Here is a 72,089-nt window from a genome sequence, read left to right as displayed (position 1 = left end):
TTATAACAAACATTCACTCAGAATGAAATATAAATCAGCATATCTTTTGAGACAAAATCTCTCAAAATAGTATAGAGAAAACATTTTTTAAAAAAGTTTTAAATAGAGCAATAACTTCCAGGAGCCACAATGCCAGTCATCAGGACGTAGAGAGAAAACAAAGAGGGTATACTTCACCATGTTCCACACTTTGAACAGCAGATATAGCCAAGCAAATGGCAAATCGATTGAGGACACCATTCCATAATTGGATGAGTGAGTCAAGCAAGGTTTTAACTGCTCATTATTCAAATTTAATTTAGTAGTCCTATTACTTACTATGAGCTCATGATTAATGCCATTTTCTCTTCATAAAGGTCAAATTTTCCTTGGCTTATTCTGTCTTAATGAGTTCCATCTTCCTCTCATTCTTCAGTCCTGTCTTCAAGATGGGGAAAAAAACCAGTTTCACCACCTATAAGATCTCTGACCCTTGGTGATAAGGAGGTACAGAAGTATTTATTATATATTATTTGCAAGGCACTGAGAAAACTTCTAGGATGAAAATATTGAGCTGAAATTATTTTTGTTCTATGTTATGTCTGTTTTTGTCCCTGGGTTATATCATTCAAGTGTGGGGCATGTGCAATGAAGGGGAAACTTTGGGGACTTTGGGGAAATTTTAAAAAAATACACTATCCAATTAAATATATTGGCACATTCTAAAAAATGCTGCCTTCCCCCAAAAAACTGTTTGTGAATGCCAATCAATCCATACCTTCACAATATGCACACTTCTACACATCACAATACATATGCTTATAGAAACACACATGTATTCACATATACACACAACTCATGAGATCAAAGTTCTATTGCCCAAATAGCCTTGTAAATCTGAACTTGCTGGACTATGCTGAAATTCACTTTTCACCCACCAAAATATGTCCACATACAAGCACATATAGCTGTCAGTAAAAAGCTCACTGTTTGCAAACACTTGTCATTTATCACTTCTGCTGTATAGTCTTATCTCCTGTCCTAATCACATGGTAAGGCTTTCAAATCTAACAAACACATGCATATATATGTGTGTGTGTGTGTATATGTATGTATATATGTATGTATTTATGTATGTATAAGTATATATATATGTATACACACACACACATAACACATATACTCCTGATACTTCCTTTCTCCTAGAGTCTGATATCTGAAAAGTGCCACAGAACTAGGGATTCAAGGATAGGATGATAAATCACTTATTAATGGAGTATAAGTCTCATCACTTAACTTTAATCTGCATTGAAAATGTAGGGATATTTGCTCCAGTGTATTTCAGGCATGTGGAATCACTGAATAGAAATTTCCTATTTTCTGGACTACATAGATCTAATAATTATTTTGCTTTATTGACAAAAGAGTACCACCAGAAAGAGTTACTGAAGAATTTCTCATAATAAAATTCCATTTTGAATTTATTTAATAGTTTCTACCACTGGCACCTTCCTATCTTTCCAACGTCCAAGACTCAGCTCATATTGTACCTACTGTAAGATGACTTTTCTAATCCTTTCTCTGCCTAATCATTTCCCTCTTCTCACTGCTAATGCCTTTCCTCTCAGTTTATTTTCCATCTTTTCTCTATCTCTGTCTCTTTCTCCATACGTATAAAGATATTTTTATCTACCTATCTATCCATATATCTATCTACCTTTTATTTACATGGATATTTTTCTGTTATCTCTACCTTTAGAATGTGAGCTCCTTGGGGAGGGGGAACGTGTTTTTGTCTTTCTTTTTATTCCCATTGTTTTAGCACACTAACTGGCACATGGTAAGAGTCTAGCAAATGATTATTGTCCAGACTAACTGACGCTTCCAAACCTGCTTAAAATGAATCCCCCCTAGAAGCTGAGTCCTCCCCATTTGATTTTAACCTTCAAATAGGTTCATAGAGGCAGAGCTATAAGGCACATTAGAGATTACTTGTTCAAAGTCTTCAACTACAGAAGAGGGTACAAAAAGGTTATGTGACTTGCTCAGTGGAACACACATGGTAGATGGTTGAATAGGGATTGGAGTCTATGATTTCTGACTTTGAATCCATCATATCTCCCACTGGATTTGCTAAGCATTCCAACTAATACATACTCTTGTAAATTTCCAAACACTTCTTTCAGAATAAATATAATGGAGAATTTTTCGGTAGTTTAGAACATTTTTTAAAATCCTTGAAGCTCAATGAAAATATGAGGTATTGGGAGAAGTTGCGTTAATCGTCATAAAATGAAGGAACTTAACATACAATTCATGAGCCGCTGATGGACCATAAGAATTCTCCATGTCCAAAATACTTAGAACGGTAAATGAAGTTTTTTGTATATATTGCTATGTCCTCTAGCTTTATAGCCTAATTACCTCAAACACCAGTCCATCACCCCTGCACCCACACATTACTTATTTAATTCAGATATTCTCAATCTGGAGTCTATGAATTTTAAAAGCATTTTAACTGTATCTTAATATAGCTGATGTCTTTTAAATTCTATATACTTTATTTTATCCATTTAAAAATACAATTCTGAAAAAAAATAAAAATACAATTCTGAGAAATGATCCACAGCCTTTGCCACCAGCCTTTGCCACTGAGCCAAGAGGCTCAGTCACACAGATAAGGATAAAAAATGCTCATTTCATCAGTAATTCTTTTGTGATTTTTTTTATCAAAATAGTTTGGGTCAATAAAGAGACATTTAGTTGCACTGTCACCATTATCCTCTTCTTGTATTATTTAAATCATTACTTTTGTTGTTGTTGTTACTTTTTATTCATTAGATTAGTTTTCAAATTTTTTATAATGCTTACGGTCAGAGCAAAATTCACCGGGACCAAATTTCTAGCTTCACCAAATATTGCAGGGCAGTATAAAATATACGAAATTAATCATCATTTTTGTATTTGCACATGATCATTCATCCCTTAAAAAATAACTTGCTATTTATTAGTGCTATGAATTGCATATACAAATAAAATTTGCAATTTTATGACTTGTTATAGCTTCTATCACTGTAGCCCATTATTAGTAATAATGACTAATAATGATATCTATCAAATAGGTGTATGTGTGTGAGTATATGTATACTGCTCACCATATGCCAGGCACTATCCTAAGCACTTACAATTACTTTCTCATTTGATGATGATGATGATGGTAATAACAATAATTGGATTCATTTAGTACTTTAAGTTGTTTCATTTAATTCTCACAACAATCCTGGGAGATAGGTGATAGCACTATTCCTATTTTACTGATGAGGAAACTGAGACTAAATGAGGTTCAGTGACATCTCCAGGACTGCATAGCTAGTAAGTGTATGAAGTATAATTTGAACTCAGGTTTTTCTCACTCCAAGTCCAACGCGCTATATACTATGCCACCTAACTAACTTCTTCACAAAGCATTTTCAAATATGGAATTCCTTTCATTGCATTCCCCCAAAAAAGTCTTTGGGGATTGGCAGAGCAGATTTTTATCATCCTCAAAGATGGAAGAGAACATGAAGGCACAGAGAGTTAAAATGATAAAACTGGACCAGAAACCCAAGTCTCTCTTACTGCTTTCAATTTCTTTTTGTAAGATTCTACTGTAAAGGTTATGTTACAGACCCATGATTCCAGTTTTCCTCCTCATCAGCTGTATTTGACTTATATTTTTTATTTGACTGGATTTAGAAGTTGATATTTGTCTAAAGACAGATTCTATAAATAGAATCCCAAGTAGAAACCTTGTTTCATTATATTTTTAAGCTTTGCATTTTACTTTTATTTTCTCATTTGAACCTCAGAAATAACCTAAAAAGTCTCAGAAGTGATTTGCCATTAAATATTAGAGGAGGGATTTTTACACAATTCTTCTCAAATCAAGTCCCTCCATTCTCATTGTCTTTCTATACTCTCTAGAGGCTAGAAGCGATTCACTTATACAGAGATCAGCTCTCTGATCTTGACTTCACGTTGACTGAAAGAAGTGACCTAGAGAAAGGAGGGAAAATTACCTGAGTGTTGAATGGTGTGATTTTTCCGTTTTGAAATGTAAGTTATTTTATAAATTCTTAAGACCATTGCTTTCCTCTGCCCTGATTCACTTCACCTTGGGAAGTTCAGAGGAGAGAAAGTTGAAGTCAACGAGGCAACCTACTGTATTGACTAGATATTTAGTAACTCTTGGGTTATAGTACTTGGTAAAATATACTGCCCAGTGACCTTTGGGGAGCTTATCCCTGAAGACCCACAGATACCAAAGTGATTATCATATCATTTATTGCAATAGATTCCCTGACATTTCCCCAAAGAATGATTACGAGGAGGATATTGTCATCATAAATAACAAGGGAAAGTTGTTTTCTCTTTAGACTCATTAAAACAGGGGCTTCCAATGTCCACTGAGGCTTTGGTAGTCCACCAAGGGTTTCCAAGTGATCTTCAGCACTGGCCAAATGAATGTCAGTTAGTCCTAGTTTTTTAATGTCAGTTTTTCTTTTTTTAATGTGGACTTTTCATAAGAGAATTAGATCTATATTTTAAAAATACCAAGGTAATTTTAAAGAGTAAAATAATTATAGCTACTTTATCCATTAAAGAAAAAGAAAATATACAACCCCCACGCCCACACAAGTGTTCCATTTCCATGTTCATGAATACTGAAATTCTCCTATGTGATCATGATTTATTGTCATTCTACTTTTCCCACTGCCTTCCAATACAGAATTCTGTTCTTCAGTCTCACCACGACAATCTTTCCAACATTCTCTTCTTTTCTCCAGTGCCATGCATTGACTATGTTCCTCTTCCTTCTCTCCCATGACCCCTTAGCACACTTTTTCTACTATATACTATTCTCTTCTATAGATCCCTTATGTCTATGCTATTGAAGTTCTTTCCCTGCCAAATCACAGCTTTGGGTGACTCCCAACATGAACTCCTTTTACCCCTAACTCATATACTACTGAAGAGAGCTAGGGAAAAAAACAATGCTAAATAAATCAACTACAAGTTTAGGTTACATGAGCTTAACTGGGCCTTTGCTACAGCAGGGCAAACTTTTTAAATCTCCCTAAGTGATTCTCTATCCCACTCAAAAAAGCACCTTCTCCAAACCTTTGATTCTTTCCCAAACTTCTCATTTTCTCACAATGAAGTCCCTAAACTGAGAATCCTTGCCCCATATTTCATTGAAAAAAAAACTGAGGTCAGTTCTCTAATCTGTTCCTCTTTCTCCTTGTTACTTTTGAAGGTACTAAATTCTCTCAGTGATCCCAGTTCATAACTTGGACATTATCCTTAACTCCTCATTTTCACCTCCTATATTCAGTCAGTCATCATATCCTCTGGGTTCTACATTCACAAGGTCTCTATTATATGTCCCCTTCTCTCCTCTTATATTACCACAATCTTGTCTCAGGCCTACTTCATGCCTGAATTATTGTAATAGCCCAAAAGTTGGTCTCCCAGTTACATGTCTCTCCCCATTCCAGTCTATCCACCATTCAGCTTCCAAAATGATCTTCCTAAAACATAGGTCTGATCATGCCATTTCCCACTCTGAATGGCCATTCAGTAAATTGTAGCAACTTCATTTCATCTATTTGATCAAATATCCTCTGTCATAGAATACCCTTCCTACTTTTCCAGTTTTCTTATACCTTATCTCTCATCTCACTCTCCAATGGACTCTGTGATTCAGGGGCTCTGAACTACTTGATATTCTTCTAACAATTTGTTCCGTCTTCATATTTTGGACATATTTCCCGGCTGTTTCCCATGCCTGGAATATTTGCTCTCCTCATTCTCATCTCTCACTCCTGACTTCCTTGGTTTTCTTCAGCTCCCTGCTAAAACCTCATACTCTAAGAGAAGCCTTTTCAAACCTCTCTTGATGCTAATGACTGCCCCCTATTGGTTACCTATAATCTTTCTATCTATATCTTGCATGCACAAAGTTTTTTGGATATTAGCTCTTCCATTTGACTTTCAGTTCTTGAGAACAGAGACTTCCTTTTCCCTTTCTTTCTATCCCCAGAAGTTAGAATACTACACGGTACATAGTAAACATTTAGTAACTATTCACTGACTGGCTAACTAATATTTTTGAATTTTTTTAAAAATTTAAATAAAGTAATAGCAAGCTCCCAGAATGATGGTACATTGCAAGTTAGTTTTGATTTATACAAGTAGTGAATGACTGGTCTATTGCTAGGAAAACTATAATCATAAGTGACAAAAATGTTTATATCAACAGATGCAGAAAAAGGTTTAGATAAAATTTAGTACCTATTTATGTTTTAAAAAAACAACTTTAGAAGACATAGCAAGAGACAGATATGATAAATGGCATCTACCTAAAACCAAGAACCATTATTATATGTAAAAGTAATAAACTAGAAGTCTTTCCAATAAGACTAGGACTAAGTCAAGGATACCTGTTAGCACTATAACTGTTCAATTTAAGAAAAGAATAGTCAGATAGAGTGATATGAGAAGAAAAAGAAAGGGAATAAGCAAAGGCAAAGAGAAAACAACATTATCACTTTTTGTAGATGATATGATGATTTGGTTAAAGAATCCTAGGTATTTGAGTAAAAAAAATGAAACAATTTACAACTTAAATTGACAGGTATAAAATAATTGCAGATCATCATTTTTTTTATATTATCACAAGTTTAGATGGGGGACATAGAAAAGAAAGAGGTATTTAAGGTAAGTACAGAAAATAGAAATATTTTGAAATCTACTGTCATGATACATATAATAACTGTACAAACACAATTACAAAAGTCAAAGATACCTAAAAAATTTGAGTAATATCAATTACTCTTCAGTGAGTTAAAACAGTATAATAAAAATTACAATACTACCCAAAATGTTTTATTTGTTCAATCATATATCAATCACATTATCAAAAGATTATTTTATAAAGATAGAAAAAGTAAGAGAAATAGATCAGGGGACTGTCAGTCAACAAAACTTTATTAAATGCCTACTATGTGCTTGATTCTGGGCTAAGCACCAGGGATACAAAAAATAGGAAAAACAGTCTCTTCTCTCAAGGAGCTCCCAATATTCAACCAAGAGAAGGGACTAGAATTAAGAGGGATCAGGAAAGGTTACCTGTAGAAGGTGAAATTTTAGCTGAAGCATGAAGGAAAGCAGGGAAACTAAGAGGTAGATGTGAAGAAGGAGAGCATTCCAGGCATGAGGGACAAACTTTGAAAATGTCCAGAGCTACAAGATAGAGTGCATTGTTCAAAAAAGTGAAAGACACCAATATCACCAGACCATAGAGTGTGTGACCGAGAGTAAGGTGGAAGGAGACTGGAAAGGCAGGAAGAGATCAGGTTATTAAAGACTTTCAATGACACAATATTTCATATTTGATGTTGGAACTTATAGGACGCCATTGGACTTTATAGAGCAGGAAGCCACATGATGGGACATGCTTTAGGAAGATCACTCTGAGAGCTGGAAATGGAAGTGGATTGGAAGATGGACTGGAATGAGAAGAGAGACTTATATCACAGAGACCAACCAGTAGGAAACTGTAATTGTCCAGATGGGAAGCAATCGGAACCTCAACCAGTGTGATGACAGTGTCAGAAGAGAGAGTAGGAATATATGAGAAATGATACGAAACATAATCAATAGCCCTAGGCAACACATCAAATATTAATTAGAAAGGGTTGAGAATGACACAGAGGAACTGGGAGCAAAGTTGCGTCTTCATCAGTAGTAGAAATTTTTGAAAAGGGATAATTTGAGAGAATAGATAACAAATTCAACTTTGAACATGTTTTTATGACATGCAGTTTGAGATCTAAAAAACACAACTAGAGATGGGCAACTGGAAGTCAACAGAGAAATTAAGACTGGGGAAGTAACTTCAGAATCATTAGTACAAAAATGCTAATTGAATCCATAGGAGATGTTAACATCACCAAGTTAATAATATAAAGGGAAAAGAAAAGGGAGCCAAGAATAGAAACTTCTATGAGACGTACATGGTTAGTGGGTATGACCTAGATGAGAAGATCCAGCAAAATAGGATTAAGATTGGTCAGACAGGTAGGAAAGCAAAAAGAGCTTAGTGTCATGAAAATCTAGAGAGAAGTGAGCATCAAAGATAAGTGAGTGAACAACAATGACCAAGGTTGCAAAGAGTTCAGTAAGAATGAGGATTGAGAACCAAACAAAAGTAAGTCTTCAATGAAATCAGACTCACATTTATTTTATTTTATTTTATTTTTAATTAAATTATTTTATTAGTTTTCAGTGTTCGATAATCACTTCCATATATCTTGGATTTTTCCCCTCCCTGACCCTCATTCATTCCTCCCTCCTCCTTTAGTCCCCCTTCCTCCCCACTCCTCCTGAGACAGCATACAATTTTATATAGGTTCTATACGTACTTTCCTATTAAATGCATGTTGCATAGAAGAATTAAAATGAATGGGAGAAACCATAAAATAAAACAAAACAAAACATAACACTAAAGAAAATGATCTCTTTCTATCTGTGATCCAATTTCATAGTTCTTTGTCTGAATGTGGAAGGTGTTTTGCCTCAAGAGTCCATTGGAAATGTTTTAAGACCATGCATTTCAATGAAGAACTAAGTCTACGAGAAAAATTCTTCACACACTGTTGTTGTTGCTGTGTACAAAGTTCTCCTGCTTCTGCTTCTTTCACTCAGCATCAGTTCATATAATCTTTCCAGCCTTCTCTGAAGTCTTCCTGTTCATCCTTTCTCATAGCACAACAGTATTCCATTACATTCATATACCACAACTTGCTCATGCATTCCCCAATTGATGGGCATCCCCTTGATTTCCAGTTTTCAGGCCACCACAAAGAGAGTGCTATGAATATTTTTGCACATGTGAGACGCTTTTCCATTTCTGTGATCTCTTTGGGATAGAGTCCCAGAAGTGATATTGCTGGGACAAAGGGTATGCACATTTTTGTAGCGCTTTGGGTATCATTTTTATCATAATATTCAGCCAATGTTAATATAAGAAAATAAGATATGTCTCTGAAAAGTTAAAAATTCATATCACACAGATGGAAATGGGTAGTTCCATAGTCTGCAGCGTATAACCAATAGGAAATTTCAAAGAGCGAGAATAAAAGACATGTTCCAGGAATTGTTGAACTAAAATAAATAGAAAAAATACACATATATGTATACACATATGTGTGCACGTATATATGTGTAAATATGCATGCATACACAAGACAACATATATACACACATAAACAGTTGTGTATATATACATAGAAATGTCATTCTATGAATTGGAAAAGAAGAAGTAATAAAAGAAGAGGTGTGTGTATGTATGAATGTAAGTATATGTGTACATATAGAGGTGGGGAGGTGCATATAAGTGACTGTGTGTTGATGTTGTTGATGTTCCAATCATGTTTGACTACTTTTGAGCCCATTTGGGGTTTTCTTGGCAAAGATATAGAGTGATTCACCATTTCCTTCCCCAGCTCATTTTACAAATGAGAAAACTGAAGTAAACATGGTTGAGTGATCCCTGAATCACAGAGCACATTGGAGAGTGGGGTGGGGGACAAGGTATAAGAAGGCAGAAAAAGTAAGAAGAGTATTTTATGAAAGAGGATATTTGATCCTAGAAGTAATATGAAGCTACTGGAATTTATTGAATGGGATGTCAGAAGGGGGAGTGACAAGATCAAAAGTTTTAGGAAGATCATTTTGGCAGCTGAGAGGAGGATGGATTGGAGTGGGGAGAGACATGTAACAGGGAGACCAACTAGTGTGCTATTACAATAATTTAGTTACGATGTGGGCTTACATCAGAGTGATGGTAGTGTAAGAGCAGAGAAGGGGCTATGTAACAGTGATCTTGTGAATGTAGCAACCAGATGATATGATGACTGATTGAACATAGGAGTTGAGAGTGAGGAGATAAGTATAGTACCTAAGCTGTGAGCCTGGGTAACTGTGAGAATTTTGTGACATCAAAAGTAGGGACAAAGAGGATTCTCTTGGAGAATTGACCGTAGTTTTTTCTCCAATGAAATATGTGGCAAGGATTCTCTGCAGAGGGGCTTCAGGGTAAGAGAGAACCTATGAGAAATTTGGGAAGGAATGAAAAGGTTTGGAAAAGCCACTTTGTTGAGTGGGATAGCACATCACTTAGGGAAATATAGGATTGCCTTGCTGCAGTGAGGGCCCAGTAACCTAAACTTGTAGTTGATTCATTTAGCACTATTTCCCCCCAGCTTTATTTCGTGGTGTATGAGTTAGGGATAAAATCGGTGGATGTTGGGAGTCATCCAAAACTGGGGTTTGGCAGGGAAATACCTTCAATAGGATAGAGGTAAGAGACTCTAGAGAAGAGAATAGTGGAGTGTTGAAGTACACCAAGGGGTCAAGAGGGAGAAGGAAAGGAACATAATCAGTGCATGTTACTGGCGAAAAGAACTGAAGAGTAGAAGGATTGTCTATCATAGTGAGATTGAAGAACAGAGTTCTGTGTTGGAATGTAGAAGGTGAAGTAGAATGACAATAGATCATAGGGTCATATAACAGAATTCTATGAACATGGAAGCAGAACATTGGTGTAGGGGTGGGGGTTGTACATTTTTTTCTTTGATGGTTAATAAGCTATAATGATTCTGCTTGTAAAATTACTTTTTGTATTTTTAAAATATAGATCTAATTCCCTTATGAAAATCCCACATAAAAAAAGAAAAAGTTACATTAAAAAACCAGGAATAACTGACATTCATTTGGCCAGTGCTGAGGATCACTTGGAAACCCTTGGTGGACAACCAAAGCCTCAGTGGACTATGTATTGGCAGCCATTGTTTTAATGAATCTAAAGAGAAAACAACTTTCTCTTATTATTTATGATGACAGTATCTTCCTCATAATCATTCTTTGAGAAAATATCAGAGAATCTATTGCAATCCATGATGTGAAAATCACTTTGGTATCTGTGGGTCTTCAGGGAACAGTCCCCCAAAGGTCACTGGGCAGTATATTTTACCAGGTACCATAACCCAAGAGTCACCAAATATCTAGTGAGTAGAGTCAGTTGCCTCATTGACTTCAACCCTCTCTCCTCTGAATCTCCCAGGGTGAAGTAAATCAGGGCAGAGGAAAGCAATGGTCTCAAGATTATGTAACACAACTCACATGTCAAAAAGGAAAAATGACACCATTCAACACTCAGGTAATTTTCCCTCCTTTCTCTAGGTCACTTCCTTAAGTTAACATGTGAAGTCAAGGTCAGAGGGCTGATCTCTATATAAGTGAATAGTTTCTAGCCTGTAGAGAGTATAGAAAGACAATGAGAATAGAGCAGTAGACCCAATTTGGGAAGGCTTGCATAAAAATCCCTCCTCCAATATTTAATGGCAAATTACTTCCGAGACTGAATTTCTTCATCTGTTACATAGGGAACATAATCGTTGTGGCACTTTTAGGGGTTGTATTGAGGTTCAAATGCTAAAATAAAAGTAAAATGCAAAACTTCAAAACAAACTGAAACATGCTTCTTACTTGGGGTTCTATAAAGACACATCCCAAATTCTAAATCCAATCAAATAAAAATGTCAGCAAACATCAACTGATTACCAGGGAAACTGGAAGCATGGGTCTGTGACATAACCTTTACAGCAGAATCTCAGGAAGAGAAATTGAAAGCAGTCAGAGAGACCTGGGTTTCTGGTCCATTTCTATCATTTTAACTCTCTGTACCTTCATCTTCTCTCCCATCTAGGGGGATGATAAAAACCTGCTCTATCAATCCTCACAGAGTTATTATTATTATTTTTAGGGATACAATTAAAGGAATTCCATATTTGAAAATGCTTTGGGAAGAAATTAGCTAGGTGGTATAATGTATAGCATGCTGAACCTGGAGTGAGAAAGGCCTGAGTTCAAATCCTACCCTATATGTTAGCTGGTTATGCAGTCCTGGAGAAGTCATTGAACCTCTGTCTGTTTCAGTTTCCCCATCAGTAAAATAGGAATAGTGCCATCACCTAACTTCCATTTATGAAGTGCTTTGCAAATCTTAACTCACTAAATGAATTCAATTATCATCATCATCATCATCAAATGAGAAAATAATTGTAAGTATTTAGGACAGTGCCTGGCATATTGTGAACATCACACACACACACATACACACACACACGTACATGTTAGATATCATTATTAGTTTTTATCATTAACAATGGGCTATTGCAATACAAACAATAACAATAGTCATAACATAACAGATTATGTTTCTATATGCAATTCATATCATCAATAAACAGCAAGTTACTTTTAAGGGTCAAATGATCATGTACCAATATTATGAAAAGATTATTGAGTTGTTATATTATATAATGACCTGCAATGAATGATCAAGCTAGGAATTTTGAGTTTTGCTCTGATTGTAAGTATTCTGAAAAAATGTGAAAACCAATTCAATGAAAAAAGTAACAATAACAACAAAGGGAAGATTTCAGTAATACAGGACTAGGATACTGTTGACAATAAAACTAAATGTCTCTTTGGTGATACAAACGATTTGGATTAAAATATTACAATAGAATGACTCTTGAAATTAGGATTTTTTAACCTTTATTGCATGACTGAACCTTTTGGAAGTCTGGTTGGTAAATACTGGTAGGTTATTTCCCAGAATTATATTTTTAATGCATGAAATAAAAGAAATAAAATGTAAAAGAAACCAGTTACGTTGAAATGCAGTTAAAACATTTTTAAAATTCAGAAACTCAAGGTAAAGAATGTCAGAATTAAATAAATAAGGTGAGGGTGCAGGGGTGATGGACAGAAGTTTGAGATAATTAGGCTATAAAGCTGAAGTACACAGAAGTATGTACAATAAAATCTCATCTACCATTCTAGCTATTTTGGACAAGGTGGACCCTCACATGAAGATCTTATGGACCATCAGGGACTTATAGTTTATATGTTGATTCCCTTAATTTTAACAAGACTTAGGAAACTTTTCCCAATAACTGACATTTTCACATCAATATTGGACTTTAAAGATTTCAAAAAAAAGTTGATTTAAACTACAAAATGTTTTCTCCATTATATTTATTCTAAAAAGAAGTGTTAGTGAACTCATAACAGTGTGGATTAGCTGGAATTCTTAGTAAATTCAATGGGAAATATGATGAATTCCGAGTCAAAAACTATGGGTTCCAATCCCTATGCAGACTCTTAACATGTGTGTTCCACTGAGCAAGTCATATCACCTCTTTGTGTCTCTTCTGTAACTGAAGACTTTGAACAAATAATCTCTAATGTATCCTATAGCTCTCCATCTATGACTCTATTTGAAATTTAAAATCAAATGGTGAGGTCTCAGCTTCCTTTGGGGGCTCAGCTTCTCTTAAGAAGGTTTGAAAGCTTCAGTTAGTCGCATCAATAATCATTTGTTACACCAGTGCCATGTGCCAGTCAGTGTGCTAAGCAATGGGAATAAAAAGAAAGATAAAACATTTTCTCCCTCTCCAAGGAGCTCATATTCGAAGGACAGATAAAACACATAAAAGGCCATGTAAATAAAAGATAGATACATGCAAATATCTTTATCTGTACATATGGAGAGAGAAAGAGATAGAGAGACGAGATGGAAAGCAAACTGAGCGGGAAAGTACTAGCAGTGGGAAGAGGGAGAAGATTGGAGAGAGAAAACCCTAGAAAAGTCCTCTTAAAGTAGTTAGAATTTGAGCTGAGTCTTGGAGGCTAGGATCATAGTAAAGTTCCAGGTGGTAGAAACCATTAAATTCCAAATGGGATTTTACTTTTGGAAAATTCTTCAGCAACTCTTTCTAGTGGTACTCCATTTTCAATGGAGCGAAATTGTCATGAGATCTATGTAGCCTAGAAAATGGGAAATGTCTATTCTGTGATTCTACATGCTTGAAATACACCGGAACAAATATCCCTACATTTTCAATGCGAATTCAAGTCAAGTGACCTTGCTGATGAAACTGATACTCCTTTAATAAGTGATTTATCATCCTATCCCCGAATCTCTTGGTCTGTGACATTTTTCAGATATTAGACTGTAGGAGAAAGGAAGTAGCAGGAGTATGTGAGGTGTATGTGTGTGTGTGTGTGTGTGTGTGTGTATGGGTATGTATGAATGTGTGGTACATATGTGTATATATATGGTTGTATATGTTTGTTAGATTTGAAAATACTGCTGTGTGATTAGTGCAGGAGATGAAACTATGCAAGGGAAGTCACATATGGGAAGTATGTACAGTGAGCTTTTAACTGAAGGCTATATGTGCTGGCATGTGGACACATCTTTGTAGGTGAAAAGTGAATTCTAGCTTAGTCCAACAAGTTCAGGTCTATAAGGAAATATGGAATATGAGACTATGCTCTCATGAGTTGCGTGTAGATGTGAATACATGTGTATTACTACAAGTACATGTATTGTGATGTGTAGCAGTGCGTGTATTGTGAAGGTATGGGTTGGTCGTCATTCACAAACAATGTATGAAAGCAAGGTATCATTTTTTAAAAAAATGTGACAATATATTTATTTGGATAGCCTATTTTTTGTTTTTTCCCCAGAGTGTTTGCCCTCAGTGCCCATGCCTGATAATTGAATGCTATAACCCAGAGACAAAAAGCAGACCTAATATCGAGCAAAAATAATTTGGTCTCACTGTTTTCATCTTAGAATTTTTCCTCAGTGCCTTGTAAACTATGTATTAGCAATACTTATGTACCTTATCAGCAAGGGTCAGGTATCTTATGAACAGTGAAGCTGTGTTTTTTATGTATCTATTTTTTTGAATTTACTTATTTTTAGTTTCCAACATTCACTTCCACAAGATTTTGAGTTCTAAATTTTCTCCCCATCTTTCCCCTCTACCCACTCCAAAATATTGTGCATTTTGATTACCCCTTCCTCGAATCTACTCTGCCTTCTATCACACCTCTCCCTTCTCTCATCCCCTCTCCCTCTATTTTCTTTTAGGGCAAGATAGATTTCTATATCCACTTGACTGTATGCCTTATTTCCCAGTTACATGTGAAAAGAAGTTTTAACATTAGTTTTTAAAACTTTGAGTTCTAGCTTTTCTCCCTTCATCTCTCCCCACCCATCCCCACTGAGAAGGCAAGCAATTTGTTATAGGTTATACACGAGTAGTCAGGCAAAACAGTTCTATTACAGTTATGATATGAAAGAATAACTAGATTTCCCTCCATCTTATCCTGCCCCCATTTAGTCTATTCTGTCTTTTGATCCTGACCCTCCTCAAAAGTATTTACTCCAAATTACACTCTCCTCTCATTTGACCTCCTCCTACCATCGCCCAACTCCATCCCCACTTATCCCATTCCCCCCTACTTTCCTGTAGCATAAGACATATTTTCATACCAAATTGAGTGTGCATGTTTTTCCCTCATTAAATCAAATGCGATGTAAGTAAGGTTCACTCTTTTCCTCTAATCTCCCTCCTTCCTCTCCTTTGAAAAAGTTTTTTTTTTTGCTTCTTTTATGAGAGATAATTTAGGCCATTCTATTTTTCCCTTTCTCCTCCCAATATATTCCTCTTTCACTCCTTAATTTTAAATTTTTAGATATCATCCCTTTATATTCAACTTACTCTGTGCTCTGTCTATATGTATATACCTATATATATGTGTGTGTGTGTGTGTGTGTGTGTGTATATATATATGTATGTATGTATGTATGTATGTATGTATGTATGTATGTATGTATAATCTCTCCAACTACCCTAAAACTGAAAAAAAGTCTCAAGAGTTACAAATATTGTCTTTCCATGTAGGAATGTAAATAGTTCAACTTTAGTAAGTCCCTTATGATTTATCTTTCCTGTTTACCATTTCATGTTTCTCTTCATTCTTGTGTTTGAAAATCAGATTTTCTATTCAGCTCTCGTCTTTTCATCAAGAATCCTTGAAAGTCCTCTATTTCATTGAGTGACCATTTTTCCCCCGAAGTATTATGCTCAGTTTTGCTGGCTTTAATCCTATCTCTTTTGACCTCTGTAATATTATATTCCAAGCCCTTCTATCTCTTAATGTAGAAGCTGCTAGATCTTGTGTTATCCTGATTCTGTTTCTACAGTATTCAAATTGTTTCTTTCTGGCTGCTCGCAATATTTTCTCCTTGACCTGGGAGCTCTGGAATTTGGCTACAACATTGTTAGGAGTTTTCCTTTTGGGATAACTTTCAGGAGGTGATTGGTAGACTCTTTCTATTTCTATTTTACCCTGTGTTTCTAGAATATCAGAGCAGTTTTCCTTGATAATTTCTTGAAAGATGATGTCTAGACTCTTTTTTCAGTCATGGCTTTCAGATAGTCCCATAATTTTTAAATTGTCTCTCCTGGATCTACTACTTTTCAGGTCAGCTGTTTTTCCAGCGAGATATTTCACATTGTCTGTTATTTTTTCATTCCTTTGCTTGTGTTTCATAATTTCTTGATTTTCCATAAAGTCATTAGCTTCCATCTGCTCCATTCTAATCTTTAAGGAATTATTTTCTTCAGTGAACTTTTGGACTTCCTTTTCCATTTCACCAATTTTGCTTTTTAAGCCATTCTTCTCCTCATTGGCTTTTTAGATCTCTTTTACCATTTAAGTTAGTTTATTTTTAACATTTTATTTTCTTTAGCATTTTTAGAGTCCCTATTTAGCAAGCAGTTGACTTGTTTTTCATGTTATTCTTGCATTGCTCTTGTTTCTCTTCCCAGTTTTTGCTGCGCTTCCCTTACTTGGTATTCAAAATTCTTTTTGAGCTATTGTATGACCTGAGAACAATTCATTTTTCTTGGAGGCTTTGGATGTAGGAGCTTTGACTTTGTTGTCTTCTTCTGTTTATATATTTTGGTCATTGTTGTCACCAAAGTAAAATTCTATAGTCTGATTCATTTTCCAGTTTTTGCTCATCTCCCCAGCCATTTGCCTAATTTTTGAGCTCTTCGTCAAAGTTGCTCTCTGCTTCCAGTGGGGTTGGGGGGTATACTGTCATTCGCTTTATCCCCCCACAATCTTTGGCCTAGAACTCTAGAAACAGCCACTGCCTGTGCAGCTCCTGTGGCTGCTGTGGTCTCCTTCAAAACTTCCACTATATTGGTGCTGAGACTGGAGAACTCTAATCTCTTACACAGGTCTGACAGGTTTTTTCCAGTGACCTTTCAATTTGGCCTTGGTGTTTTGGGGTTGTGAAGTCTGGAAACCAACACCGGTGTCAGAGATTCAATCCCCTGAGGTCTGATCAACCCCTATATGTGCTGGCATTACACACAATGGATGGCACTCTGCTCCCACTGTAATGATAAATGCTTCCCATCGACCTTCCAGGTTGTCTTGGGATGTAGATTTCCTTCACTCCATCATTCAGTGTGTTCTGTGTGTTCTGAGGTTCCAGAATTTGTTCAGAGTTATTTTTTTACAGGTATTTGACTGGGCTTGTGGGGAGAGCTCTAGATTCTACCCCGCCCTTCTGAAGCTGTTTTTTTTCCCCCTGGCTGGAAGAAGGGACTGAAGAATGAGGGAAAGATGAAGCTATTTAAGACAGAATAATCCAAGGAAAATTTGACCTTTGAGGAGAGAAGATGACCCTGCCTGGATATACACTAGTTATGAGCTCATAACAAGTAAAAGCGCTGCTAAATCAAATTTGAATCTTGAGCAGTTCAAGCCTTGATTGGCTTACTCACCCAGTTATTGAATGGTGTCCTCAATGTAATTTGCCATTTGCCTGGCTATATCTACTGTTCACACTATGGGACATGGTGAAGTACACCTTCTTTGCTTTCTCTCTAACTCCTGAGGACTGGCATTGTGGCTCTTGGGAGTTATTGTTCTACTTAAATCTTTTTTTAAAAAGTGTTCTATCTATTTATAAGAGATTATGTCTCCAAATATATGCTGATTTTTATTATTGAGTCGGTGATGTCTGACTCTTCGTGACCATATTTTGAGTTTGCTTGGCAAAGATACTGGAGTGTTTTGCCATTTTCTTCCCTATCTCATTTTACAGATAGGGAAACTGAGGCAAAGAAGCTTAAGTGTCCCAGGGTGACATGAATAATAAGTGTGTAAGGCCAGATTTGAATTCAGGAGGAGAAGTATTCCTAAATCCAAGTCCAGCTCTGTATCTACTGTACCACCTAGCTGCCCATGTAGTTTCATACCAAAATGAGTGAGCATTTTGTTCCTTCCTTTAGTGGAATGTGATGAGAGTAAACTTCATGTTTTTCTCTCACCTCCCTTTTTTTCCCTCCACTAAAAAGTCTTTTGCTTGCCTCTTTTATGAGAGATAATTTGCCCCATTCCATTTCTCCCTTTCTCCTCCCCTTCATTATTTTAATATATGATCCCATCCTATTCAATTCACTCTGTTCTCTCTCTCTCTCTCTCTCTCTCTCTCTCTCTCTCTCTCTCTCTCTCTCTCTCTCTCTCTCTCTCTCTGTTTCTGTGTGTGTGTGTGTGTGTGTGTGTGTGTGTGTGTAATCCCACCAACCACCCAGATAGTGAAAAGTTTCAAGAGCTACAAACATTGTCCTTCGATGTAGGAATGTAAACAGTTCAACTTTAGTAAGTCCCTTATGACTTCTCTTTGCTGTTTACCTTTTCATGCTTGTCTTGATTCTTGTGTTTGAAAGTCAAATTTTCTTTTCAGCTCTGGTCTTTTCATCAAGAATGCTTGAAAGTCCCCAATTTCGTTGAAAGACCATTTTTCCCCTGAAGTATTATACTCAGTTTTGCTGGGTAAGGGATTCTTGGTTTTAGTCCTAGTTCCTTTAACTTCTGGAATATCATATTCCATGCCCTTTGATCCCTTAATGTAGAAGCTGCTAGATCTTGTGTTATCCTGATTGTATTTCCACAATACTTGAATTGTTTCTTCCTAGCTGCTTGCAATATGTTATCCTTGACCAGGGAACTCTGGAATTTGGCCACAATGTTCCTAGGAGTTTCTCTTTTTGGATTTCTTTCAGGAGGTGATTGGCGGATTCCTTCAATATTTATTTTGCCCTGTGGTTCTAGAATCTCAGGACAGTTTTCCTTGATAATTTCATGAAAGATGATGTCTAGACTCTTTTTTTGATCATGGCTTTCAGGTAGTCCCATAATTTTTAAATTGTCTCTCCTGCATCTATTTTCCAGGTCAGTTGTTTTTCCAATGAGATATTTCACATTTTCTTTCATTTTTTCATTCTTTTGGTTTTGTTCTGTGATTTCTTGGTTTCTCATAAAGTCATTAGCCTCCATCTGTTCCATTCTCATTTTGAAAGAACTATTTTCTTCAGTGAGCTTTTGAACCTCCTTTTCCATTTGGCTAATTCTGCTTTTGAAAGCATTCTTCTCCTGATTGGCTTTTTGAACCTCTTTTGCCAGTTGAGTTAGCTTATTTTTCAAGGTGTTATTTTCTTCAGCATTTTTTTGGGTCTCCTTTAGCAAGGTGTTGACCTGCTCTTGATGCTTTTCTTGCATCTCTCTCATTTCTCTTCCCAGTTTTTCCTCCACCTCTCTAACTTGATTTTCAAAATCCTTTTTGAGCTCTTCCATGCCCTGAGTCCATTGAATATTTATTCTGGATGTTTGGGATACAGAAGCCTTGACTTTTGTGTCTTTCTCTGATGATAAGCTTTGTTCTTCCTCATCGGAAAGGAAGGGAAGAGATATCTGTTCACCAAGAAAGTAACCTTCTATGGTCTTATTTGTTTTCCCTTTTCTGGGCATTTTCCCAGCCAGTGACTTGACTTCTGAGTGTCCTCTCCACACCCACCATGCCTCCAGATCCGCCCAGCCAGCACTTGGGGTGTGAGATTCAAATGCTGCTTCCCAGCCTCAGGGCTTTTGGAGGGGGCAGGGCTGCTATTCAGTGTGAGGTTAAGGTCAGGTGCTCAGGTGGGGGCAGGGCCACCACACAGGGCTTAGTTCCCTCAGGGGTTTTATGTGAAGACCTTCAACAATGGATCCGAGCTCCTGCCTGCTTTGGGAGCCCCTGTCCTCTGCTGCCTCCACTGCTGCCTCTCGAGGGGGCCCGAGCCATCGAGACACCCTGCTTCCCTTCTGGCAAGCCAAAGAGCCTCTCTCCCTCACCCCTGGCGCCTGTGGGTGGAGGGAACTGCACAGCCACTGGAAATTCCATCCCTGAAGCCTACTTGGATCTGCTCCTCTGGTTGAGGCTTGGCCAAGACAGGGCTGGGCTCCACTCTGGTTCCGGTGTGCAATGGACCTTTAGTGTCTGTTTTCATGGTTCTCTGGAACAGAAATCTCCTCCACTCCATTGTTCTGTGGCTTCCACTGCTCCAGAATTTGTTGGGAGTTCTTCTTTACAGATATTTTATGGGCTGTGCGTTCAGAGCTAGCATATGTGTATCTTTCTACTCTGCCATCTTGGCTCCCCCCCCCATCCTAGTCTTAAACTGAACAGTAGTAGTGCTAATAGCTATCCTTGACTTAGTCCTAGTCTTATAGGAAAGAACTTTAAGTTTTTACTTTTACATATAATAATGGTTCTTATTTTTAGATAGATGCTATTTTTCATATTAAGGAAAGATCTATTTCTTGCTATGTCTTCTAGTTTGTTTTGGTTTTTTTAACATAAATAGGTACTAAATTTTATGTAAAGCCTTTTCTGAATCTCTTGATATAAACATTTTTGCAATAGACCAGTCATCTACTATTTGTATAAATCCAAACTAACTGCATTGTGGGAACTTGCTAAGACTTTATTTAAATTTAAAAAAATTTTGAAAATATTAATTAGTCAGTCAGTGAGCAGTTATTAAGTGTTTACTATGTACCATGTACTATTCTAAGAGCTGGAGATAGAAAGAAAGGGTAAAGGAAGTCTCTGCTCTCAAGAACTGAAAGTTAAATGGGAGAGATAATATCCAAAGAACTTTGTGCATACAAGATAGACAGAAAGATTATAGATAACCGGTAGGGGGCAGTCACTACCATTAAGAGAGGTCTGGAAAGGCTTCTCTTAGAGTATGAGGTTTTAGCAGGGAGCTGAAGAAAATCAAGGAAGTTAGGGAGCAGGGATGAGAATGAGGGAAATTATTCCAGGTATAGAGAACAGCCAAGGAATATGGAGGTGGAGCAAACTGTTAGAAGAATATCAAGTAGTTCAGGGTTCCTGAATCACCAAGTGCATTGGAGAGTAGGGTGGGGGATAAGGTATTAGAAAATTGGAAAGGTAGGAAGGGTATTCTATGACAGAGGATATTTGTTCCTAGAGATGAAATGAAGTTGCTAGAATTTACTGAATGGTGAGTCAGAGTGGGGAATGGCATGATCAGACCTATGTTTTAGGAAGATCATTTTGGTAACTGAATGGAGGATGGATTGGAATGGGGAGATATATGTAACTGAGAGGCCAATTAGTGGGCTATTAAAATAATTCAGGCATGATTTGGGCCTGCGACAAGGTGATGGTAGACGAGGGAACAAGGCATATAATAGAGATCTTGTGAATGTAGAAACAAGAGGATATGATGACTGAACATAGGAGGTGAGAGTGAAGCGTTAAGGATAATGTCCAAGTTGTGAACTGGGGAGACTGAGAGAATTTGGAACCTTTAAAAGTAATAGGGAGAAAGACGAATTGCTTGGACAATTGGTCTCAGTTTTTTTTTTCAATGAAATATGGGGCAAGAATTCTCAGTTGAGGGGCTTCAGGGCGAAAAATGGGAAGTCTGGGAAGGAATTGAAAGGTTTGGAGAAGCTGCTTTGTCGAGTTGGATGGTGAATCACTTAGGGAGATGTAGAAGAATTGCCCTGCTGCAGCGAAGGCCCAGTTAAGATCAAGAACCTAAATTTGTAGTTGATTTATTTAGCACTATTTTTCCTCCAGCTCTCTTCAGTAGTGTATGAATTAGGGGTGAAAGAAGTTCATGTTGGGAGTCATCCAAAGCTGTGATTTGGCAGGGAAAGAGCTTCAGTAGTATAGAAGTAAGGGAATCTAGAGAAGAGGAGAGAATAGAGTTGAAAAAGTCTTCAAGGGGCAAGAGGGAGAAGGTAGAGGAACATAGTGTAGGGCACTGGAGAAATGAACTCAAGTTTGGAAAGATTGTCATAGTGAGATTGAAGAACAGAATTATGTGTTGGAAGGCATAGGAAAAACTGGAATGACAATAAATCATGATCATATAAGAGAATTTCAGTGTTCATGAACATGCAAATGGAACGCTTGTATAGGGTGGGGGTTGTGTATTTTCTTTTTCTTTAATGGATAAATTAACTATAATGATTTTACTCTTAAAAGTTACTTTAGGTATTTTTAGAATATAGACCTAATTCCTTTATGAAAAGCTTACATTTAAAAAAGAAAAACTGACAGTAAAAAACCAGGACTAACTGACATTCATTTGGACAGTGCTGAAGATCACTTGAAAACCTTTGGTGGACTACCAAAGCCTCAGTGAACTATACATTGGCAGTTCTTGTTTTAATGAGTCTAAAGAGAAAACAACTTTCCTTTGTGATTTATGATGACAATATCCTCCTCATAATCATTCTTTGGGGAAACGTCAGAGAATCTATTGCAATCAGTGATGTGATAATCACGTTGGTATCTGTGAGTCTTCAGGGACCAGTTCCCCAAAGGTCACTGGGCACTATATTTTGCCCAGTACTATAACCCAAGTCACCAAATATCTAGTGAATACAGTAAGTTGCTTCATTTACTTCAACTCTCTCTCCTTTGAATCTCCCAAGGTGAAGTGAATCAGGGCAGAGGAAAGCAAAGGTCTTAAGACTTTGTAAAACAACTCACATTTCAAAAAGGAAAAACGACACCATTCAACACTCAGGTAATTTTCCCTCTTTTCTGTAGGTCTGTTCCTTCAGTTAACAGGAAGTCAAGGTCAGAGAGTTGATCTCTGTATAAGTGAATAACTTCTAGCCTCTAGAGTGTATAAAAAGAGAATGATAATGGAAGGACTTGATTTGGGAAGGCTTGCTTAAAAATTTCTTCTCTAATATTTAATGGCAAATCACTTCTGAGACTTTTCAGGGTTATTTTGAGGTTCAAATGAGAAAATACAAGTAAAATGCAAAGCTTGAAAACAAAATGAAACAAGGTTCCTACTTGGGGTTCTATAAAGACAAATCCCAGCTTCTAAATTCAGTCAAATAAAAAATGTTAGTAAACTACAGTTGGTGACCAGGGAAACTGGAAGCATGGTTCTATAACATAACCTTTACCATCGAATCTTACAGAGACAAATTGAAAACAGTCAAAGAGACCTGGGTTTCTGGTCAAGTTCTGTCATTTTAACTCTCTATACCTTTATGTTCTCTCCCACCTATGGGAATGATAAAAATCTCCTCTGCCAATCCCCAAAGACTTCTTTTTAGGAGTGTAGTGAAAGGAACTCCATTTCTGAAAATCTTTTAAGAAGAAGTAAGCTAGGTGGAATAGTGTATAGCATTCTGGACCTGGAGTGAGAAAGACCTGAGTTCAAATCCTTCCCTATGCGCTTGCTAGCTATGCAGTCCTGGAGATGTCACTGTACCTCTTTTGGTCTCAGTTTCCTAATCAGTAAAATAGGAAGAGTGTTAACACCTACCTCCGAGGACTAAATGCGATAACATTTATAAACTCTTTTGCAAACCTTAAAGCACTAAGTGAATTCAATTATTGTCATTATCATCATCATCATCATCATCATCAAATGAGAAAGTAATTGTAAGTGCTTAGGACAGTGCCAGGCATATGGTGAACGGTATACACATACCCACACATATATAACTATCTGATAGTTATAATTACTAGTGATTATTATTGCGATATAAGCTATAAGAAGTCATAGAATTACAAATTGTATTTATATATGCAATTCATAGCATAAGAAATAGCAAGGTACTGTGAAGTGTCAAATAATCATGTGCAAATATGAAAATGATTATAAATTTCTTATGTTTTATAATGCCCTGCAGTATTTGGTAAAGCTAGGAATTTGGTCCTGATGAGTTTTGTTCTGACCGGAAGCATTATAAAAATTTTGAAAATTAATCCAATGAAGAAAAAGTAACTATAACAACAAAAGTAATGATTTAAATAATACAGGATGAGGATAATGGTGACAATGCAACTAAATGTCTCTTTGGTGATCCAAACGATTTTGATTAAAAAAGATCATAAGAGAATTACTGATGAAATGAGGGTTTTTTTATCCTTACTTGTGTGATTGAGCCTCTTGGAAGTCTGGTTGGCAAAGGCTGTGGGTCACTTCTCGAATTGTATTTTTAAATGCACAAATAAAATAAAATATGTGGAATTTAAAAGAAATCAGTTATATTGAGATAGTTAAAATATTTTTAAAATTCATGAACTCCAGGTTAACAATATCTGAATTAAATAAGTAATGTGTGAATGTAGGGGTGATAGACAGATGTTTGAAATTATTAGGCTATAAAGGTACAGGATATAGCAACATGTACAAGAAAACTTCATTTACCATTCTAGGTATTTTAGACATGGAGAATTCTTACAGACCAGCAGAGGCTCATGAATTGTATGTTAAGTTCCTTTATTTTCAGAAGATTAAGGCAACTTTTCCCAGTACCCCATATTTTCATTGAACTGTAAGGATTTTTAAAAATGTTCTAAACTACAGAAAAATTCTCCATTATATTTATTCTGAAAAGAAGTGTTTGGAAATTTAGAAGAGTATGTATTAATTGGGATGCTTAGCAAATTCAGTGGGAGATATGATGGATTCAAAGTCAGAAATCATTGACTCCAATCCTATTCAACCATCTATCATGTGTGTTCCACTGAGCAAGTCATATAACCTATTTGTACTTCTCCTGTAATTGAAGACTTTGAACAAGTAATGTCTAATGTGCCTTATAGTCCTGCCTCTATGACCCTATTTGAAAGTTAAAATCAAACGGGGAGGACTCAGCTTCTTTGGAGGATTCAGCTATATCTTAAGCAGCTTTGGAAGCACCAGTTAGTCTGGAAAATAATCATTTGTTAGACTCTTACCATGTGCCAATCAGTGTGCTAAAGCAATGGGAATAAAAAAAAAAGACAAAAACAAGGAGCTCACATTCTAAAGGCAGAGATAACACAAAAATATCCATATGAATAAAAGATAAATAGATATATGGATAAATAGGTAGATTAAAAATATCTTTATACATATGGATAAAGAGGCAGACGTAGAGAAGAGATGGAAAGTAAACTGAGAGAGAAGGCACGAGCAGTGAGAAGAGGGAAAAGATTGGGCAGCGAAAGGATTAGAAAAGTCCTCTTAATGTAGGTAGAATTTGAGCTGAGTCTTGGACATTGGAATGATAGGAAGTGCCAGTGGTAGAAACCATTAAATAAATTCCAAATGGGATTTTATTTTGAGAAATTCTTCAGTTACTCTTTCTGGTGGTTTTCCTTTGTCAAAGGGGGAAAATAATTATTAAATCTACATAGTCCAGAAAGTAGGAAATTTCTATTCAGTGTTTCTACATGCCTGAAATACACTGGAGCAAATATTCCCACATTTTCAATGCAAATTCAAGTTAGATGATGAGACTTATACTCCATTAATAAGTGTTTTATCATCTTATCCCTGAATCTCTATGTCTTTGACACTTTTCAGATATTAGATTGTAGGAGAAAGGAAGTATCAGGAGTATGTGAGTTATCCGTGTATATATATATATATATATATGTATGCATATATATATACATATATATGTACATATATATGTATATATATATGTATGTATATATATACACACACACACACATACATATATACACCCAAACACATACATACATACATTTATACACACATATAGATATGTATATACATATACATTATATACATATATTGTATATTATATATAATATATATTATATATATATAAGCATGTGTTTGTTAGATTTGAAAGTCCTGCTGTGTGATTAGGACAGGAGATGATACTATATAGGAGAAGTAATAAATGGCAAGTGCGTGCAAACTGAGTTTTTTACTGACAGCTATATGCGCTTGTACATGGACATATTTTGATGGGTGAAAAGTGAATTCCAGCATAGTTCAGCAAGTTCAGATTTATAAGGACATTTGGGCAATAGGACTTTGATCTCATGAGTTGTGTGTATATGTGAATACATGTGTGTTTCTATAAGCATATGTATTGTAATGTGTAGGAGTGTGCATATTGTGAAGGTATGGATTGGTTGGCATTCACAGTGTTTGGGGGAAAGGTGGAATTTTTTACAATGTACAATATATATATTTGGATAGTTTATTTTTTAAAAAACTTCCACAAAGTGTTTGTCTCCATGGCACATGCTCCATACTTTAATGATATAACCCAGAGACAAAAACAGACATAGCATAGAACAAAAATAATTTGACCTCAGTGTTTCATCCTAGAATTTTTCTCAGTGCCTTGCCAATGACATATAATAAATACTTCTGTATCCACTTATCACCGAGGGTTAGGGATCTTATGGGTGGTGAAACTGTTTTTTTCCAGTCTTGAAGACAGGACTGAAGAATAAGGGAAAGATGGAGCTAATTAAGACAAAAGAATTCAAGGAAAATTTGACCTTTGAGGAGAGAAGGTGGCACTAATCATGAGCTCATAGCAAGTAAGAAAATTGTTAAATCAAATTTGAATAATGAGCAGTTAAAACCTTGCTTGACTCACTCATCCAGTTATGGAATGGTGTCCTCAATGGAATTTGCCATTTGCCTGGCTGTATCTGCTGTTCAACGTGTGGAACATGGTGGAGTATACTGTCTTTGCTTTCTCTCTACCCCCTGATGACTGGCATTGTGCCTCTTGGAAGTTATTGCTGTATTTAAATTTTTTAAATATTCTCTCTATACTATTATGAAGTATTATCTCTCAAAAGATGTACTGATTTTATTTCATCCTGAGTGAATGTTTGTAATAAAAGAGTATGGAGGGAAGACCAAAAGGGAACCTAAGACTTTCCCTCATGCTGCTATCAAGTCAGTCATGTCTGACTCTTTGTGACCACATTTGGGGTTTGCTTGGCAAAGTTACTGAAGTGCTTCGCCTTTTTCTTTCCCAGCCCCTTTTTCAGATAGAGAAACAAAGAAAAACCCGCTTAAGTGTCCCAGGGTGGCATGACTATTAAGTGTGTAAGGCCAGATTTGATTGCAAGAAGGGTAGTCTTCCTGACTCCAAGCCGCTAGCCTCTATCCACTGTGCTACCTAGCTTGCCATTTATTTGCCCTTTATATAATCTCAAGCCTAAATTGAGTTCCTTTGCTAATTGCACCAAGATGGAGTTTTACTTCCACTAGTAGTGAATTAGTATCCAAAGAACAATGTTTCAAAATGCAAAATATAACAAAACATTGGTTTACAAAGGAAGTTAGTGAAAAGAAAATGTTTTTCACGTTCAAGTTCATGAATTAACGTCAGGACTTCAGGTTCTGAGTCTAACGTGTCTAGATCTATCTTCCTTTATCCATATGAAGTATCTTTTGCAGGGTACATAGAACCACCATGAGTATTTTGAATTTTTTTTCTTTTTTGTAGCCATAATGTTTAATAAAGCGAATTCTTGTATGAAAAGCAGCTCTTTGTATTAAGAGAAAGTGTTCTCCAGTGGAAAGTCCTATTTCTCAGTGCCACTCACTAGCTTCAAGGCATTTCATCTCTCTAAGTCTTGCTTTACTCATTTATAAAATAACACTCCAGACTCATGTAAATGGCTTTTTGATTTCTATGAAACAAACTCCTCACAACCACCCAGTGAATTAGGTTGGACAAGCGATACTATATCAGTTTTAAAGATTAAAGAAACAAAGATTCTGGGAGCTGTGTGGGATTGCTACTAACTACCATCTTAAATATATGAGGATGAAGTGAAACAAGTATTTTGACTTTGCAAGTCCAGGAACTGATCTGCTAGGTTACACTCCTCTCTGATGAGGTTCATGAACTAGATAATCTCTAAGTTTCCTTCTAATTTGCAAATAAATCAACCAATCCTCAAAAATGAATTCTATGCCTATATCAAGTATAGTGCCTGGTGCTTGGGTGACAAACACCAAGAATGAAACAGTTCTGACCTTCAAAGAGATTACGTTCTAATAGGTGGGTTGAAATGAAGAAATGAGAGATATATAGATGGAGAGAGAGAGAGAGAGAGAGAGAGAGAGAGAGAGAGAGAGAGAGAGAGAGAGAGGAGAGAGAGAGAGAGAGAGAGAGAGAGAGAGAGAGAGAGAGAGAGAGAGAGAGACACGGAGGGAGGGAGGGAGGGAGGGAGATGAAAAGAGAGAAATGGAGACAGATTAAGAAAGTGATAGAAAAAAACAGGAAGAAACACACAGAGGAGAAAAGAGGAGAATATTTATAAAATACTATTATTGAGAACACTACCAAGTTTAGGGGTACAAGCAAAATGAAACAAAATAATTCTTACCTTCTTACCTTCACGCAGCTTATATTCTGAGTTACATATGTAACTTATGTTGAACACACACATATATAGCCTGTTTACAAATTTTTCTGTGATATGTATACAAAAATAGTAATGCGTAATATTTATATGGTGGTTTAAGTTCTAAATATATAAGGAGATGAGATAGGAGGAGGGGGCGAGATGGGAGTCCCTTCCCTACATGGATCCAGTTGATTCCAATAGATGGATATAGGAGATTAATTTGGCATATCATGTTTCTCTGAGGAGTCTTTTGACAGGGTCTAACAGTTTTTAGGAGTAAGAATTCATATGCTCAACCTCAGGTTAAGCCAACTCTCAGCCTTTCAGCATAGTAGCTGTAGTCTTTAGCCACAGTTTACCTTGATGTTTAAATAAGATGGAATGGAATTATTGTCCTGGCTCTCCCATGAAAATAGGCATTTCAATTCTTTTTCTTGTCCCTCTATTTCCTCTACTCACATTTTTTCTTTGATTTTAGATAAATTATCTCATATCAGCAGACATGGGAAACTTCACCATCATCACTGAATTTTTTCTTGTGGAATTTTCCAGCATCTGGGAGCTACAGGTTATACATGCTCTTCTGTTCCTACTGATTTACCTGGAAGCACTGATGGGGAATGCTCTCACCATCACTGCAATTGTCACTGACCCCCAATTTCACTCTCCAATGTACTTCTTTCTGATCAAATTATTACTATTGGATATCTGCACAATTTCATTCACACTTCCCAAATTCATTTTGGATTCCATGATTGGCAATCGCTCCATCTCCTTTCTTGCCTGTATTGTTCAAGTCTTTATTTTCTTATCGACTGAGTTTACCGTCCTCATTGTCATGTCCTATGACCGCTTTGTGGCTATCTGCCACCCACTGCACTATGGGGTTACCATGACATCAAAACAGGGTCTTTGGGCAGCGGCTGCCTCATGGCTCAGTGGGCTTCTTTATTCAGCTCTGTATACAGGTAATATTTTCCAATTGCCTTTCTCAGGATCTCCTTTCTCAGGATCCAATGTGATCCACCAATTTTTCTGAGATATCTCACAGATCTTGGGGGCCCTCTGATGTGTCCTTGCGCCTCACTCTCAGAACAATGCCTATTATTGAAGGTGTCAGAGGGGTCATTGTCCAATAGAAAGGCACCTCCCCCAGAAAATAATCTATATCCTCCCTTCTTGTTCTTTTCCCCTCCTATTTTTTCTATTTGTTTGGAAAATCTGTTCCCTGTGTCTATGGTCTTTCACTCCGACCTAGTGCCAATTGTCCCTCACACCCTCTACTAGAACAAGTAGACATTTCTAGCAACAAATCCCCTAAACCTTGTTCAGTGAAAGGTCTTTATTTCTCTTTACTCATGAGAATATTCATTACTGCAACATCTTATTACTTCTAAAGTATGAGAAATATTCTTATGGGGATCACAGGACTACCAAGGCAAGGTCAGGAATTTAGCCGGGGCTAGCTGCCACTGCACACTGCTTCCATGGTAGCATGCCCTCTGGAAGACGTAGGTGCGTAGACACATTCTCACTGAAAGAGCTAAGAAAGAAAGTGGGCTAGAGAGAAGGCATTTATTACACTTCTCTTAAGGAAGTGGGTGCAGTGCTCAGAGAACACTCACACTGATACAGAAGCAGGAGTGAGTCTAAACAGGTCTATCCTTCTGGTTAGAGTTAGGATTGGTCCAAACTCTTCAGGGTTACACTCTTACATTAAGTAAAGTTCCCTTCCTTTCCTCTCCTTTCCATTCTTTTGCCTCCTTCTTTTCATCTACTGCCTTGTAGGCTATTATGTTTCTGAGACCACAGACATCTTCTTTCCCTTGATGTTAGCCCTTGATTTGACCATGTGACATCGTTTATTCCTATCTATCATTGCCCTCCTGCTCTTTATGTACTTTCCCGTTTTGTATATAGGTCCAACAAAGAAGAATTCTCTTATAGGTAAGGTATCACTAGGTTTTTTCTTTTTTCCATACTACTCTCTGCCTCTTTATTGTAACCTCAATTGATTTTTCCATATTCGCACCTGACTCCTTCTGTATATTAGAAATAATTCTCTCACTTTTCCTTTTTGTCACTTAGTTGTTGTTGTTGTTGTTGGTAGCCTTTAATCACACATCCCGTATTTCTCTTTTTAATAATATTTTATTTTCCCCATTTACATGTAAAACAACCCCTAAATATTCATTTTTTAATTTTTTGAGTTTAAATTCTCTTGTTCCTTCACTTTTCTTCCCCATCTCTGAGACAGTAAGAGATTTGATATAATTATACAGGTGCAATCATGCAAAATATATTTCCATATTAGTCATGTGAAAGAAAACACAGGCAAAAAAATAAAAACTAAGAAAAATAAAGAAATTTTTAAAAAATGCTTCTATCTGCATTCAGAATCCATTGGTTCTTTTGCTCTGGGTGGATAGCATTTTTCATCATGCGTTCTTTGGCTCTGTCTTGGATCATGGTGTTGCTGAGATTCATAGTTGATCATTGTACACTATTGCTGTTACTGTGTACAATGTTCTTCTGGGTCTGCTTACATCACTTTGCGTCAGTTCATTTAAGTTTTTTAATCATCATACATTTCTGTTGTTTGGGGTGTTCATCTCTAATTATGGTTTTCTTTCTAAAATGTTTCAAACTTATTTTTATTGAATTTCCATCTTTTATCCTACAATTTGGAACTGGAATCTTTAAGACACTGGAAAGAGGGAGGGGAACTGGGGTATAGGAAGGAGTTTCAGTGTAAACATGTGTTGTGTCCTGTGTCTAATAGTGTAGCTTTAGTGCTAGTATTGTGGTGGGGGGGAAGGATGCTTAGTGAACTCCAGGTCAGTGAGCCTCAGTTCTTGGGTTTGGAGTTATTGTTTCTTAAGTTTAGTTTGGATTTTGGGTGTCGCAGACAATGGAAAAGGAAGAGTATAATACAGACTATCTTTACCACAAAATTTCTGTTTTGAAGATGTTTGGGAGGTCCTTAATATGACAGAAAATATCTATCCCATCATCTTGTTACTCATATGATCTGAAAGTCTTTTAGCAAACATTTGAAGACTGTTGGATTGAAAAAAAAAATATCTTCACTTCTTGTGACCATTTGCATATGACTTCATGAAGTCTTTTGTTTTCATTTCTCCCATGTAATAATTCTGTGATATTGTAGATAAAAGTTATTTATGTGTCTTATCTTGTTATTAGAATGTGAGCTTGATGACTGAGAACAATTTTGTTTAAGTCAAATATGATATTTCACCCATGAGGGAATTGACTCAAATTCCCTGTTGTGCTATTTCCTTTCTAACAGGAAATTTCGCTACCTGGCTAATCCTGAGCCTGGCTTTGGTGCCCAGTTATTCCACGATTGAATTTTAGATATTCCTGTTCCTGAGATCAAACAGAGCTAAGGGAGCTTTCCCCCCGCTATTATATGTGCCAAGACAGTTCATCCCATTGAGGGAGGGGTGTTGACATTTTATAACTATGCCTCATTTTTCTCTTTCATAACAAATATCTGTTAACAGGGTAGATGAATAACAGAAGTTTTGTAAGTACGAATTACTTAATAGTCACTAAGTAACTATTATAGTATTAATGTTAATTAATAGATTGATGCTGGAACATCTCTGAGTTACTGTAAAAGGATGCAGGCATACCTGACGAATCTTAGAATTCTAATCTGTATTTGTGGTAAACAATAATATAAGGATGCTATCTTCTTAAAGACAGAGTTAGACAAAGTAACAAGACAAAGATGGAATATAAAAATTTTCTAATTAAATGGAGTAATAAATTTTGAAAATGTTTTAGGATTAGACCGTTTTCTTTAAGAACTATAAATCACGGCGGAGCCAAGATGGCGAAGTAGAAACACGCACATACACATAGCTCCGACCTCACAAACCACAGAACGGCAGAGGGGACTAACCCAGGGCGAATTCTGCACCCAGAGACCACGGAATATTGGAGCGAGGGAGATTTCTGTTCCGGAGAGACCTGCAAGCCTCTCGCGGGGGGTCCTTCGCGCCGGGGACTGGGCGCCGGGGCGGGAAGAGGAAAGCAGCCCTACCTCGGCAGCGACACCGTGGGAAAGAGATCCAGCGGCCACGTGGGTCCCCCCACCCACAGAGAGACCTGCAAACCTCTCGCAAAAGGTCCGTTGCGCTGCAGACACGGTGCCCAGCCCAGACCTGCGGCAGCGACAGCAGCCGCGGCTCCGAGAGACAAAGTTCTGAGAGGGATCTGGAGGCGGGATCTTCAGCAGCTGCACAGGCCCCCCACCAACAGGTGACTGACGGGGGTAGGTGAGAAAGTCTCTTTGGCGGGTTGAGAGGGGAGCGTGGTGCCCCCATAGCTCGGGCCCCCCCGGGAGGTGGGGGCTGAGAGGCGGCTGCGGACAGGGGCTCCCCAAACGAGCGGGAGCCTGGATCCATTGTGGAAGGTCTGTGTATAAACCCCCTGAGGGAATTGAGCCAGAGAGGCGGCCCTGCCCCTGACCTCAGCACCTGAGCCTAATTTAACTCTGAATAACAGTCCTGCCCCCGCCAAAAATCCTAAGGCAGGAAGCAGCATTTGAATCTCAGTCCCCAAACGCTGGCTGGGAGGACCAGGAGGCGAGGTGGATGTGAGGAGAACATTCAGAGGTCAGGCCACTAGGGGGAGACAATGCCAAGAAAAGGGAAAAGAAATAAAACTATTGAAGGGTACTTTATGGGAGAAAAATCACTTCCTCCCTTCCTTTCTGATGGGGAGGAACAAGGCTTGCCATCAGGCAAAGACACAGAAATCGAGGACTCTGTGCCCCAGCCCACCCAATGGGCTCGGGCCATGGAAGAGCTCAAGAGGAATTTTGAAAATCAAGTTAGAGAGGTGGAGGAAAGACTGGGAAGGGAAATGAGAGGGATAAGGGAGAAGCATGATAAACAGATCAGCTCCCTGCTAAAGGAGAACCAAAAAAATCTTGAAGAAATTGGCACCTTGAGAACTAGCCTAACTCAGCTGGCAAGGCAGGTGCAAGGGGCCAATGAGGAGAAGAAGGCTTTCAAAAGCAGAATTAACCAAATGGAAAAGGAGATTCAAAAGCTTACTGAAGAAAATAGATCTCTCAAATCTGGAATGATACAGGTGGAAGCTTTGGACTTTTCGAGAAAGACAGATATCTCAGAACATACCGCGCAGATTCACAAAATGGAAGATAATGTGAAATATCTTATTGGAAAAGCAACTGACCTGGAAAATAGAATCAGGAGAGACAATGTAAAAATTCTGGGTCTACCTGAAAACCATGATCAAAAGAAGAGCCTAGACATCATCCTCCACGAAATTATCAAGGAAAACTGCCCTGAGATTCTAGAACCAGAAGGCAAAATAAATATTCAAGGAATCCGCAGAACACCGCATGAAAGAGATCCAAAAAGAGAAACTCCTAGGAGCATTGTGGCCAAATTCCAGAGTTCCCAGATGAAGGAGAAGATATTGCAAGCAGCTAGAAAGAAACAATTCAAGTATTGTGGAAATACAATCAGGATAGTACAGGATCTGGCACCTTCTACATTGAGGGATAGAAGGGAATGGAATAGGATATTCCGGAGGTCAAAGGAACTAGGACTGAAGCCAAGAATCACCTACCCAGCAAAACTGAGTATAATACTTCAGGAGAAAAAATGGTCTTTCAATGAAATAGAAGACTTTCAAATTTTCCTGATGAAAAGACCAGAGCTGGAAAGAAAATTTGACTTTCTAACACAAGAATGAAGAGAACCATAGGAAGGCGAACAGCGGAGAGAAATCATAAGGGACTTACTAAAGTTGAACTGTTTACATTCCTACATGGAAAGACAATATTTATAACTCTTGAAACATTTCAGTATCTGAGCACTGGGTGGGAGTACACACACACACACACATGCACACACGTACACATACATAGAGACAGAGTGCACAGAGTGAATTGAAGAGGATGGGATCATATACTAAAAAAAAAAAATGAAATCAAGCAGTGAGAGAGAAATATTGGGAGGAGAAAGGGAGAAGTTATATGGGACAAATTATCTCTCATAAAAGAGGCAAGCAAAAGACTTATTAGTGGTGGGATAAAGAGGGGAGGCAAGAGAAAAACATGAGATCTACTCTCATCACATTCCACTAAAGGAAAGAATATAATGCACACTCATTCTGATAGGAAAACCTATCTCATAATACAGGAGAGTGGGGGACAGGGGCACAAGCAGGAAGGGGGGGAGGATAGAGGGGAGGGCATGGGGAGGAGAATGCAATACGAGGTCGACACTCACGGGGAGGGAAAGGACCATAAGAAAATAGAAGTAATGGGGGACAGGATAGGATGGAGGGAAATATAGTTAGGCCTATACAACACAACTAGTATGGAAATCATTTGCAAAACTAAAGAGATATGGCCTATATTGAACTGCCTGTCTTCCAAGGGGAAGGGGTAGAGAGGGAGGGAGCTAAAGAAGTTGGAACTCAAAGTGTTAGGACCAAATGTAATGTTCTTACCACTGGGTAACAAGAAACACAGGTTAAGGGGTCAAGAAAGCTATCCGGCCCTAAAGGACAAAAGAGAAGACGGAGACAAGGTCAGGGAGGGAGGATAGAGGAGAGAGCAGATAGGTCACAGGGGCAATTAGAAAACTTGGGTCTTGGGGGGGAGGGGGAAAAAAGGGGAGAAAATTTGTAACCCAAAATTAAAAGTTTAATAAAAAAAAAAAAAGAACTATAAATCACCCTGAATCCATCTTTTGACTTATTTCTGGAGTTAGAGAAGTTCCCTTTCTATTCAATTTTCTGTCTTGTAAGAAAACTTTAATTGTGGAAATTATGAGAAAACTTTATTGCATTGTTTGAACCTTACTCTGAGTGTTTGGGACGCTGAGCCTCTTTCTTAGAGACCTTTAAATAAAGAAGTTGGTTAAGCTGACCAGAAATCCTGTCAGATTCAAAGATGAAAGGAGTTTTCTTACAATTATACATCTCAGGCAATCCATGTTACTTACCTTAAAACAGACTTGTTGTTTAATCAGTTGTCTTCATGTTCCTTTGATTGAAAATAGTCATTTCTGGGGAGATGAACACTTTTTTCACATTTCAGAGAATTCACTCACTCCCTCCTAACTTGGAAAAGTCTCTAATCTTCCCTACAATTAGAAATCAGATTATCTAACACTGAATCCAGGTAAACGTTTTCTTTTCATTAATTTTTCATATTTGATGAATTGTTTTAATGAATAAAAATCTGACTCCTCTTGGTTTTGGGGTTTAACCCTAAGCTAAGGACATCTGGTCCGATTTAGTTAGGCAATTTGTATGCATTGCTTAATAAACCGAAATGCTCAATCCTATGTTCCTTAGTCATTTCGTCTTTCACCCATTACAACCAGGACGTAAGATTTGGTGCTGAACACATTTAATAGATATTTCAATGTTTTGTGAATGGATTTTGAGAATTTTTTTCATTTTTGAAGGGTTTAACTTTGACTAATTCTTTCGCATCCATTGATCAATCTACCAATCAGTATACACTTATTAGATACCCAGTAAGTGCCAAGCTCTATGATAAGATATTTGTCATATGCAACTTTGTGAATGGCGCAGATGGCATCTGTTCAGTCTAGATTTGTACTTTATGAACTCAGTATCAAGTTGGTACCAGCCTCAAATCCCTCAAACTTGGAAGAAGATAATCAAAACAAGTCCTCGGGAAAGGTCACTAGTCATAAATCCAGCCTCAAGAATGTCTGGGACTTGGTAATGGTCAACTCCCTGCAGCAGAAAAAGAAGTTCATTGTTGGAGAATTATGTTAATGTCACCAAAAGAGCTTTCAGTCACGATTTGTTTTTCCTTATTTGTTGGTTCATGATACAATATTTTTTAAATGATTGTTTATTGTTTGTTGTTAGAATGATTATATAAAATTAACTACGAGAATAATTTTATGGGTTTTTTCTAGTTATTAATATTTATTTCCTGAAAATTACTTAAAATAATTTTGTGTGTTCATCCTTCCTTGCCAAAGAAGACCATGCCATCAGAGAAATAATGACATGACTTGTGCTTGACTTTGTTTTGAGTGAGGGAGAGCTATGCAAGTCACCAACCTCACTTCCTCTCCAGAGCCATTTGAATTCAGTGACCAGATATTCATCAGGATGACTGGAGATGACCCAGGATGAGGCAATTGGGGTTAAGTGACTTGCCCAAAGTCACAGAGCTAGTGAATGTCAAGCGTCTGAAGTGAGATTTTAACTCAGGTCCTCCTAACTCCTGAACTGGTTCCCCATGCACTACACCACCTAGCTGCCTTATAAATAGTCTTCGCCAATGAAGGAACACACACACACACATACACACACACACACACACACACACACACACACACACAATAATTTTATCATATAGAGGAAGGCAGTGTTTTTTAAAAATCATTCTTTCTATGTGAGAAATACAGTGTGTCACTATCTCATCTCATCTTGTTTACAAAATGTTACTTTGTAATTTTTTTCAAGTAGATCTAGCACTTTGTTGGGGAAAGCACGTTAACAAAAACAAATTTAGTTGGTCTTCCTTTTGGATAAAAATGACAATAGTATGGAAGTTCCTCACGAACTTTCAGAGACCCCAATAACTACGAACTTATGAGCACTTTTAACAAGACTAAAGGGCAAACTCAATTTCCTTGTTATGTGCGAAAGGTACCACTCCCAATGTAATTCTTCTCAAGAGAAGGACCGTAAAACTCATACCGGTTGTGGAGAGGGTGAACCCTTTGGCTACTCTGGATGCTGAAGGGATTAGTTTTTCAAAGGTCTTTTAACAAATATATTTTTCCTGTCAGTCACATAAGAAATACCAGCCATATCACAAAAGTCAGCAGGGTAATATGTAATAATCTTCATTCCTTCTCTGCTCTTAGTCTCCCAGGGAGGAATTTGTTAACTTAGTGAGGAGACAGTCTTTTGATAGTCGCTAGCATCTGTGCCATAGTAAGGAAAAAATGATATCCTGAATAGAAAGGAGAAATTCCACACCTCTTAATTCACACTTTTGTAATTTTTTTTCCCCCTCAATCCCAGAGAGACCAGGTTGCTCACTTTTTAAAAGTGTGAAACCAAGATCATGGTTTGATCACTTATAAGTCATTAGTTTCTTAAGAGGCAGTAATATTGGTATATACCAGCTATTATCTGGATAATGGATTATGTGCTGGATATAATTTAAGACAATGAAAGCAAAAATAAATCTGCTTCCAGTAGTAATTTCCTATGTGACCCAAGTAAGTCACAAATTATCCTTTCTGAAATAATAAAAATAATACCTATCGAATGATCCTTGAAGTGTTAATACAAAGCTTTAAAGAGATGGTGTATGTATGTCAAGATCAAAATAAATGCCTGCTATTGTTGTAGTAATAATAGGAGTAGTAGTAATAGAGTAATAGTCATAACAGCAGTAGTAGCACTAACATTTTGTTCTATAAATATAGATCTGCTTTCCAATTCCAATTGCCTTCACCTGTATGGTATGTGCTATTACTCACAGGGAGAATTTGATCAAAAATCCAAATGTAGCAAACCAATTATAGCATGACTCAGTTGCCTAAATAGTAGGACTCTTTACTAAAAGAGAACTGAGGGAGGATTAAGGAGGCTTGGGTTTTAGCTTGAAATCTGTTGTTTATCTGCACTTTCCTGGCCCCATCTGTCAAAAGTGAGTAATCAGATCTCATTTCTAAATGTCACAGGGCTTACATAAAAGGCCAATGATGTGAATTCCCCAGGGGGAATCTATTTGAAAAAGTAAATGCTTTCTGAACATGCAAGTCTTATGCTTTGTATACATGTATCTCCATAGATCATAACATTTAAATTCTGAAGCCAAGAAGAATGGACATTTCAAGCATAAGGAATTATTTCCTGCAAACCCAGTAACTCAACATCACTCAGAGGAATGATGCCCAATCTATACAAGGTAATGAAAGTTTATACTATATTAAGAGGCAAAGCTTCAGGGAGAAGGAAGAGACAGACAAGACCTTCTGTTCTGTTGCGACCAGATCTGGGATATTGATGCAACAATATCTGAAGGTCATTGATAAGCTGGTCAAGAAAAAGGGAATCAGGATGGTGAAGTTAATTCCATGTGAAATGGAAAAAAATGGGATAGTAGAAAAAAGAACACTCTAAGGGAAAACGATTATGGTGTCCAAATAGGTTTTACAAGTAAAAGGATAATTGGTCTGGTAATGTTCTGCTCCAGAAGGAAGAACTAAGGGAAAGTTGTGAAAGTTGCAAAGAGGATGTTTTAGATTTGGTGTAAAGTATGAGAAGAGCGTTAACAGCAACAGCAGCAGTAGTAATAGTAGCAGCAGCAACAGTAGCAGCAGCTATATGGAAATTTTGAAATTAAAACTCCAGTTAAGAGAAATGTAAACAGGTAAACACGAGTGAAAAATGGTAAACGAATAAACACAGACAAACCTCTTTCATTCTAATATGAGGAGATGATACATGTTTCCTTTCTGAACTCTATGATTATTAAAGGTTATATGTGGGAGTCTAATTGGAAAAGGTCTAGAAGTAGTTCTTTTATGTCTTGATGAGCTTAAGACAAAAATAGAAAAAGAGAGAGAAAGAGGAATGTACTGGGTAGGTGAGGAAAGATGATTGGGGGCATCATCTTTGCACATCAAAGAGTAAAAATAGGTACTTATACAAACAAGGAGAAGAATGACTGATTATGAATATCATTCTCATTTGAACTGCTCATGAGGGAAGGACAAACACAGAGTTTGTAGAGGAATATATTTCCCTTGAGAAGGAAAGAGGGAAAGGAGACAAAGAAGAAGGACAAATTAAGGGACAGGTTAGATTAAAGAATGGATTTTTTGTGTCATTTCAATCACTTCTAACTCTTCATTATCCCATTTGGAGTTTTCTTGGCAACCATACTGAAGCGACTTGCCATTTCTTGCTCTAGCTCATTTTACAGATAATGAAACTGAGACAAGCATGGTTTAGTGACTTACCTAGGGTTATACAGGTGCAAAGTGACTGAGGCTGGATTTGAGCATACCTTTCTCTGACCCTAGGCCAAGAGATCTATTCACTGCATTACCTAGTAGTAGAACAACTACCTTTACAGCTCTACAAAGACTCTAAAGGATCTCCAGATGGTAGCTGACTAATGGCTCAGTTCTGGAACCAGCATCTCCTTCCACAAAATCGTTACTTCTAGTCTTCATTCTAACCCAGATGAGACCTTAATTTGTATTTGACACGTTTTGTGAACTAGATTTATTTTCATGGCTCCCCTAGGCATTTTAGTTTTCTTCTTTCTTTGTCTTTCTTTCTCTTATTCAAGCTATATTTTTATTTTTGATCACTTATAGGGCACCAGAAGATATGGACAACTTCACCATTGTCACAGAATTTCTCCTAATAGAATTTGCTGATATCTGAGAGCTGCAATTCTTACATGCAATGTTTTTTCTCCTGATTTATTTAGCGACATTAATGGGAAATTTTCTCACCATCACTGCAGTAGTCACTGACCGACACCTCCATGCTCCAATGTACTTTTTTCTAAGCAATTTATCCCTGTTGGATATCTGTTATGTCTCAGTCACTCTTCCTAAATTCACTGTTAACACCTTGATGGGCATTCAATCCATTTCCCTCCTTGGATGTGCTGCTCAGATCTTCTTCTTTCTCTTCTTTGGATCAACAGAATTTGCTTTCCTCATGACTATGTCTTATGACCGTTTTGTGGCCATCTGCTACCCCCTGCACTATGGTGTCATCATGAAACCATCCCGGTGCCTTTGGGCCGCGGTTGGCTCATGGTTCACTGGCATTGGCTATTCTACTCTGCACACAGGAAACATGTTCCTCTTGCCTTTCTCAGGATCCAATGTGATCCACCAGTTTTTCTGTGACATACCACAGGTATTACAGGTTGCAACATCAGATGTTTACAATACTGAATACCTACTCCTTGCCATAAGTTCATGTTTTCTCTTATTGTGTTTTGCCTTTCTAATTATATCATATGCTCGTATATTCTCCAGTGTACTCAAGATCTCCTCTGTGGAAGGACACTACAAAGCCTTATCCACCTGTTCCCCTCACTTGATTGTCTTTTTCTTATTTCTCCTTTCTGCAATTATTGCAGTCTTGGGACCAACATCAGACAAAACATCAGTTCAGAACCTTCTTATAGCAATGACCTACACAGTACTGCCCCCTTTCATGAACCCCATCATTTATAGTTTGAGAAACCAGAAGATCAAAGTTGTCCTGATTAGGATAATTAAGATGGTATTATTTCCCAGGAAGAATGTGTCTAAGTCTAAGAAAATTAAGAAGACAAGGAATATGTGACTGGGGTGTTGAATACACAAGATGGCACAACAACTAGATTTAAAAAAAATGAAGCTGTCAGTCATTTTCTCCCGTCAATCTGCAAAATGATTAAAATATATCCTCTCAAAATCGAAGCTAGAACAATGATTTCATGGAAATAAATTAAACATTCTTAAAAATACATAATATATAATAGATCATATTGCCTATAAATTCATGAATCCATTCAACCACTAACTCTGTGAAAATTTACTGGAAACAGTTGGTTCCTATCATATGGGGAATGAATGAAAAAATTGGCATATTATACAATGGAATATTATTGAACTTGCAACAATGAAAGAGAGAATAACAGGAACCTGGAATAATTGGTGTGAGCTGATGCACAGTAAAATGAACAGAACCAGGGGAATCATTTGGCAATGACTATAGCATTGCAAAGGAAAATAATGTGAAAGACAACTCTTGATGCAATAACCAAATGTGACTCCAAATGATTGAGGATGAAGTTTGCTAACCATGTTTTGATAGAGAGGTGATGGACTCTAAAGATATAGAATTAGTCCTGGATTTCTAGATACAGACAATGTGTGGTTATGATTTTCTTGACACAAACACACACATGTATGTCTTCATGCCTGCATGTGTGTATGGGTATATACATACACATATACATGAATATTTGTTTTGAAGGAAATGGTATTACTTATGTTGGGGGAAATAGAAGGTTATAAAATAAGTATTGAAAGTGATGTTTAAAAAATTTTCAGTTAATCTTTCAAAATGTATAGAAAGAAGAGAGCAAAAACAAAAAAAGTTCAAAGTGGGAATGGCCAAGAAGGGTAGTGTTGGAAGTATGATCTTAAAGTTAAGGAATATGTTTGGAAAGAAAAAAGTAGTTATATTTATATATTTGTGTATATAGTGATCATGTACATGTGACCACATTCTCCCACAGGCTGCTGTTCCGTTCAGAAAAGCCAAATGGCTTAGTGACAAAAAAATGACCAAGGAACATCCATGACTAAAGCACATAAAGGAAGCTGGCATGCATAGCAATTTTATGAAGCTAGAACTGCTAATTAATTTTTGGAGTCAAGCCAATGCATTTTCTTAAGGAATTTTCCAACCTGGAAACTGACAGTGATTCTATTGCTTGCTCCCATGCAGTGACTGCTGTTTATGACTCTGCTGACACTATGGGCTCCAGGGTTTTCTCTGGGTTGCTGAGGCCCTTTGCTGATTTTACTCTCAGTCTTACTATTATCTGCTGAAACATCCTCAACACTTCCCACTCCTGGTTGTCTCCTTTGAGATGATCTCTGCTTCCACATACTAGTATGGGAACCACTACAATGAAGCTACTTTTCTCAATCAGGAAGAATTCTCTTTGATTTTTTTTAAAAATCAAAAAGATTTTGATCGTACCCCAGGGCAATTTCAACTGTTCTATGACATAAATAGCAACTGGTCACATCAAGTGAGCTGGCTAAAAAAGTTCTTGTGCAGTAAGATTATGATTTAACTCCATTGTTTCTGCTTTAATACCTGTTCTGGGATCACTCTTCCATGACCTATTTGTACATAGGGAAGTAAGATTCCCAGAACACTAATATAGCTTCCCTCACAATTCTATCAAAAACCTTGATAAGTTTGAAGGTGTTTTAATGCTGTAGCTCATGTCATTTTTTCCAACACAGTGCAGCTTAGATAGAAAGAAAGAGAGGTCTGTGGACACTTGGGTGAGGACTGACTAGGAGGTGGTGAGGGTTTAGGGGACAGGCCTTGGAGTCAGCAGCTGCAGAAGTAGCAGGAGCAACAGGAATATTCAACACACAAGGATGACAAAGCAATTGAATACTCATTCAGAAAGAGATTTCAGGAGACTCATATATTGGCAATGGATAGGATCTTGCACCATTTGGTAGCTGTTTAACATATCACACAGTTGTGGATTGCAAATCTCAGGCATAGAGATGTAATCACAGTGACAAAGGAGCAGGTGTCATACCTGAGTAAAGACCAAAGCACAAAGCAGGAGGGCAGCGACCAGACCTCTCCTTGGATCACATCACCATGGAAACATCAAAAAGTCCTCTGCACTGAGCCATAGAAACTCAGGCCAGTCATTGTCTCTAGTGTTGAGGAGACCTCAATCCTAACATAAAGTGCAATGTCAAGTAATAGTCTAGAAAAGTGAACAAACAACAACAACAACAAACCTAATTTTAAAAGCTTCTGTATTGACAGGAACGTGGTCATAAGCTAAAAAGATTTTTGAAAAGGAGCCAGTGTAAAACAAAAGAAGGATAATTTGGAGAGAATAGGATAAAGGAAAATTCATAGTAATAATAATTATGAATATGAGTGGGATGAACTCACCCATAAAACTGAAAAGTATATCAGAATGGATTAGAAATAAGAATTTGACAATATGTCATTTATAAGAGACACATCTGAAACATGTTTTCCTATTAAAAACACTAGAAAGCAGATGAATAAAGCAAAACATTTTTCAAATGATAAGTTGTTGCCATTCAATTATTTCGGTCATATCTAACTCTTTTTGACCTCATTTTGAGATTTACTTCTCAAAGATACTGGATCGGTTTGCCATTTTCTCCTCCTACTCATTTTGAAGATAAGGAAACTGATGCACAAAAAAACTGAGTGAGTTGTCCAGGGTCACACAGTGACTAAATGTCTGAGACCAGATTTGAACTCAAGTTTTCCTGCCTCCAGGTCTGGTGCTCTAGCCACTTCACCACATTGCTGCCCTCTCCCCCAAATGATAAGTAGTATTTAAAACCAAGAGCAGGTATTATTTGGAATGAGGATTAAGTAGAAGTAGAATAATGGAAGGATTTCCATTATCACCATTATTCAATATTGTATTAGAAATGGTCCTTATAGCTATGACAAGACAAAGAAATTGAAGGAATAAAAATAAGCAACAAAGTAACAAGTACTGGTACACAAAACTGTTAAAAGATATCCATAGCTGTGTTGGGAACATGGAATGGTGAATGTCAAGGGGATTTATAATGACAAAGACTTATACACATTGTTATTCTTTTTGTTTTATTCTGCCATATAAATAAGAGCTTCATAGTAGCTTTTATTTTCTTTCAGTACATTGTGGAATCATGAATCTGATGATGACTTATCATCTATAAACTTTGGATCTTTTTGAAGACTGAGCAAATTAAGACAACTGGCAGACTGGGTTCGAAAAAGGTAGGTGCAAACATTCCTCTCACCACAAAGTACATTTTCAGCTGTGGCAAAATTGAAATGTTTTTTGCCTTTTATTCCAGACATGGTTTTGAAGCTACAAGGTCAATTCATGGGTGGGCTGAACCTTGTTCAGGGTGATACCTCCTCAGATTTGTCCAGTTGATAGCTGGTAGCTCTGAAAAACTTTAGACACTGACAGAGTCAGAGCCTGGTACATTCTCTTTTGCTACTTGTCCACTTAGGTGATGGAAAGAACAAATATGAAGAGGCAAAGAAACAAAGTATTATGTGTTCATAACCATGGGTCAGTCCATGTGTGGAGAGTAGGGTTTGAAATCTTTTTCCACCCAGAGGCTCACAGCATTTCTTCCTTTACTCACCAGCAGGAAGGAAAGTTCAAATTTCTCCTTTGGAATCTTTTGTGTAATCTCTCATTTCTAAGGAATTCTCAACAGCGAACAAAAAACCTTTTCTCTTCCACGTATTAAGTAGACCAGAAAGAAACACAAAATACTATGTAGTTCCTGAATTGGGGATAGTTCAGTTCCATTACACACAATCCACCACTGTGAGATGCCAGTGCAAAAAACTCCCCACCCTCGCCCTCCCTTTCTGAGAGCAGAGGGAACCCCTAAACATTCTTTTAAGACTAGACTTAATTATAGGCAATTTCTGTGTTATCAACAAGACGTGTTAAAAGGAAAGTAAATAGATGCTCCTAATTGATCTGCCTTGGAAAAAAGAACCAAGTTCTCTCAGGAAAACGGAATTTCCCTTAATCTTTCAGGTCTGATGTCAATGTGGCTTGTCTTATGGTGTTTTTACAAAAACATTCTAGATTCGAATTCTGGGGACCAGGATAAACACAATCCTATTATTGCCATTTCCTAAGTCTATTTCTAATTGTATATTTTACATTTTCTAATTGTATATTTGAATTCATTCAGAGCAAGCATGAAACAACAGCCTAGGATTATGGCATGTGGGATGTAGCACACATGGTCTCCCTCAAAAATTTGTGTTGGGGTGTGTTTGTGTGCATAAAATATCTATGTATTGGCACAAGAGAGGTAATATCATTAATTTTTTTAAATTTACTGCAAAATTAATTGAAAATACTTGAATGTAAAATTAGAGAAATTACATTAAATTGAATTTGTAACAGAACTGATCAACATAAACATGCAATAATAAAATTTCTTAGATACTAATGACGGCCAATAAAGAAAAGGTATAGGCAATATAACTTCTTATTCTTTGATATAGGACAGTTTGATGATGAGTATCTTTAGTGGAATTAAGTCTCTCTAGACACTTTTTTTTTTTGAGAGACCTAAGTTGAACCTTACAGCAGTCATTGGTAGCATTAAATTTGCTTAGTGTATAGACAAGTGAGCCTTAAATCAGGGAGATTCAAATTCAAATCCAGTCTCCAGCACTTATTAACAGAGTGACCATAGGAAAGTCATTTAATATTTGTCTGCCTCAGTTTCTGCAAGTGTGAAATGAAGATAATAATAGCACCTACCTTTCAAAATTGTTAATATCAAATGAGGTAATACTTGTAAAGGACTTAATTCTGTGCTTGGCACATAGTAGGAGCTTAATAAAGGCTTCCTCCTTTCCATATTAATGGAGTAAAATTGTATGTGACTCAAGATATGAGTAGTCTCATTCTTATAGCTTGTCTATCTAAGGGATTAGTTTTTGATACTGTATTTTACTTTTGTTTTTATACTGTAATAACATTCTGTCAAACCTGAAACCTCTCCTCTGAGGTTTGAGCTAAGAAGTTTATGTGTGCTCTCAACGCTGTTAAAATGGTTGACCTGTGAGACTAAATGTTGTGATATTTGGATGATTGGGGAATGAATTCTAACGATGACTTGGAAGTTCAGGTTTTGGGGAAAAGTTGGGGAAGAGAATGAGAACAAGTTGGGTATTTGTGGTGAAGTGGAAGGATGATATATGTGTCTGTCTGTCTGATTCCTGACCCTAACTCCAAATGTATGTAAGTATGTATGTATGTGTGAATGCACAAATGATTTGTAATGGTGAATACATGTATGTATCATTTATGGCCCTAAATGTATGCATATGCTGTAATACATACATACATGTGTATAAACACTATTTTATGCACATAAATAGGCACACAATTTATATCTACATATATGTAAGACACACTTAGGTATATAAAGATATATATGCACATATATGTATATCTAGATATCACTCCCTCAAGATCTCTATTGATATCTAAGTATTTTTCTATATGTATCTATTGATTTATTTATCTGTCATCTATCTTTCTATTTGTGTATCAGTAACTTTCTCTCTTTCTCTACCTCCCCCATCTCTATCTCTATCATTTTCATATCCATCTCTACCTTGACTCTATCTCTGTCTTGCCCGTCTGCATTGGTAGACATAGTCTTCTCTCCAGCAGGTACTTGTACAAACAAAATCATCGCACCATATCTAATTCCTTTTTAGAATTCACTAGCTCTTGCAACCATTCGTCCTCATGGTCACTGATCAGAGAAATGGCTTACTTTCTCAAAATAAGAAAAAGTGTGCAGAGATTATAGGAATCATAAATGTTGACTCTGGTAGGGGCAGTGTGAATTGTATCAAATGAAGAGCTCATTTTACAAACGTTGGCCCTGATGCCCAGAGGAAGGGAGAAGTAAGAGAGAGAGAGGTAAAATTAAGGGTTAAATGCAAAGGAAGGAGTAAAATTAACTCTCAGATTGGATCTCTTGAGTTCCAAGTTTCATCTCCTGATCATTGAACAAGATGGAAGACATGGGCTAACCGCTAGGTTAAGATATGTCTAACTAAGGAAAAGTATCTCATAAAGATATGGAGAAATCTTATTTGCCTTGTTTAAAGAAAACAATTCTCACTGAGTGGGGATAAAGAGGAAATTTATTCAGGTAAGAATTCTTCTGCCTGAAGAACAAAAAGGCTTCTGCCTTTGGGGACACCAATTTAGGGACACAAATGGGATATCTGTCATTATATGGACAGTCTTAGCAAGAATGAGAAAGCACATTTGAGCAATAAAATGTTGACAAGTTGCTTACTTGTAATCTCAGAATCAGAGCGCTAAAAATGCCTGGCTAGTGCAAAAAAAGGCTGACTACAGAGATGGCATTAGTCAAGGAAACAAACAAACAATACCATGCACATTTTGGAAAAGATGGCATTTCTACTCTGTCATATTCTTTTTAGTTTAAGCCCATGATTTACATGATGGGCTTAAACTAAATGATATATATATAGATATAGATACATGATATGTATATATGTATATATACATACATACACACACACACACACACACACACACACACACACACAAGTTGGAGAAGGAAATGGCAAACTAATCCAGTATCTTTGCCAAGAAAAATCCCAAATGAGGTCATGGAAAGTTTCATACAACTGAAAAATGTCTTACAAAAACAAAAACCACAGAATAATCACTGGTTTCATACCTCTTCGCATTTCTTTTTCTTTTAATGAGGGAAATTGAATTTAGATTCAGAATAATTGTTTTCAAGTTCTGGTTGTATTACCAATAATCTTTGTTACTTTGTAAAAAAAGCATTGAATGAGTGTGTGTCTTTCACAGGTTGAAACAACCTGTGTAACAATATTGTCAATAAAATTAACTTAATTTTATATAATATTTGAATCTTTGCAAACCACTTTCCTGAATACAATATCTTAAAATATGCAACTGATGTGTTGATTTTCCCATCCTTCTCATCTTTCTACTGTTCTCTCTTCTCTCTCTGTTTCCCCATATCTATCTATCTATCTATCTATCTATCTATCTATCTATCTATCTATCTATCTACCTATCTAACCTACAGGTAGATAAATATAGATGAAAAGATATTATGTATAGACATAGATATACTTATAGATATAATGTGTGTATGCAAGCACATGTAATAATGCATGTACATAAATGTATATCTATATGTGTTCACACTTATGTGCATAGATGTATGTGTATGTATTTGTGTGTGTGTGTGTGTGCTCATGTACCAAATCCATTTGTACCCTTGGTGGTGATAATCCTTTTTACTAACTTTGCAAGTGTTATTATTCACTTTCCTAATGTTTATCTTGTTTCCCTGTCCATTCTGCAGAGCTAAATATATAAAACTCTGTTCCACAATTAGTGGATTCATCTGAGCCTCATCTTTACTACTGCAAGCTCTCCCATCAACTGGTTTGAGCATTAAAAGAGTGTGATTTTTCTTTTGTTCAGATTTAATTGGACAAAAGAGTTTTTGAGTTTTATCTGAATAAGCATTTTAATTCATCTTTCTTTTCAGCACTGTTTCTGCTATTCATAGTGTGATTTGATTTTAGCTAACTTCCAGCTCGCCGGCGAGGATGGGCAACCTCTTAATCATCACAGAATCCCTCCTCATGGAGATCTCCAGCACGCGGGAGCTCCAGGTGTTACACGCTCTGCTGTTTGTGCTGATTTACCTGACTGCCCAGAAGGGCAATGTTCTCATCATTCCTGCAATCATTATTGATCCACAACTTCACTGTCGTATGTATTTTTTTCCTGAGCAACTTATCTGCACTGGATATCTGCACCATCTCAGTCACACTTCCTAAATTCATTGTGAATTCCCTGTCTGGGTTTCAGTCATTGTCACTGCTTGGCTGTGCTGCTCAGATCTTCTTCTTGCTTCTTTTTGGAACAACAGAGTTTGCTTTGCTTGTGGCCATGTCCTATGACCGCTTTGTGGCCATCTGCCACCCCCTGCATTATGCTATCATCATAACTCCAGCATGTTGTGTCTGTGCAGCATCTGGTTCATGGCTCAGTGGGCTCGTTTATTCAGCTGTACATATGGGAACGTGTGCCCCCTGCCCTTCTCAGGATCCAACATGATCCAGCAGTTTTTCTGTGATATCCCTCATGTCTTGAAAGTCTCAGCTTCTGATATTTTTAATACTGAGCTTGTATTAATTGTAGCAAGTTCAAGTTTTTTCTTATTTTGCTTTGCCTTTTTTAATTGCATCCTATGCTCACCTCTTCTCCAGTGTGTTCAGGATTCTGTGGAAGGACGCTATAAGGCCATTTCAACCTGCTCCTCTCAGTTGATGACCTTCATGTTGTTTCTCATTTCCATAATGCTTGCAGGCCTCAGGGACACATCAGCACATCACCTCTCCAAAACCTTTCAATTGCAATGACCCATACAATACTGCCTCCATTTATGAACCCCATCATCTGCAGCCTGAGGAACCAGAAGGTCACAGCAGCCATGGGCAAGAAGATCAGGAAGATTTTTTTCCCCAAGAAAGAAGGGTCCATCCTTGATATCATCAAAAACGTGAAGAATATGTATTTGATCTGTGAAATATGTAAGACGAAAACATAAGGTAGTCTCGAATGGAGAGAAATGGCACTAAAACATACCACATAGGAAAACAAATCCTTGAATAAAATGTTGCAAGGGATGGAAAGGATCAGTCATTTATTTTCACATAGCAGACCCATCCTTCAAGTGTTTATTGTCACTAGTGGACGTATCATGACAGCAGTTCATTGTGCAACAGTGCTATCAGAGGAATGGATGGAACAGTCATTGATTCCCTGAACAATAGTAGATAAGTTTATCCATATGCAGCCACCAGGATGATTGTGATGTTCTCCCACCCTCCTTAACATGTTTCTTGTCTTGTAGCTTTCATGTTTTTGTTTCCATCCATCTTTGTGTTGTTAACATTCTTTTCATTCTTTGCATGTTGAAGATTTATTTATCCTTCAAACACACACAATACATATATACACATATGCAGACACATACCTATACACACAAACATATACACACATGTATGTGTATATATGTGCATGCATGCATCCATGTATTTAGTAGTTCTCTGGGAAATTAAATTCCTTGTTCCTGCATTTGCTCGTTTGTAAAACAGGGTAGTTGAGCTTGAGACCACCATAGTTCCTGCATGTCAGTTTTTATGTTATGATTTTGTGCAAAATCTTTCTTCATCTTTTAAGCTGGAAGAAATGTTTTCTTACGCCTAATTTTATACATTACTTATATTTTTATCTTTAATCCTATCCTCAGGTTATTGAGTTCTTTTTCTATTACACTTAGAAGTATAAATTCCTTATCTCTCATAGTAAATTCTCTGTTTCTTTTCAATAGCATACAGTTAGGTCAATTAGTAAAAATAACAGTTTTCTTGAAGTGGTCATGAGTATTTTAATTGACACAATTTGAAGTTACAATTATGGAAAATATGGGGATTGACTCTAGTTCAAGGGAAACATGTGGTGTGAATTTAAAAATGCAACTACTTCAGGGAATTAATTGTTTGTACTACTTAGGCCCTAGCTAAACTTTTTGGTTGCAAAGACTGTTTCAGTTTTCCCTTTATATCCCTAGTCCATTTTTTGGTACACACTAGGTGCCTCATAAATTATTGCATATAATTTTCAGGCTTCTTGAGAAGAGAAGTCATACTTTACTTAACTTCATATTTAGCTACCATTTAGCATAGCATCTTTATCTTAGGAGACAATTACAGAAAATTTCTTTAATTGCATAGAAGGGCGTCGTGAGAATGAGAGTAAGAGTGAGAAAGTGAGAGAGAGAGAAAAGAGACAGAGAAAGAGACAGAGATACAGAGACATTGTAGCGTGAATGAATGGATTTATGAAAAAATGGATGGACAAAGGAAAAACATCTATTAAGTGATCTTTTTTGCCTTCTAAACAGCTAGAGATAGATGGTACAGTAAAAGCAGAACTCACCTGAGCTTTCTCAAATTTCTGTCCAAAAATTTTAAAATGGTACATCATATTAAATTCTCAAATGACATAACCAACACAAATTCAGCAAAAAAAATTTCCCGCCCAAGACAGCTTACTAGGTAGACAGGAAATGTCTGTTTCTCCAGGGTAGTGCTGAGGCCTGGAGTGCCCCTGGAAAGTCAACAGTGGGCCATAGGAGTGGCTGCATTGTTTTAGATTTTGGGACCAGGACTCAGTGTTTAATAAAAATGTCTAGGAAAACTGGAAAGCATTTGGCCAGAAATAAGATATAGAGCAACATCTCACATTTTATATAATAAGATAAAATGAAAATGAATACATGATTTAGACATAAGGATAGTATCATAAGCAAATTATGGGATCATGGACTATTTTATCTGTTAGATCAATGGATAAGGAAATAATTTATGACCAAATGAGACAGGGATTATTAAAGATATAAAATTTCACAATCAAAGCTAATGTAGCCAAGATTAGAATGAAAGCAGGAAAATAGAAGAAAAAATTACAGCAAGTTTCTCTGTTAAAGGCCTCACTTCTCAATATATAGAGAAATGAATCAAATTTATAAGAACATAAGTCATTTCCAAATGATAAATCTTCATGGTTGATCAGAGAAAACAACTTTGAGGTACCAACTCTAACCTATCAGATTTGCTAATATCACAGTAAAGGAAAATGGTAAATGTTGGAGGGGTTATGGAAAAACTGAATGCTAAGGCACTGTTGGTGGAGTTGTTGACTAGTTCTATAATTTTGGAGAATAGTGCCCAAAGAGCTAAAGGGTTGTGAATTCCCTTGGCCCAGCAATACTACTACTGTGTCTGTATCGAAAAAGTTCAAAAATTAAAGGAAAAGGTAATATGTACAATGATATTTATAGCAGATCTTTTTCTGGTGGAAAAAATGGGAAATTCAGGGGATGAGCCTCCATTGGGGAATAGCTAAAGAAATTGTGGCATATGATTTTTTTGTAATGCTATTATCTATAAGCAATCATAAGTAGGATGGTTTCAGAAAAACCTGGGAAGACTTATGTAAACTTCTGCAAAGTAAAATGAGCCAAACCAGGAGAACACTGTATATAGTCAAAAGAGTATTATAAGATGATCAGCTGTGAATGACTTAGCTGTCCTCAGCAATTCAATGATGAAAGATTTATAAAGAAAAATTCTATCTACCTCCAGAGAAAGAATTGATGGAGTCTGAATGTACATAAATATTTTTTTTTTACTTTCTTTGTTTCTCTTAGTTGTGTGTCTGTTTTCTTTTGCAAGAAGCCTAAAACAGAAATAAATTTTACGTGACTGCATATGCATTATCTTTATCACATTGCATGTCTTTTCAAGAAGGGACCAGAAAGGGATAGAGAGAATAAGGTAATTTAGCGTTCAAAATTTTTAAAAAATATGTTAAAATTATTACATGTAATTGGCTAAAAATTTTTATTTGGAAAAATTAAAAAAGATCAAGAGATACAAACAAAACTATTCCAGATGTCTCCAGGGTATGTTATTCTAAGAGACGAAGCCAAAACATAAAGGGAAGTGGAAGAGGAAGTGCCTACACAGGGGCAGTGATGTTGGTCAAAAGCTAATGAAGTCCAGGGAGTGAGTTGAGCTCGTATTGAAGTCAGCTTTGCGGGGATCCGTGATTAAATGGTTGTCTCTTTCCTCCCAATGATCTCTCAGATATTAAAAGAGTTTAGTTTTGCAACATCAAATTCACCCATCCACTATCACATTTTCATGGTATTTGTCATGCAATTTGTCATGTAAGTCATATCTGTGAATATAACTTAATCAATTATTAAATTGTATGCTCCATAGGGATATAAAGGAGAAGTTAGTCTTGATGGTATATTCCACGTCACATAACATATAGAAAATGCATGTCTTTCACACTGAATTATTCCTACTGATTTACCTGGTGATCTTGAGATGGGGAATCTTCCCCATATAGATGGAATTATTACTGTCCCACACTTTTGTTTTCCTATCTTTTTTCTGAGCATCTTATTCTTGCTAAATATCTGCTACGTCTCAGTCTTGCTTCATAAATACATCATAAAGTCCTTGACTAATCCATCTCCTTCCTTGCTGCAGAGATCAGGTCTTCTTCCTTCTCTTCTTTGAAGCAACAAAGTTTGCTTTGCTAATGGCCATATCCTATGACTCTTTTGTGACCATCTTTCAGCCCCTACACTATGGCATCACCATGATGCCAGTATGTTTTTTAGGGGCAGTCGTTGGCCCATCATCTACAGTCTGAGCAATTAGAAAGTCAGAGTTGTCATTGGCAAGACAGTTCAGAGGACATTTTCTCCAAGACAGAAATACCTATATTTCAAAATATAAAAAAGACTGTTATATGTGCACGATGACACCAAACGGTAGCTTAAAATGGGCAGATAGAGCATTAAAACAATACTCCCCAGAAACATCCCCCTTAGACATAATATTAAACTGAGTGGAATGAATCAATCATTTATTTTTACCCATCCTACCAATGGTTGTCGTCTTTAGTGAACTAACATAACAATAGTCCTTTGATTAAGGGAACTGTATTATCAGGAGAATGAATCGAACACTAATTCATCCCCTGAGCAACAATAGATATGTTTAGCCAAAAGCTGCTATCAGATGTTTGTGTTGTTTCCTACCAACTCATAACGTGACCTTACACTTTCCCGTTTTGGCTTCTACTTATTATGATGGCCACACATTTCCCATAACTATACAACCTTAACAAATTCATAGTCCACTCTACAGGCAGTCCTGTGTTTGAAATTCCACAATGTGTTGCCCTGGAGAAGTAACAGTGATTTAATTTCTTTTGACCTAAACTTTCTCATTTTTTTCCAGTTTGAAGCATACCACTTTATTTTAGAGAAATGAGGTCTTTATCAGAGAAACTTCAATTTTTTTCACAGTCACTACTGCTACCTTTATTTCCCTCCATCATACTATCCCTACCCCATTTACTCTATTATCTTTCCTTTCACCCCATCCCTCCTCAAAGGTGTTTTGCTTATGATTACCTCTTCCCTCAATCTGCCTTCCGTTTTGTAAGCCTCCTTCACTCTTATCCACTACCCCTTTTGTTTTCCTTTAGGGTAAGATAGATTTCTATACCCCATTTCCTTTTTTTATTTCCCAGTTACATGTAAAAACAATTTTTTAACATTTGTTTTCAAAACTTTGAGTTCCAAATTCTCTCCCTTCCTCCCTCCCCACCCACCCTCATTGAGAGGGCGAGCAGTTCGATATAGGTTATACATCTGTAGTCATATCAAATACTTCCACTATAGTCATATTGTGAAAGACTAACTATATTTCCCTCCATCCAATCACACTTCCCATTTATTCTAGTCTCTCATTTAACCTCTCCCTCCTCAAAAGTATTTGCTTCTGATTACATCCTCCCCCAATCTGCCTCCCTTCTATCAATCCTCCTCTGTTATCCCCTTCCCCTTACTTTCCTGTGTGGTGAGATAAACTTCCATACCCAGTTGAGTGTGTAGTTATTCCTTCCTTAAGCGAATTCTGATGCCAATAAGGTTCACTCATTCCCTCTCACCTCCCTCCTCTTCCCCTCCACTGTAAAAACTATCTCTTATCACTTTTATGTGAGATAAATTACCCCATTCTACCTGCCCTTTTCTCCTCTTCCCAGTACATTCCTCTCAACTTTTACTTTACTTTTCAATACCATCCTTTCATATTCAGCTCACCCTGTGCCCTCTGTCTACATATAATCCCTCCAACTGTCATAATGAGAAGTCTCAAGAGTTCCAAATATTTTTCCACGTAGGAATGTAAACAGTTTAATTTTAATAAGTCCCTTAGGATTTCTCTTTCTTGTTTTCCTTTCCAAGCTTCTCTTAAGTCTTGTATTTGAAAGACAATTTTTTCTGTTTAGCTCTTTTTTTCTCAAACAACAAGTACTAAATTCCTCTACATCATTGAATATACTTTTTCCCCACTCGATTTTGATGGGTAGGTTAGTCTTGGTTTTAATCCTTGTTCCTTTGATCTCTGGAACATATTCTAAGTTCTCTGACCCTTTTAATGTCCAAGCTGCCAAATCATGTGTTAACATGATTGTGGTTCCACAATACTTGGATTATTTCTTTCTGGCTGCTTCCAATATTTTCTCCATGACCTGAGAACTCTGGAATTTGGCTATAGCATTCCTGGAGTTTTCTTTTTCATATCTCTTTCAGGAGTTGATTGGTGCTTTCTTTCAATTTTTTTATCCTCTGTTTCTGGAATATCTGTAATATCAGTTTTCCTTGATAACTTCTTGAAATGTGATATTGAGGCTCTTTTTTTATTATGGCTTTCAAGTAGTCCAATAATTTTTAAGTTATCATTCCTGAATCTATTTTCCAGGTCAAATGCTTTTCCAGTGAGATATTTCAGATTATCTTCTCTTTTTTATTCTTTTGGTTTTGTTTTATAATTTCTTGATTTCCGATACAATCATTAGCTTTGATTTGCTCCATTCTAATTTTAGGGAATTATTTATTCAGTGAAGTTTTGATTTAATTTAAAATTTGACTGAATCTGCTTTTTAAGGCATTCTTCTCTTCATTAGTTTTTTTCAATCTCTTTTGCCATTTGATCTAGTCCATTTTTTAAGATGTTATTTTCTTTAAAATTTTTTTGGGTCTCCTTTACCAAATCGTTGGGCTCATTTTTTGTGAGTTTTTTTGCATTATTCTCATTTCTCTTCCAAATTTCCCTGTATTTCTCTCATTTGATTTTCAAAATCCTTTTTTCAGATCTTCTATGTCCTGAGGCCATTTATATTTATCTTGGAGGCTTTAGATATAGGAGCTTTGACCCTGTTGTCTTCTTCTGGTTTTATGTTTTGATCTTCTTTGTCACCAAAGTTAGATTCTATAGTTTGAGTTTTTCCCACTCTTTGCTCATTTCCCCAGCCCATTGCTTGACTTTTTTGCTCTTTGGTAAGGTAGGCCTTTGTTTCCCATTTGGAGGGTGCTCTATCCCAAGTTTCAGGGGGTTTGTGCAGCTGTTTTCAGAAATACTTCTAGGGACATGTAAGTTTTCACTTCTTCCAAGGTGGTATGATATAAGGAGTGGTGCTTACTACTCTCTTGGCTTGTACTCCAGTCTGTGAGTGACCACAACCGTATTTTCTGTCCTGGAACTGTGAGCAGGGTTCCCTCTCCATTGCAGCCACAAGCTCTGCTATGCCAATGCTCCTCCTTGCCCCAGGACTACAACCCATATCCAAGTATGAACAAAGCAGCAGAGTTCTGTGTCAGTCCAGCAAAGAGATACATGTAATCTCCTTCTGATCAATTCTCTTATGGTCTAGAGGTAAGTCAATGGGGAAAACAATTTACATAGGCAGATAGGTAGATAGATAGATAGATAGATAGATAGATAGATAGATAGATAGATAGATAGATAGATAGATAGATAGATAGATGGATGGATAATAGAGTATCATCTTATCTAAAAACAATAATAATGATACTAAAGTCAAGAAGCTCACATTCTGATAAAGAAAGACAAAACATCAAGGGGAGCTAGAATAGGATCACCATATCTTATTCAACCATTCCCCAATTCATGAGGCCTGAAAAGGGAAAGAAATAAGTGGCTTAGTCACCCTCAAAAAATATAATCCTGCCCAATGACTCACCAATCAAGAGAATAGGGTTCAGAGAAGCATTACCCCATGGTAGGTGGGCAAGAAACCTAGTGGGAAGGTATAGTAGGCTAGTGAGACAGCTAAGTAGAGTCAAGTGGGTAACATGACTATAAGTTCCTCAAGAAATAGGGCCTTGACAAAAGTAGGCAATCTTGGATAAGTTGTTAAATTCCACAGTGCTTCAGAAAACTCCTTAAATGTATAAGTTGCAAAGAAGTTACAGACTTGCGTTGATACAGGGACTTTCTTCAGTTTAGAGTTCCCTATCCTAATGAAATTGAAGACTCTTTCCTTATCCATACCACTACAAGGGAATTAATGTTGTTTCATTGTGTCAGATTCTTTGTGACTTCATTCAGGGTTGTCTTGGTAAAGAAACTGGAGTGATTTGCCACTTCCTTCTCCAACTCATTTTTTCTGCTGAGGAAACTGAGACAAGTAGGGTTAAGAAATTGTCCAGTTTTCACACATACAATAAATGTATGAGTCCAGATTTGAAGTAAGGGCAATGAATCTCCTTGTCTCTAAGTCCAACACTGTATCTCCCATGCCACCTAGCTGCCCAGACACCTAGCTCTCTGGAAAAGGCAAGGCAAGATGATAAATTTGGAATTATAAATACTGGAAAATTCGTGCACCAATAAATATTTTAAAAAATAAAATGCTGAATTATTTTATTTATTAATTTATAAAATGATATTAATGTTACTTTGTGGTTGTTCAGTCATTTTTCGGTATTGTAACATAAAACATAATAAATCATTATTGATTAGACAAACGCAGTTCAAAACCAAAAACTATAAGGTATCATGGCATGTGTATCAGATTAACTAACATAACAGAAAAGTGAAATAACAAATGCTGGAAAGTATTTGGATAAATAGGGACACTAAAGTACTATTGGTTAAGTTGTAAACTGGTCCAGCCACTCTAGAAAATAATTTGGAACTATACTCAAAGTCTATAAAACTGTGTATACACTTTGATTCAGCAGTCTCAACTCTATGGCTATTTAACAAAGAGAGAAAAGGAAAAGGAGTGATATATACAAAAATACTTATAGCAGCTATTTTTGTGATGGCAGAGAATTAGAAGCTGAGGGAATGCCCATCATTTGGGAATGGTTGAATAAGTTGTGGTATACTTTTGTGATGAAATACTATTGTGCTACAAGAAAGGGCATCCCATTTTTCAGGCAGAAAAGCGACATATCAAATGCGCAAAGGGATGTGGAAAAAATAGAGACACTAATTCACTGTAGGTTAAGTTGTGAACTGATCCAGTCATTCATCTGCTGTGTTAGATAGTCTCATAAACATGAAATGATACCTCAGAATTTCGGGATTTTAAGCACATTACTTCAATCAATAGAAAATTATTAATATTTTTTCATATGATAATAGAAAATGGCAGAAAAATTCAAAGTAACATTAATGTGTCATTTTACAAATTAAAAAAATGATTCACCGTTCTCTTTTCTTAATTCTTATTGAAACATTTGAAATTTCCATTATTTATAGTTCCAAATTCATCATCTTGACTTGCTTTTTCCAGAACCTGAGTTGACTGATTGTTGAACTTAATTTTGGGGAAGAAGAAACCACTTTTTGTACCACATTGAGCATAGGACAAGAAAAACTTAGCAATTAAATTTATTTCCCACATCAGTTATTATTTTTAGCTATTGAATCAATTCATTCAGTAAGAATTTTTTAATCACCATATGTAAATCACTCTGTTAAGTGTTAGGGCAATAATGACGAAAATGGTGTCCTGGTACATCATGAAAATCTTTCATACCTCCAACTCCTACCTTGAGACGCCTTGATAAGACTCACCTGTCTTACCCTACTTCTCCCTTCAACCTAAATTTAAGGAAATGGAATTAATTCCCAATCATCCCAAGTGTATCTGCATTGAACTTAATATAATTCACAATTTCAAACCCATTCTCTCTCTCTCTCTCTCTCTCTCTCTCTCTCTCTCTCTCTCTCTCTCTCTCTCTCTCTCTCTCTCTCTCTATATATATATATATATATATATATATATATATATATATATACATATATATCATTATTATATGTATATAGTTTATATAATATAACATTATATATATTCCTACACACATACACACCTGTACACATTCATATTTATGAACGTACATTCGCAGACCTGCAAGCACAGTAATGTTATAACAACTGACTTTTACATAGTATTTTAAATTTCAGAAACCCTTTCGCATATATTTGTCTCATTTATGCCTTAGACTGACACAATGAGGTTGCTATGCCAAGTACTGTCATCCCCATTTTAAAGATAAGGATACAGATGTGGAAAGGCTATAGATTTTCCCCATAGTCACAAAGACAGTAAAGTAAATGAACCTGGATCTTCCTGACTGAGTTCATACTTCTAACTCATACACTAGCCTGCAACTTTTATCAATAATAGCCTTAAGCAGATGTACTATAATAAGAGACGAACCAGCCATGTGATTTCATTGGCGTAGGGAATTCTTTCCATCAGTGAAGGTTAGAACCTTCTTAAAAAACTGTCTAGAGCAAGAAGAGGTTAAATAACTTTCCCAAGGATATACAGTCATTACTTATCAGAGAAGGTCTGCAAGGCTTTAAAACTATGTTTTCCTGGCTTTGAAACCAGCTCTTTTTTCTGGTTATGCTTTTCAATAATGTGGTTAATTTTCTTCTTTTTGACTGAATTTATAAATGTGAGTTAATGGGGAAATGTGTCAAATCTATGGAGTCAAAACCTGAAGCCATTGTAAACAGAAGAGCATCTCATCTTTGGGTATGATTTACATTCATAGATATAAACCTTAAAATTATTCAATGGTCATGTGATATCCTATAGCAACAATAAGATTTTTATTCAATTAGAAAAAGTAGTTATTTTACTGACATGACTATTTCTATTGAACTCCATCAAAATCATTCAGAAGAACTCAATAACCAAATTAAGGATATAAATAAATAAAATCACAACAATAATAATGTCATGAAATTTCAGTTAGAGAAATGGAAAGGTGATTCAGAAAGAAAGTAGAAAAGAGTTATCAGCAAAGGGATGGTCTAGATGTATTGATCCTTGCAGATTGTGCAATGAAGTGACAAAAAGGGTGCAACTTTGTACTTCAAGTTCCAATATTTTCTTTTGCGAAGTACTTAGAAAATCATGATTTCGAAATCTACTTGAGAAGCTTGTTGTCCTCTATAAACTAACAGACAACAGTCTCCAGTCTACAAATCCAAACGCACAAATCCGTGGAGAATTCCATACACAAGGTCCGTTGAAACTTTAGCATCATTTCTGTCTCTTGATTTACTACACCCTGGACAAGGCACTAATCTTTACAAAATATATGAGCAATACGGGTTTTTTAATAGATGTCTAATCAAATGTTCTTAACTCCAAACTAAGTGGAATAAAAGCTTTCAAAATATTATGACCTAATGGAATAAATTAAATTAAAACTGTAGAAACAGAAAAAGGTGCCTGCTCTCCATCATGTTAGATGCTTCAGGCATTGTTTCATAGTTGCTTTCAATGAATCTAAGATTAGCTTATGTCCAATATTCTTATTCATGGAAAGAGCATTCTTTTTTTCTACTTCCACAACAGGCTGCAGAACATTAAATGCAAAAGAATAATTTGCCAGGTCATGACTTGTCCTTGAAAAATATCCATGGGAACCTAATAAAAATATGTGAATAAGATGATTATGGAGATGACGATGATGGTGATGACAATGATGATGATGACGATGAAGATGGTGACGATGGTGATGATGGTGATGGTGATGATGATGATGATGATGATGATGATGATGATGACAGAAATAGTAATAGGAAGCTAGGTGGTATTATGCATAACAGTGTATAGGTGGCTAGACTTGGAATCAGGAAGACCTGAATTCAAATCTGATCTCAGACACTTACTAACCCTTGGGTAAGTCATGTAACTTGTGCCTAACTTCCCTCAATTGTAAAATGAAGATGACAACAGTACTTACCTTTCAGAGTTCTTATGAGGATCTCAAAAGATATTTTTAAAGTGCTTAGAACATTTCCTGGCACATAGTAGGAGCTATATAAAGGCCAGCTATTGTTGTAGTAATTGCACCAAGCTTCCACCTAAGTAAGTACCTTTCATTTTTCAAAGCCCTTTCATATGTGGACATGTACCCGGTGTAATTTCACATTTCACTGAAGAGAAACCTATGCTTCATGGAATTTAGTGACTAGTCCATGCTCACACAGATAGTATATGGAAGTAGTAGGATACAACCCAAGTCCATCATACCTTGAAGTTCAACATCTCATCCACTAAGCCACAATGTGTCTCTGGAAGCTAATGGCCCATAGCATAGTACTTGGCACATAGCATACACTTAATAAATGTGCTCTCCCTCACTCTCTGTCTCTGTCTGTCTCTGTCTCTGTATGTCTATGTCCCTCTTTCCATGTCTATCTATCCATTCATGCATCAAGTTTTCTGTATTCTAAATATCTAGTGTTTATCTACATATCTTTTCTTTCTTCTATCATCTTTTTATCTTTAAAATATCTATTTACTATCAACATCATCATCACCACCACTGATAATCTATCTGTTTTTCCACATTTTTAACCAAGTTTAAAACTCATTTAGATGATAAGACTATTCTAGATGATAATAATTAACAGAATCTTATAGATGGAAGAGGTCTCAGAAGGCATCTTAACCTAAATGAGAATCCCCTTTTCAGCATTCTAGATAATTGCAATACATTTTCCCATTCCTTCTTTCTTTCCATCCCTCCTTCCTTTCCTTGTCTATCTATCTGTCTGTCTGTCTATCTATCTATCTATCTATCTATCTATCTATCTATCTATCTATCTATCTATCTATCTGTCTGTCTGTCTCTCTGTCTGTCTGTCTCTCTGTCTGTCTGTCTCTCTGTCTGTCTGTCTGCCTACCAAAGTTTATGATTTGGCATACACTTTAACTAACTGAGAGAACCTAAAAGTCAGTAATAAAAAGATAATATACCTGGTTTATAAATTCTGAAGTTTCTCCACTCCAGAGTGTGGTCTAATTGTTACTTTCACAAGTCTTTGGTTTTAGACAAATTCACAGTTTATCTCTTTTCAGACTGCTCCTTCAGAGACTCAAGAAGTTATCAGTAAAAACCAAAAATCCTGTGACCCTACTAATATATATTAGGGGGACATTTTCGGAGCATAGAAATATACCATCTATGTCCTCTTAGCTCCCAGTGGACCCCAGGTGAATTAAATATTTATGGTTACTATGGACTCTGACTCTTCTCCTGGGAGTAATGAATTAGTCAACAGTATCTTTCATAAATAACTAAAAGCAGTTTTCCCTTTAGACTTGTTAAGACCATGTCCCTCACTGCACCACACTATCAAGATCTTTAAGATGCTCCAAAATTCATTCCAGCCAAGTATATTTCTTCATTAAATGGACTTTTTCTTCTTCTTCTGCATAATTAACCATTCTTAGATGTTGGCTTTATCTCCATTATGATTCCAAATTCATTAATTATTCCCTAAGAGGGAGTAAATCCTTCCTCTTTCATTTGCTGCTCTTCTCAGGTCTCTTTTTTTTTTTATCATCAGGATCTTCTTTCATCATTGCCAGGACACTTATATTTTATGGGGCCACTGTAATTCCAGCCTGGTGCCTGGGAAGCAGGTTGATCATGGCTCTCTGAGCTCAAAATCAAGGCCACCAGTTTCTGTTATCCTATGGATAGAGTGTGATTCACCAGTTTTTCTGTGATGTACACAATAACTTGATGGTCTTAGTATCAGATGTGTTTAATTCTGACACGTACATATTTGAATTTATTCTGATTGGTCTTTTAAGTTATTATACATTGTCATGTATTATAATTACAGGCAATATTTCTTACAAATTTTCATCTTTTCCAATGTGCCCAAGACCCCCTCTGCTGAAGATTACTACTGAGTCTTGTCTGTCTATTCACTCCACCTACCTATCTTCTTTCTTCTTTATGTTTTGCTAGGTCCCATATCAGCTCACCTTCTGTCCAAAACCTTCATATTGGAGAGTATTAACATACTGCATTATGTATCCCCTCCCCAAAACAATGGCACAGCAACTATGAAAAGTGAAGTTGATAATTCATTGCATATTACTCCCTTCCCTGCCTTCTGACATCCAGGTAAATTGACTTTCTTGAGGTTATTCACAAAGGAAATTCCATTTCTTCTGTGTCCCTTCCCACTAATTTTCTCTTAAGCTTGGATGTATTTCATAATTATCTTGACCTTAGGATATTTCATTTGTCTTTTTGTTGTTGTTTTCAGTCATGTCTGACTCTTTGCTACATTTTGGAATTAAGGTTCTTCAAAACTCTGTTCAAATGACATGAACTCTTTCCTCATTGTCTAGGGCTGCCTCCTAAAAAAATCCTTTTTCAATGTGTTTGTTTATGTAAATGTGATTTCAACCTCTCTCCAAATATAAGGTAAGCTCCTTGAGGCTTGGGACCATTTTATCTTTGGATCTCCAAAACCTAATTAGTTACTCTGGGTCATGGTAGGTATTTAATAAATGATTTATTGATGTGACAAGTTCTTATTGATTGAAAGACTGTTTTCTCTAAAATGACCACAGTGGTAACCACAACAACACACAGCTACATAACTATTTTTAAAAAAGTATTGTTGGCTCAGATTCAATCCAGCTCAGACTCTGTCTAGCTGGGATTCTGTCTGGCCCACTTGTGAATACAAGAGTCACAAATGCTTAGGTTCCTTAAGAGGCAACCCAATTTGGTGAATCTTTAATAAACTTTGTTTTCTTTAGCTTTAAGAAGGCTTGAGTCGAATTCATTCGAGCACGACCCGGACTGTCGGTATTTTGGGGTCCCCTATCACCCCAGAACCTCGTCAGAATGATTAATTTAATAATTATTAATAAAATTAAAATTAAATAAATATAGAAATTCTCTAGTACCCTGGGGACCCAGTTCTATTGATATTGTTGAAGGCAACTGATCTCTTCAGATCCCAAGGCTTTGAATTGCCTGGAGGCTATCAAAACAGAGCCTTCCTCAATCTCCTCTAAGTACTTTCAGTCCTTACGCAAAACAACTTACTTCAAGCTACGCCTCCTGTGAGACTCGCCCTGCGTGGATAGAAAGCTTAAGTCGAATTCATTCGAGCAAGACCTGGACTGTCGGCATTTTGGGGTCCGCCATCACCCCTCAACCTCTTCATTTATGGTTCCCTGATCCGGAAAAGCTGTTAATCTCAAGTTCTTCTGCTCAAACTGGAAGAAACTCTGGAGTATACCTGTGAACCCTTGGAGTTCAAGCTCCTGTTTAGAAACATCCCGCCCTCCTGAAGCAAACAGATGGATAAAGAGAAGTGAATCTGTACTCGTCCTTTTCATTTTCACTTTAATCCCCCTCAGGGAAATTATCTTCCCTCTATTTCTCTCTCTTGTAAAACTGTTTCCTTTTATTCCTGCTTTTCCTTTTAAACTGAAGCGATAGTGTTAATCCTTTTCCTCCTACTCCCCAATACTTCAAATACACTTGGCCTCCGAAAATGGGAAGATAACTCTTTGGTCAAACTGGGAAACTCATTAGGTGGGGGGGAGTTGAAGATTGCTGGGTGTGTCACTCACACCCACAAGGCAACACTCATCTCCCACCACAGGCTGTTTTTGCGAAAACTCCCCTCCCCAATACGACTTTTTCAGAGGTCTATGCCACCCCTTTTATGCTGGCCACCCCGCTATGGGATACCCTTTCCATCTCAACACATTGCTTCTTCTCGGGGGAATATTCCCATATGAGTTCCACGGCCACTGAACAAGTTAAGACTCCTGTTAAGGGAGGGCTTATAGAAGTCTCAGCTGGTCATTTAACCTGCATTACCTGCATAGATACAAAGAGTGATAAATGTCTCCGGAACTTTACTTCTGCTAGTTGTACCAATTGCTCCGAGAGACCATTTCCTACTTGCACTCGTAATCGTATCCCCCCCTCTACTCTTCTAGTAGGTCACCCTTTTCTAAGACTCATCTCTAAGTCAAGCCATAGTACCACAGCTCCAAGCTACAAAACCCTTATGGATCCCTTAAAGACACCCCTGTCAACTGAAGGTTTAATGTGCAACCATTCTGATCCCTGGGGCATCCAAACTCAGAACCTTTTAAAGACTCACCTCATCTGTGCCCCCAAGGGTTATACCTTCCTTTGTGGGGTCGGGGAACCAAGTAACAAAAGTTCTGGGGAAGAGGTGAAATGGAGCACCACCACATGGCAAGACCCCAGAACCACCATCCTGAATACCCAATGCTTAACTCCTTACAAGGATTTTGGGATGTGTACCCTTGCATTTTTAGCACCCTCCTTCTCCATTTTCAATGCCACGAAAATTAAAAAGGACAAACCGCGGATTCTGGGGAAATGTTGCCTGGTTCCTTAAAAGGGGGACAGATGGTCTCCTGGAAATCCAGCGATCTTTGGACTCCTTAGCAAAAGTAGTTCTGGATAATAGAATAGCTCTAGATTACCTGCTTCCCTCCAATGGAGGTGTGTGCTCTGTAGCAAACACATCTTGCTGTATGTACATCAATAACTCGGGACAAGTAGAGGTCCGTACTGAACGTATCTTGGAAAAGGCACAATGGATGTGAGAAATCCATAATAGGCCCCAAATCATCCTCTTCATGGGAATCCTAGCTTCTGTCCTTACTTCCTCCTATTCTTATTCCTCTATTAGTTATAATCCTTTTGTGCCTATTTGGTCCTTGTCTGCTTAACATTTTGTCCAGATTTGTCTCCTCCAGGGCCCAAGCCATTAACTTCCAAATGACAGCCCAGGCTATATACAAACCTCTGACTGAATCCAAGGTCTCCAGCCCACTGGGCCTGGCACCACCCAGATTCTGAAGTCTGACCCCTTGAACAGGACCCATCGAGACAGGGACAGCTCTACGCCCCTTGCTAGCAGGAAGAAGTCTCAGAAACTGAGACCTTCACCCTTCACCCAAAAGAATTTGGGTTCAATCTGTTTGAGGGGGGAATGATGGGATTCAGAATCTGAGAACTTCCTTGAGCTCCCCTGGAATCTCCTCACTTAACCTGGCTTTTCATACTCAAATTGAGCTCTCCTTGTATCTCCTCACAGAATCTGACTTTTCATACTCAAATCGAGGTCCCCTTGTATCTCTCCACAGAACCTGACCATTGTTTGTTATCTCTTGATTGCCCTACCTGCTTACCACCTAGGCACCTCCTAGTCTGATGTTTGTTGACTACCTCCAGCTATTGCCAGCCTTTGATCCTCCTTGGAGGTCCTTCCTGAACTTCTTCCCCCATCACTCTAGACTACCAGACCCCCCCCACTCCCACCCCCCATCCCTCCTATACTCTTTTCTGTATTTAAGTCCCACCTTGCCTCCATGAAGGTGGTCAGATTCAATCTAGCTCAGACTCTGTGTAGCTGGGATTCTATCTGGCCTGCTTGTGAATACAAGCGTCACAAATGCTTAGGCTCCTTAAGAGGCAAACCAATTTGGCGAATCTTTAATAAACTTTGTTTTCTTTGGAATTTATTGAATTAACTGTGTCTCTCTTCCCTGTCCATAAACAAATTATAGAGGCAGTAATAAAGGTGGCATCTATATTGACTAATGTGGAATTATTCCAATGGTCTATAAAAATTCAGCACCATAAGAAGTTACCAACTAAATGATTTAATAATGCATCTCTCTGCAAGACAAGACTCACATAGATTTAGATGTGGATTAGAACTTAGGTATCAATCCACCCTTCCAATTTCATTGGTAACGAAGTGAGGCCCAGAGAAATCAAACAATCTGCTGAAAGACTTCCAGATAATAAGGAACAGAACTTCATACTTTCGTTCATCCTCTTTGTTATGCCTGAAATGTCCTTTAAACTAGAACATTACATATTACTTCAAATATACAATCCATATTCAATTAATTCAAACTAGTTAAATCTACCTATTTGATTAAAATCCAGTTCAGATATCACCTTATGAAAGGTCTTCACTGATCGCTCAATTTTATTTATTTACATGGCTCAATTTACATTAAGCCCCAGGGCTCAATGATAGAAAGAAAAGGGGCAGAAGAGGCAAAAGGGTGAAAATTTCTAGATGATTTTCTCTACATTCAGCAACAGCTAAATGAAGCAGAGGTAAGAATCTCTTGAAGGAATTGGGGGGAGGGGGGAGATGTGGAAAGAAAAGTACTGCCAACCCTTCAAACCCCAACAGGACCTAAGATTTCCCAAATAGAAGCTGCACTGAAGCAGATAAAGTAATGCAAGAGTGAATTGAGAAAAGATTCTACTGAAGCCTTTGGTGATGAGGTGACCAGATTTCTAAATACACCCTGTTCTTCCTCCCTCACCAGGACACCATGGAAGGGGCAGAGGTCCAATTAGCGGGCAGAAGTGGGAAGAAAAAGAAGATGTTTGGTAGGTAGTTGTAGCAAATAGAATTACAAAGAGATCAGCAAAGTTGTCCCTGCCCTCGAAGCATTCTAGATTCCAGGCGTCCCTCCCAATGAACACCCCCCTAACCCCCCTCACACCCGCCAATGATGAGAGAGTGCTGCTGGCTCAGTGAGGTGCCACAACACCATCATTTCATACACTCTCCTAGCCTAGGGTAAAGGAGGCAAGGAGATTGGATGGAGATTAAAAAGTGTTTAGGTCATGTTAAATGATAAATGATTGTGTTCTAGATTATCATTGATACCTAATGTCTTACCACATTTTACTAGCCTATCTGGAGGAAACACAAGTCATGAAGCAGGTCATTTGGGCCCATGATAAGAGTTTTGTCATATTTCATAACAAGACAGTGATTGTGAAAGATAAGTAACACAGAAATATATTTAGGAAATAGAGAGGAGATTTGTGCCAGTAACTCCCAGCTCCTTATTTTCTGCAGGCCTGAGAAGAGTTCCAGATAATAATGTCTAATTTTCTGTTTGTAATCCTTGAATTTTACATCAATGATACCTTGGAAGTGGATTCTAGGCTATGAAGAGTCAGACTTTTCTCACAGTGAGATGAGGAAGGTAAAAGTATTAAGGCACCTCTTTATCGTCCTATCTCAGTTTTTGGGAAAGAAGCACATATGTCCATTTTGGGGGATGAAACTAAAGTGGAGGAACAGATCTTTAGGAATAATCCATTTTATCTATCCCTGTGTGGAATAGGGGAAGTTTGAGGGGGTCTATGTTTGCTTCTTGAGAAGCTGAGCATTTGTTTGATGGATTTTATATTTGACAGAAAAGATAAACTAATTTAGGAATTCTGAAGATACATTTCATTGCTGAAAAGAGTTGACTCCATTGAGCGTTCTCCATCCTGGAATTTCATATCAGAAATATGGTCATAAATGTCTCTTCTTAATATTATTAATCATACTTTTGTTAAACATATCTTAATTATGAAGAGTTTAAAGAACTGCTAGTCATAAGACTATGCTAGTCATAAGACAATAATTGGATTTTTTTAATGGATGGAATTAATAAGTCAAGACTTTTTTTCTGTTTGTAGCTATATCCAAAATCCTAGGGTTCACATTGATTTGTTGAAATTTAGAAAACTGGGGTTAGAAGACACACTTTCCCTTGACTATGCCTATCCTTCACAGTTATTTTCTATATTAGCATAGGAGATTGAAGACTTGGGCTCAGAATAAGAACTCATTACCCAAATATCTATCATATGCTGTTCTTTAATTCCGGACTGTGATCTCAGCTCCGAGAATCTCCTTGGCCTTCTCTCAGAATATGTAATGTAAGGGAAGTTTGAGGATTTCCAAGGAAAGAAGGCAAGGTTTTTCAGATTATTCTCAGGAAACACTTTTCCCCCTGTTTTCCTTCTCTGCCATCTCTTTAGATATCTGGCTTCTGTTTCAATATTGTACCCTTTGTAAGTGAGTTTAGGAAGCTGTCCTGAAACAGCTGTTGTCTATAGTTCACCAAAATATCCTTTAGATCAGAAATCAGAAGTTTCAGATAAGGATCCTGGCTTTTCTGATTGCTACCTATGTGATCTGGGCAAGTCGCTTGGACTCATTTTTCAAGTGTGGATAATGAAATATTTGGACTAGACAATGTTCAAGATCTCTGTTGGCTCTAAATTAATCATCTACTCATTCTTCATTTCACTTCTGTTCAGATTTCTTTTGATAAAATATCTTAACCAGGTTTAGATACAGTTAGTTTTTCTTATAGTTTCAATGATCAAAATGTTCAAAGAGATTTACAAGATTTTTTAGGGGGCAGAGCCAAGATGGCTGAGTAGAAAGACATACATATTCAGGCTCTCCCCACACAACCCATAAAATACCTGTAGAGAGGGACTCTCAACAAATTTTGGAGCAGCAGAAGTGGAGAACAACAGAGTGCAGGAGATTTCCATCCCAGGGTGACCTGAAAGACCCACGGGAAACGTCTGTTGCACTGGATGTGGAGCAGAGCTCAGCCCAGCCTTGGCCATGAAGTGCAGTTCATGAACAGCCCTGGGGGGGAAATCTCCAGTACTGGAATCCCCAGTCCCAGTAGCAGAGGGTTCGCAGATCCCTCAACCCACAGGCCCCAAAGGTCAGTGATTGGGTTTTTTCAGCTGGCCAGGAAGGGACAAGGGCCTTCCCATAGCTCTGGACTCAGGCAGCAGCCACAGAGGCCACATCAGGCAGCTGGCAGCAGTTCTGACTGCAGCCCTTACAGCAGCCAGCTTCCACTGTTGGACTGTAAAAACCCTGGGGGCATAGAGGATGTGATTATTACCTCAGCCCTGGGTAAAGGCCCTGAGGGAGCTGATCATCATCTTACACTGAATGGCTGCCCTGCTCCCAGTGTTGGCTTGGTGGAACTGGAGGCCAGGTGGCTGTGGAGAGGAAACTACTAAGAATTTGGGCACAAAAATCTCTCTGTTCCCAGACCAGTGTTGGTCTGGCTTGATTGTGCCACCTTGGAGGAATTGAGACCTTACAGATTCCCAAAATATACCCTATTCTTGACAAAGGACCCAAAAGTCAAGTAACTGATTGGGAAAATGCCCAAAAAAGAGGAAAAAATAAGACTATGGAAGGTTACTTTCTTGGTGAACAGATATCTTCTCCCATCCTTTCAGATGAGAAAGAACAATGCTAACCATCAGGGAAAGACAAAAAAGTCAAGGCTTTTGTATCCAAAACATCCAAAATAAATGTTCAATGGGCTCAGGCCATGGAAGAGCTCAAAAAGAATTTTGAAAATCAAGTAAGAGAGGTGGAGGAAAAATTGGGAAGAGAAATGAGAGAGATGAAAGAAAAGCATGAAAAGCGGGTCAATACCTTGCTAAAGAAGACCCAAAAAAAATTATGAAGATAATAACACCTTGAAAAATAGGCTAACTCAATTGGCAAAAGAGGTTCAAAAAGCCAATCAGGAGAAGAATGCTTTCAAAAGCAGAATTATCCAAATGGAAAAGGAGGTTCAAAAGCTCATTGAAGAAAATAGTTCTTTCAAAATTAGAATGGAACAGATGGAGGCTAATGAATTTATAAGAAACCAAGAAATCACAAAACAAAACCAAAAGAATGAAAAAAATGGAAGATAATGTGAAATATCTCATTGGAAAAACAATTGACCTGGAAAATAGATTCACGAGAGACAATTTAAAAGTTATGGGTCTGCCTGAAAGCCATGATCAAAAAAAGAGTCTAGACATCATCTTTCATGAAATTATCAAGGAAAACTGCCTTGATATTCTAGAACTACAGGGCAAAATAAATATTCTAAGAATCCACCGATAACCTCCTGAAAGAGATCCAAAAAGAGAAACTCCTAAGAACATTGTGGCCAAATGCCAGAGTTCCCTGGTCAAGGAGAAAATATTGCAAGCAGCTAGAAAGAAACAATTCAAGTATTGTGGTGTTAAGGTACAAGCTCAGTTCTCACGTGAACAGTCTCAGGTCAGGTAAAGATGAGGGCTTTTTGAAACCACCAAGCTCTCACGAGGCCCCCCAGAGAACAGCTGGGAATTGAGGAAGTGAGATGAGTTATCTTGTTTGCCATCTCTTCTCAGTGGAAACTTGCTGGGGAGAGCATCCCACCCTTGAGATTGGTCCGTGATCTGAGCACACCTTTTGTTAATTGACTAAGGAGTTGAAAGCTGCACAGTCCACGAGCGATCTATGCATCTGGGAGAGCTTAAATGGGGATAGGAAAGCCTGAGAGGGGGTTGTTTTCCTTTCTCCTCGGGAATGAGATGGAAGCTCCTACAGAGAGAACTTGCCCTGCATGCTGACATGTAGCTTGTATCTGGAATAAAGCCTACACCTCTGTTTCACTCTGGAGGTCTCTTCTCCCATATGTTTCTCCGGCTGGCCACCAAAGACCTGAGATAGGTAAGAGGAACCAGCAGCCTATGGCATTACGCTGGACACTGTGGAAATGCAATCAGAATAACACAAGGTCTAGCAGCTTCAACATTAAGGAATCGAAGGACACGGAATATTATATTCCAGAAGTCAAAGGAATTAGAACTAAAACCAAGAATGACCTACCCAGCAAAATTGAGTATAATACTTCAGGGGAAAAAAAATGGTCTTTCAATGAAATAGAGGACTTTCAAGCATTCTTGATGAAAAGACCAGGGCTGAAAAGAAAATTTGACTTTCAAACACAAGAATCAAGAGAAGCATGAAAAGGTAAACAGCAAAGAGAAATCATAAGGGACTTACTAAAGTTGAACTGTTTTCATTCCTGCTTGGAAAGATAATATTTGTAACTCTTGAAGCTTTTTTCAGGATCTAGGTAGTTGGTGGGATTACACACACACACACACACACACACACACACAGAGAGAGAGACAGAGACAGAGACAGAGACAGAGAGAGCATAGGATGAGTTGAATAGGATGGGATCATATCTTAAAAAAATGAAACTAAGCTGTGAGAGAGAAATATATTGGGAGAAGAAAGGGAGAAATGGAATGGGGCAAATTATCTCTCATAAAAGAGGCAAGTAAAAGACTTTTTGGTGGAAGGAAAAAGCCGGGATGTGAGAGAAAAAAACGTGAAGCTTACTCTCATCACATTTAACTAAAGGAAGGAATAAAATGCACACTCATTTTGATATGAAAATCTATCTTACAATACAGGAAAGTAGGGGAGAAGGGGATAAGCAGGGTTGGGGGATGATGGAACGTAGGGCAATGGGAGGAGGGAGCAATTAGAACTCAACATTCTTGGGGAGGGATGGGGTCAAAAGAGAGAGCAGAAGAAATGGGAGGCAGGATAGGACAGAGGGAAATACAGTTAGTCTTACACAAAACGACTGTTATGGAAATCATTTGCAAAACTACACAGATATGGCCTATATTGAATTGCTTGCCTTCCCAAAGGGGATGGGTGTGGA

At 37.3% G+C, this 72,089-nt stretch overlaps 1 long non-coding RNA gene across 1 annotated transcript; it reads left to right on the top strand.

Annotated features, from left to right (window-relative positions):
* The first annotated feature begins 22,647 nt into the window (after positions 1-22,647).
* On the top strand, positions 22,648-49,572 carry LOC140523385 (uncharacterized). The gene is made up of 5 exons (XR_011973375.1): positions 22,648-22,865; positions 38,364-38,480; positions 44,006-44,110; positions 48,500-48,689; positions 49,290-49,572. It is a non-coding gene; the product is annotated as an uncharacterized lncRNA (long non-coding RNA).
* The last annotated feature ends 22,517 nt before the right edge of the window (positions 49,573-72,089 follow it).

Source organism: Notamacropus eugenii, chromosome 2 (assembly GCF_028372415.1).
Source record: "Notamacropus eugenii isolate mMacEug1 chromosome 2, mMacEug1.pri_v2, whole genome shotgun sequence".
NCBI classification, from domain to species: Eukaryota; Metazoa; Chordata; class Mammalia; order Diprotodontia; family Macropodidae; genus Notamacropus; species Notamacropus eugenii.
This window is presented reverse-complemented; position numbering and strand designations above follow the sequence as displayed.